Source organism: Cannabis sativa, chromosome 6 (genome assembly GCF_029168945.1).
Source record: "Cannabis sativa cultivar Pink pepper isolate KNU-18-1 chromosome 6, ASM2916894v1, whole genome shotgun sequence".
Classification (NCBI taxonomy): domain Eukaryota; kingdom Viridiplantae; phylum Streptophyta; class Magnoliopsida; order Rosales; family Cannabaceae; genus Cannabis; species Cannabis sativa.
The window spans coordinates 1,482,049-1,542,996 of record NC_083606.1 but is presented as its reverse complement, the minus strand read 5'-3'; the positions used below and the strand labels follow the sequence as shown (position 1 = coordinate 1,542,996).

The window sequence follows — 60,948 nt, the reverse complement described above, 5'->3', positions numbered from 1 at the left end:
TGCTCACATAGTAATTAAAAATATAAATCGCAATTAAAATTTACATAGAAGCTATTGGAGCAAGAGCAACTTAAATTGAAAATTTTTTAAAAAATAATATATGTGAATTTTTTTTTTTTATTTAAAAAAAAAAAAGTAGTATTTCATACAAATGGGCATGCAACCATGATTTATTGAAACTAACTATCAAACCTTCAATGTGAAGATTTTTTATCTTTTAAGAAAAAAAAAGAAAAAGAAAAGTTTTCTTAGATATTAAGACTTGCTCAATAGTTATAGAGAAAAAAGTATATTCATCATGTGTATGCATGCTTTTTTTCACCAATTTTCTTACTCATCATGAGAAAGTATTCACAGTCAGAGAAAATATATTAAAGAGAAACAATAAAGCTTTTAGGACCTTTTTTCAAGGAGAAATTAAATGGAATTATATTAATATGTATATGTATGTATAAATAAAAAAAAATATATGTGTTTGGCTATATATATAATTTTTTTTTATTTAGCCATGTGACATGTTAGTGTCAAAGAGGGCAACTTCATGTGTTGGGTGTGAAAAAATAAATTTAAATTTAATTTAATTAATTTCCAACTAGGAGGTGTCATTTATGCAACAATATTTGACTATAATAACCTCATGAACATTCTATATATATTTTTTCTTTTCCAAATATATATTAATTTTATATTAGTGATCCATCTAGTAAACTATTGAAAAATCACAAAATTTATTCATCAAAATAACCAACACTTATTGTCAAACAATTTAAAATAAATCTTTAGGTGTGGAAATTACAAAACAACTTATTAACTAGATTTAGGCAATTATTTATTTTTGTGTGTTTATTCAACTATATAATTGAAGATAGTTAAAAGTCTAAATAATATTCTTCAATTCTCATAGTTCCTATTAAATTTAGGTGTAATTACATTTTGTAATTATTAAAAGAAAAATACTATTTTAAATATTAATTGCCAAATTATATAGAAAATTCATATCTAATTTATCTCACATCTAAAATATTTTATATCTTAAAATATAAGAGTGTTTTTATTTTTACACTTTAAAATAGTTTTTTTTTTTTTTTTATATTTTTACGAAAATTCATATAAAAATTCACATAGCAACTAACAGAGCAACCTAAATCACAACTAAAATTCACATAACAATCCACATAGATTCCACCAGAGCAACTATTGAAGCAACCCAAACCGTAAATTTTAAAAAAAAAAATTATATATGGGTATAACTCGCCTAAAATATATTTTAATGTAATTATTACCTTGGTAATTAAAGGATCTAGTAATTACACACTAATTTTCAAATATACCCAAAAAGGTCTATAAATTCAAGAAAAGCCCTAAACTTCCATTATTTTTACTTAAAATATCAACCTAATTTATCATAAAATTATAGAAATTAAGGTTCCAATAGAATAAGCCTACTACTTTTTCTTTTCTTTCTTCTTAGATCTTCTTGACTAACTTTAAAAAAGATATATTATACTAGATTTATTCTTAGTTATTTGTATTACTATTGAATCACTTAAATTATAGGTACAAAAAAAGAAGAAGCAAAGTGACACATGATTCCAAACACAAGAAGATCAATGCCTAATTAAAAAAGCTTGCTCTTTGGTAGAATCTCAATGTGGCAAGAATGTTCCCATGTGTCCCATGCTTGTTTTTTTTCCTCTATTTTTATTCTTTTACATGAGCTTTCATGTGGGACTTTCACTAATAATCCTATAAAAAATATTTTTTTAAAAAAAAAAAAAAATTGATTTTACCACCTCTATTGTTTATTTATGTTTTGTGGTTTTTTTTAATTTAATTAAAATTTTCATTGGGTCCCCTACCATTAATAAATGATCAAAATGAGGAAAATAAAAAAGGAAAAAGAAGGAATTTTGGCAATTTTCTCTCCCACTCATTTATGCCTTCTTGGTGAAAATTGATTGGTGGAAATTAGAGGAAAATATTCTAGCAAATTTAAATTTTAATTATTTTTTATTTTTTGTGAAAAGAAAAAAGATGTTAATCCTTGAGTGCATATGAAATATTACTCTAATATGATTAGAGGTGTATATTAAGATTACAAAAGTTTTGGACAATTGAAGAATCAAGAACTATTAATAGAAAGAAGAATAATGAGTAAATGAGAATCATAGCTACTTAAATAAAAGGTTGTCTAATTTTCAACTAATCTATCAATTAATTAATAAATTAATTTTCAATTTGATTCTACCAAACCAACAATATATTTGTATATTTAATAATTTGTATTTATTTATATATCTTACAATTTTCAAAGGGTATTTATTTTTGCATAATATTTTCTTTAATTTTTAATATTGGCCATATCTAAAGTAATTTGATGGGACCAAATTTGGTGACCTTATTTTCTTCTTTAATGGATGATAGCTAGTACATTAGATTGATCATGATTTAACATATGAATCTCTTTAATTATTTTATTTATTGATTTTTGCCTTTTGTAAATGAAAAGATATAACAAAAAAAAGTGGTATTGTCTTTTTGCATGTTATGTTAAAATCAAACAAATATATATTTAAAATTGAAAGTCAAAATCATAAACTAAATTATTATCACTCAAATCAAATTTGTTGATTTTTAATTAATTAAAAGTTAAATGTATAATATTTATTTATTTACTCTTAAAATTAATTAAAGAATGACAAATATCATGCTAAAGGGTGATACTATTATAAATATCATTTCATGTGAAAGATGCTCAAATCAAATAATTCAATATTGTTCTGTTTCAAATTGCAGAATTGGAATAAGTGCATTAATTATTGAAGTTAAAAAAAGATAGTACAACCCAATAGGCTATAATAATTACCACATTTTTATTGATTTATATAGTTATTATTCTTCTGACATTATTGTTATTATATACATTAATTTTCTTAAATATGAAACTTATTTTTTTTTTCAATTAAAAAAAATTATGATGTAAATATTTAAATTTAATTCTCGGTTGTAGATAAATGTTTAAGTTTAATTTTTTACAGTTATAACACCTAAATTATATTGTTAAAAATTCTGTAAGTTATTCGCTGTTAAGTGTCAATTCATTATCTACGTATTATTTTTTTATTAATATATTTAAATTAATTTTTAAATAAAAATAAAAAATTTAATGATCTGCACCAATTAAGGATTGTCACGTGACTATTGACTTGAGACTTGACGACCAGTTACCTACCGAAATTATATAAATTAATATAACTTAAGTATTATTACTGTTAAAAATTAAATTTAAATATTTATCTGCAAATTGAGAATTAAATTTAAATATTTATACTGTAAATAACTAAAAAAAAATAAGCATTTATTAAAAATTAGTGATGGTTACATAAACCTTTGAATCTTTGTTAGGTATAGAGACATGCCATTTTTCTTTTTCTGATGAGAAAATGAAGGAACATGAATTGAATCTAGATTCAAATTGATTATATATAATTATATAAATATATATATAAGTTTAAATATATTAAAAAGAAGAGCCTTTTTTGGAACATGGGAAAAATGATAGTTAATAGTTATATTCAATTTTAAAAAAAAAAATAAAAATAAAAGATCAATGTGCAATAATAATTATCTTTCTAAATCATTACTCAAGAATCAATCAAGACTATGTTAGTTTTTTTTTTTTTTTATAAATATATATAGAAAATATAAATTTTTATTCATAAATATAAAATGGTCCCCAAGGATATAAGAATGTGCAAAGGACCATAAAGTATATACCTTTCTTCAACTTTTTATTTATTATTATTATTTATTATTTATTTTTATTTTTGTGACTAGTGATTACAAATTTACAATAGGGAATTTCATAGAAATATTTCAAGTGGCATTTTATTTGGCACATCCACAAAAATAGTGTGTGCTTGTAAAAGAATAAAATGAAAGTCACTTTAATTTAATCATTTTTCAAAAAAGAAAAATAAATAAATAAAGTTATCAAGATTGAACAATATAGGAAAATTTTCAACAACAAGAATTCTACTTTATGAAAAGCTAAAACTACTCAACTTGTTTCTTGCAAACTTGTCAAATTAACAATATTTTGTTGACTATATTTTTTTATCCTTAGGCCAAATATATTTATATGTATGTATATATTAATTATTTATACCCTTTAGAGAAAGAAGTTTAAAGAATAATATTTTGATCATGAAATATACCAATTCCTCTTATTTTGGAAGGTAGTTGATAAATGACAGAGTTGAGTATATTTCAAAAACCACACATCATTTTCAACAAAAGTTACTTTTTTTTTCTTGTTAGAGTAACCAAACTAAACCAAATGTAAGAAAATGATTCATACATTATTGTATAAATACATATATTTTTATATGATGATGCAAACCCAATTGGCAAAATGTGTACACTTGTCTTTTGAATCAAATCTCACTAATAAGAAAATCATGTGGTGCAAATTTTTCTATTTTTTTTAGTTTTGATAATTGTAGGACCACATGTTAGTTATAGAGATTTTATAACTCATCTTACTTTAATTGAGTCATAAGTATACACCTCAAGGATTTTCATTCTATTAAGAATGACACGCTGCAGTAAATTAATTATACAAAAGACCAAACATAATTGAGAATTCGAACCCTTAATCCAAACAAATTGTGGGACCACATGTCAGTTATACTGATTTTATAACTCATCTTACTTTAATTGAGTCATCAGTATACACTTCAGAGATTTTCATTTTATTAAAAATGACATGCTACAGTAAATTAACTATCCAAAAGACCAAACATAATTGAGAATTCGAACCCATAACCTAAACAAAACAAATATTTTTGATGTATGAAAAAATTTAGTCTTTTCATGAACTTTCTTTCTCTTGGTGTAACTTTGACACATGTAGTTTTATTAATTTAAAGTGAAATTAATCTTATGGTTTAGTATTTGACTATTTTGTCTTCTTATTGGTGAGTGTCATAAATTTCTCTGTTTACTAATTTAAATCTTCATGCAAACTGGTCCTATTGAGTATTGGCATGTAATTGCATTATTAGTCCATAATGGTGATGATGTTAAAGAGAGCTTTCATTTCTATTTGATTATTTAGTCAAAAGAAAAGCCATAAATATAGCTCCAATAAAGCATTAACATGAAGCTTTTTTGCTACAATAAATCACCATTGAAAAATAATGCTATGCATTCAAAATTTTAAGTAAAATTATAAATAATTTTATCAAAAATTGATCCTTCCACTTAGCTCTATTCTTGTATACATTCCAATTGAAATTACATTCGAGCCACGTGGTATAGACTACTTAGATAGTAGCCTTGCATTGCCACGTGACTCGAGAAATAGCGAGTTCTCATAATGTAAAGAAAAAAAGAAAAATAATTTTTTGTAGTTCTGAGTACTACCAACCAATCGCAATGCCACATAGCTCGAGAGGTAAATAGTACTAAAGAATGTAAAATAGACTAATTTTGTAGGCAGTGTCAATCCAATTCCGACCTTGTTGCAGCACCGGCCGATAAGGTCGACAGAGACGAAATCCATCGAGTATGCAATATTTACAGATTTCAACAAGCTTCAGCCTGCCATGACTGACCTTACAAATGTTGTTACTTGCACGGTTTGGTTTCAGAAGACAATTAAGTCAATGTGTAATGTGTAAGCAAACTCTCTAAAACAGTCTCAAACTGTCATCTTTCCTGTTTCAACATTAACTATATCTATATCTATATATGTATATATATATATATACTATATACCAATAGAAAAGAAACTGGATTCACATTTGGAGATCACTAAACATTTTTAGCTTCTGCATTACAAAGTATGAAAATGTATCACAACATCAAACATATGATCATTATAAACATAACAACACTATTTTTTTTTCTTTTCAACATGACCAACATTTCAGAAGCTGAAGCTATGCATCTTTCTCAAGCAAAAATTAAAGAAAAAATAACAATATTTTAAAAGAAATCAAATTCAAGATAATTGTTTTGATCGGGGTAAGCAGCTGAGGCAGCACCGTTATTAGCTTTGTCGCTTGTTGATGATACTACCGGTGATGACAACCGCTCAAACTCAACTGGTTTTGGTATCTCGGGTGGGCTTGCACATCGAATCAATGCCCAGTTTATGCCTTCGAAGAATGGATGCTGTTTAATCTCTGTAGCGCCTCGTTTGTATGCCAATCTATTCTGTGGCTCTTTCACAAGCAATCCTCTTATCAAATCTCTTGCTGAAAAGCTTACTACTGGTGTCTCGGGGAACCTTAATGGTTGCCCAACTACATTGAAGAGAGTAGCTCGGTTTCCTGATCCCTTAAAAGGGGTCTTACCGAACAATAGTTCGTACAAAAAGATACCAAAAGTCCACCAATCAACAGCACTACCATGCCCTTCGCCTTTGATGATTTCGGGTGCTAAGTACTCGTGTGTTCCAACAAATGACATTGAGCGAGCGTTGGTTGGCTCGGCTATAAGCTCTGGCAATGGAGTGACTTGGTTGCCCATTTCATTTTTCGGTTTCCTTTCTTTCTTTGATTTGCTCGAAAAGAAACGAGGACCAAAGCATGTTGTGGGAACCGCACAGGTTGGTTGAATACAAGAGGGTTGAATACAAGTTGGTTGCACACAGTAAACCGAGTTCCTTCTTAGGGGATCAGATTCGGGTGCTGATGACTTGACAAGTGTTGGACTAACAACACAGCGTAGAGAAAGATCGAAATCAGAAAGCATTATATGCCCATCATCCCTAACAAGGACATTTTCTGGCTTCAGATCACGGTAAACAATCCCGAGCATGTGGAGATATTCAAGAGCAAGAAGAACTTCGGCCACATAAAACCTGCAATATCGAAAGTCATACATAATAGCAACGCCAATTACAGTCAGTTCCTGAACAAGCACAAATCCAACGAGCAAAGTTTGAAACTTTATACAAAAATAATGTTTTTGGAGTTCATCTTAGCAAAGTTCTGAAATTGTTCACTCTAACATATCGAATAAATCGTTCCATATTAAGGGTAGTTAGCTAAATATTGGATTAGTTAAGTGTTGGTTTCATTAGTTAAAGAGTGTCTTAACTAACTAAACTAACACATAACTAATCCAACAGTACCTAACATAGCTATATTTCATCATTAATAACTCAACAAATCAGTTTGACATGAATTCAACAAATTACCAACAAGGCAAATTCAACAAAAATATGAATTATGTAAAAATATAAAGCCGAAAGAGAGAAATGTCATACTTAACAGCCTGCTCGGTGAAATGCTTCCCGGGTTGTCTCTGCCTAAGAGTATGCAAATCACCACCAGGACAAAACTCCATCACCAAACAAGAATACTTCTCGGTCTCGAAATGGGTGTATAGTGAAGGAAGGAAAGGATGGTCTAAGGATTGTAAAATCTCTCTTTCAGTCTGAGCCCGAAGCAGTTTCTTTCGACTAGCTAAAGAAGTTTTATCCATAACTTTCATTGCAAAATAACATTTTGTTCCCCTAAGCTCTGAAAGATAAACACTTCCAATATCTCCACACCCCAACTTTTTCAAAAGTCTAAAATGCCCGAAATTCAACACACCTTCCTTTGTTCTAACAGCTTGAATCGCTTCCCATTGTATGTCATTAGCCTTATGAGGTTTGTTAACACTGCTACTCAAGCTACTACAAGTACTCTCATCACTCACATCACTACTTGTACTTCCCCTACAAATACTACTCTTTCCACTCTCAACAAACTCGCCCCGTTCGCTAACTTTAGCGCTTCCACTAGTCTTAGCAAGACTACTAACCCCATCACTAACTTTAGCCGCCCCCGAAGAAGCAACATTCACTCCTACTCCTAGATCACCACCATTTTCGGGTAGAGTTTTAGTTCCAATTGGTTCTTGGAGTGATAAACTAGAGTTTAACTTATCTACTAAACAACTTTGAGGTTGTTTTTTGCTCTCAATTGTTTCTAAAGAAACCTTTTTCGAAACAACTTGTGGGGCGGTTTTAGGGACTAAATCTCTTGGGGTAACTGGCTCTGATTTACTAGTCTTGGAAATCTGTATAGGGGGTGGCCTTCTTGAGTTTCCTTCTGTTTTTTGACTTATTTTTCTTTGCCTTTCAGGTGAAATTCTAGTACTGGATGATTTTGATGCCATTGATATAAACTGGTTTTGAGATCAAATTGAACAAAACCCATTTACTCAGATCCCAATTTCATCACTTCATTCACACCACCATTGATAAACTCAGTTGTTTTCATCTTCATGTTCATCAAAAAAACCAAGTGAAATTTCTACAATTAAAACATAAAAAAAAAATTAAAAATCAGACTTTACCATAATGGGAAAATAATGAAACAAAAATGAAAATCAGTTAATTAACATTTGAAGCAAATAAAGAAACAAATCTAAATTAACTACCCAATATACCTAAAAAGTTAGTTTGCCCTAATAGATGAAATCAAAAACATAACACCCTAATAGATCAAAAAGTTGAGATTTTTACAGAGAAAAATTATGTTATGTACCTTAAAATGCTGATCCTTTATTCAAATCAAAGCATAAATCTTTATTATATGAAACTAAATGAATTCTCAACACAAATGTAGTTTCATTTCTCTATTAGCTTTTTCACTATTACAAACCCCAAAAAGTCTATAAGAGCAAAAGATAAGAACAAAGTAAAAGAAGATAGATTCATACAGATCTCAAACACTAATAAGAGACCCACTTCTTTGGATCCAAAAAGTCCCCACACAAAGACCCAGATGCTAAAAAACAAGAAAAAGATAAGAGATGATGATGAAGAAGAAGAAGAAGAAGCAAAAACCTACCAAGCATCATAACACAAAGACCCAATTAAAAGCCAAGAGAGAAAAAGTAAGTCTCAAAAAGGGTACCTGAGACTTGTGAGAGAAAGAGAGAGAAGTCACTATAAAGATCAGAACTTTGGTTTAACAGAGTGAAGAAAAAAATTAATAAAAATCAAATCTTTTTCCTCTCCAAGAGCACTAAATATCATCACTTTCACTACTACTACTTCTACTGTTTAGAGAGATAAAAGGGAAGAACAAATGTGTAAGAAAGATTAGCTCTTTCCTTTGCTTTCCTTTCCCCTAAAACTTGTGGAGTGAGAGAAAAAGCAATGAAGAGAGAGAGAGAGAGAGAAAGAGTAAAGCTTTCTGTTGTGTTTTTAGAAAGAGTTGGGTCCATGAAGGGAGAGAAAGTGAGAGAGAGAGAGGGGTCAAAGTTGAAGAAGCTTTTTTTATTTTTTTTGGAGGGTTCAATTATTTTCAATGTATTTGTCTAAAATTACAAAGGTCTGAATCAAACATACAACATATGGGCCTCCAAACTCTCTAATCTGTCTCTCATGCTTTGGTGACTTTATTATTATTATTATTACATTTTATATAAATAATAATAATTACTAATATTTGTAATAATTATTAAGCTAATTAGGGTTTTGAGTCTTTCGTGAAAATTATTAAATTTAAGAATTTTCGTTCGATTTTACTAATAGATGTCTAACGTAAATAAAAGTTTAAGAACATAATTCGGTATATATTTAAATTCAAAGATACGTTTTAATACGCGAACAATGTTACAGTAAGAGTCTGTAAGAAATTGAACGGAAGTTCTTGTATTTAACCATTTCAATAGTTGAGAAAAGCTCGAAAATATAATTTATATGTTATAATTCGGAGAAAAAATATCCTAATTAATGTATTTTTTAGGAGGAAATTAGCCTAAGATTTATTAAATTAAATTACACTATAAAAACAAAATATTAATGGTAATGCCCACTATTATTGCAGTTTAGTAAATTTTAATAATAATTAAGTAAATATATGAATATCTCTTTAATTAATGTTAGAATTTTTTTCAACATTGTATACCTTCTCCTAATAGTATATCTTTATCATTTTTGCATTTTGGAAATTTGTTAGACTAATTTTATTAAAAAAAAGTAGATTAATTTTTTTTTATAGAATAATGAAATAGATACAAAGTGTATAAGAATAAGTAAAATACTAAAAGACACAAATAATACTTAATACCATTTAAAGTATCATATCGCTAAAATGATACAATTTAAGTATCGAGTCTCGTATAATTTAATATAATAATTTTTATATAATATCATTAATCAATCACAAAATACCACCTCTACGTAATATTAGATACCACTGATATTTTATAATGATACTCTAAAAATAATTATTTAAATAAGTGTAGCATAGTAACCCTTTTAAAGAGTGTAATATAAAATTATCCTATTATTATTATTATATTATGCTAATTTGCATTTGGGGGGCTTAAATTTCTTGGGAATATCCAGAGTTGTCCCTCACTCACTTATAATTATAATAAAAAATAAAAAATATTAATTCAATATTAAGTGGTCCTAAATATAGAGTGAGCTGCCTTAAACATAAATTTATAAATATATTTTAGGTATTTGTGGATAATTATATACATAAATTGGTCCACAACATGTCAGTTGATGAGACCATGATCATTCATCAGATCTGACGGTGAGAAATTAATTACTCAAAAAAATAATTTATAATTAAAAAAAAAGTGGGCCCATTTTTCTTTTTCTCATTTGTTGTCATGGGTGGAGATAGGAGTTGGCAAATAATTGGTTTTTTTTTTTAATTAATTAAAAAACAATAATAATGTTAATTAATAGATTTTTTGTTAATTGGGAATAATTGTAGATTTAAATAAATTAATAAAAATGTAATCTTCACAAAATTTTCTCTCCACCAAAGTAGATCTGATTGATAAAAATTTGATCTTTCTTGGAAATGGGTTCTTGTTTTCAACTTCAAAATGTGTTAATCTACACAATATATATAATTTGGTCACTCAATTATTAATTATACACATTTTTTCCCCATTATATATCTTTGATTTTTTTTTCCTTTTTCAGTTTTGGGTTTTTTTTTCTACCTAGAGTTTCTGAAGAAAGAAAAGGTACTTTTTAGGAAAAGAAAATAAAAAATAATTATTCCATAAAGTAGTGTTACTGTCAATTTCTTATTACAATATTTTAATTAATTTTTGTACTTGAAAATACATGTTGGAATATTTTTTCCAAAAAAAAAATTATGGGGATGTTCGTTATGCTTACAGAATCAGTTCTGTAATTTTTAAAAATTTCGAATAATTTACAGTATCGAAAATACATTTAAAATTTTTTAAACATGTGAGGAAAAATGGAATATCAAGAACTCTGTTCTCGGTACTGTAAATTTTTTAAAAATTTATTGGAATAACACTGTAACTATAATAAATACCATTATAAAAAAAATATTCTGAACATGTAATTTCGAACTAAAAAATTGTAATTAACACTATTTCATAAACATAGAATAGACCTAACTTTTTGTTTTTTTTTTTTTATTGAAATGGAAGCTTCATTTAAGGTTGATCAAAGGGCAAAAGCCCTACAAGTCCAGCAGATAAATCACAATCTCACTAAAAGATAACAAAACCGATTCAAAAGGAGCATTAAGCTCAAGGCTCATACAGGAGCATAAAAAGGGTCAAACACCTCGAAAAATGCCCACTACGGACATAAGGTGCACCACACCGAAACAACTCAAACTGTGATAGTCAATAGTCCCGTGATCTGTAAGGGAAAATACTAGGTAAGCTGTGCAATCCCACATCGCCTGAGGAAGGTCAAGTGGGATGATTCTGAGACTGTGTAGTTATAGGACTACACACTTGAAGAGGACTTAAATAGATTGATTGGTACTACCTATATCAACAAGGTGCATCTTGTTTTTCGGTAGCCCATCACGAGAACTCTACAGTTAAGCGTGCTTGACCTAGGGTAATTTCAGGATGAGTGACCTCCTGAGAAGTTTTCCTAAGAAGCGTGCAAGTGAGGACAAAGCACGCTGAAAACACTCGTGTTGGTCTGTAGGGTCAGTCATCAATCCAGGAAGCAGCCAGAGTGGCGTACTCGTGTATAAAAGCCATTATTCTATGGGTGTAAGGGTCCAATGGAAGCTTGAAGCGGGGACGTTACAAATGATATCAAAGCAGTGACTCAACCGGAAATGTGGTCGACGAGGACGTCGAACCCCATAAGGGGGGTGATTGTGATAGTCAGTAGTCCCGTGATCCGTAAGGGGAAATACCGGGTAAGCTGTGCAATCCCACATCGCTTGGGGAAGGTCAAGTTGGATGATTATGAGACTGTGTAGTTTTGGGACTACACAGTTGAAGAGGACTTAAATGGATTGATTGGTACTACCTATATCAACAAGGTGCATCTTGTTTTTCTGTAGCCCATCACGAAAGAACTCTATAGTTAAGCGTGCTTGACCTAGGGTAATTTCAAGATGGGTGACCTCCTGAGAAGTTTTCCCAGGAAGCGTGCAAGTGAGGACAAAGCACGCTAGAAACACTCGTATTGGTCTGTAGGGTCAGTCATCAATCTAGGAAGCAGTCATAGTGACATACTCGTGTATAAAAGTCATTATTTTGTGGGTTTATGGGCCCAATAGAGACTTAAAGCGGGGAGGTTACACAAACAACCTAACAAAATCAAATTAAACAAACAACAACAAAGATAGAACAACTTCAACAACCATCCCCCTAACGCACATGAGGCAAAATGCAAGCCCAAGACAGGTAGACCACAGGTCCACAGGCCCTGGAGCACCGCCAACTTTTGACGAGAAATAACCACGCTCGACCTCCTAAAATGGTTCTAAACGGTGAAGGTGATGAGACAATCTCTTTAGGGTAAATCATAATCTCCCTTCTACATCTACAAGACTCCGAAAGTTCATAACGAGTCATTGCGCACCGGAGCAAGGGCGCTTGAAAAGTAACCCAAGGAAGTAAATTGAAAACTTAAAAATATGAAAGAGCATCACTCCACCAAGGCCGAAGCACATGCTTGAAAAAGAACCTCGCACAAAACCAACTCCAAAAACGAGAGAAAGAGAGCCGCCAAAAGCCCACCACCGTTAGTGGCTTGCAACCCAAACTTAAAGGATGAAAATTTAATATTTTCTCAAAAAATAATAATTATAGGTTATTAATGAAAAAAGACAGTTGAATAATAATAATAATAATAATAATAATAATAATAATAATAATAATAATAATAATAATAATAATAATAATAATAATAATAATAATAATAAATAGTAAATAGGCAACTCGTGGTGTTGTACAGAATGTATTGTCTGGAATTTTTGTACAAAAAAATAGCAAACAAGTCCAAATTAATAAATAATGTTTCAAATTTAATTGATTATTTCATAGACAACATCACTAAAATACCCATAATCTTACTTTTTTTCAACATCTTCAACCTTACGATTAGATTAACTCATGAGATTATTTCTTCATAGTAAAAAAGCATATTTTGTAAAAGAAAGAAAATCATCATCATAATAATAATTACATTGTAATAAAGTTCAACAATGATTTTAATTTTTACTTTTATAAAAAATTATAAATATTAAATATAAAAAATAATTTATAACATAAATATTTAAATTTAATATCTTGTTACAGATAAATATTTAAGTTAATTTTTTTTACCGTAATAATACTTAATTATATTTATAAAATTTCAGTACAATACCTGTTAAGTGTTAAATCAAAAAACACACAGTAGTCCCTAATTGGTCTAGATTATTAATTTTTTATTTTTTCATTTAAGAATATAAATAAGAAAATAACACGTAGATAATGACTTGACAAAGTACTTATCTGCAAATGAAAATTAAACTTAAATAATTACACCGCAAATTACTTAAATAAAAATATTAATATGAAATACAATATAAAAATAAAACTCAAAAGACTAATTTATTAGTGATTTTTTTTATTATTATTATAAAAAATGAAAATTTAAACTATCGTACTATTGACACGATAGTGGGGGCTCATACTTTGTAACATGAGTTTAAAGGTTTCATTCTAAACTAATCCACAATTATATATATTTATAAATATAATTATATATTTTGAACTATTTTTAGGTGTAATTGTTAGTCCACCATAATAGAGGCAATGACTAAGCCATACTTTGTGATGAGTTGAGAATATTTATAAATTTAGACTTCTAGGAAGAGTTTAATATAATTTTCTTTAGTTAATTATTTTTTTGTAGCAATAATTTTCTTTAGTTATAGTAAAGAGATCAATTAAATTTTGATAATATTCCAAATAAAATAAAAATTTAAAGTGGGTTAGAGCTAGGGTCGGCTTAAGTATTGGGCAGCTTGGGCCATTGTACAATACCTCTATTTTTTTAAAGCCCATTTTTTTTTTTAAAGAAAAGGCCTATTTTTTCTTCTTTTTTTTCCCTATTATATACACATAATAAAAAACTTATAATTGAAAATTTATAAATGAATCTTAAAAAAATGTTAGTAATAGAATTGTAGTTTTAATGTACACAATCTTTTCTTTTTAAAAGAGTCCAATTTTAAAATTTTGCACAAGACTCTTAAAATGCTTGGGCTGAGCCTGGTTAGAGCGCAAATACTCTCCTTGCTCCTTCTGCCAACGAGTGAAGATGATTATATAACGTTGTTCTCTCTCTATTTTAAGTTAACATTGTAAATAGAATTGAGAATCATTAACATGTTATGTGCTGAAAGATATAAGAGTAATTTACGGTATAAATATATTTAAGTTTAACTCTCGGTTATAAGTAAAGGGAAATTTGAATTTATATGCTTAAATAATTAAAAAATTTTATTATTATACCAAAAATTTACACTATAAAAAAACTATACTTTTTTTTTCAAAACCCCAAAAATACCCCCTCACAATTCTCTCTCTCTCTCTGCATCATCTCTCTCTCTCTCAGCCAACTCTCTCTCTCTCTCAACTCACAGTCGACCCCAACGCCACCCGAACCCAAACCCCATCCCCATCGGACCCAAACGCCACCCACTCTCGGACCCAAACGCCACCCACGAAACCCACTCTTTCTTCCTCTCTCTCTCTCTCAAATCGCAGAAAAAAAAAAAAGTTTCAGAGCCTATGGTCGGACCTTGGGGTCCGACCAATCGGACCCATCGGACCCAAGGTCCGACCATCGGACCTTTCTCTTCCTCTCTCTCTCAAATCGAAGAAAGAAAAAAAAAAAAAAAAAAAAAATTCACGGCTGGTCGGACCTTGGGGTCGATGGGGTCCGACCAATCGGACCCATCGGACCCCAAGGTCCGATGGTCGGACCTTTCTCTTCCTCTCTCTCTCAAATCGCAGAAAGAAAAAAAAAAAAAAGTTTCACGGCTGGTCGGACCTTGGGGTCCGATGGGGTCCGACCAATCGGACCCATCAGACCCCAAGGTCCGACCATCGGACCTCTTTCTTCCTCTCTCTGAAATCTGAAGAAAAAAAAAAAAAAAAAGAAAAGTCCCACAGCCGAAGGTTTGGTGGGTGGCGTTTGGGTCCGAGAGTGGGTGGCGTTTGGGTCCGATGGGGATGGGGTTTGGGTTCGGGTGGCGTTGGGGTCGACTGTGAGTTGAGAGAGAGAGAGAGTTGGCTGAGAGAGATAGAGAGAGAGAGAGATAATGTTTGTGAGGGGGGTATTTTTGGGGTTTTGAAAAAAAAAAGTATAGTTTTTTTATAGTGTAAATTTTTGGTATAATAATAAAATTTTTTAATTATTTAAGCATATAAATTCAAATTTTCCTAAGTAAATTCATAAATTTAACTCTAAATTAATGATTTGTACTAAAAATTACACATGGATATTCACTTGACACTTAGTGATTGGGTACCTACAGAAGTTTCAAAAATATAACTTAGTATTATTATCGTCAAAATTAAATTTAGGTATTTATTTATAACTATTAATTAAACTTAAGTATTTATATCGCAAATTACTTAAACATAAAATAAAAATGGGGTTTTTTCTTTTTTTTTTTTTTTTTTCATTTTTACACTTTAAAACAGTTTTTTTTTTTTTTTTTTTTTTACAAAACCCCTATTGCAACTAGAGCTCCAACTTAAATTGTAACAAAAAATCGTATAGAAACCCTTATTGTAACTAGCGCTGTAACCACTTTAGAAACTCAAACCGTAAATTTAAAAAAAAAAATAAAAAAATATATGAAATAATTCCCCTAAAATAAAAGTCCCATTAATAAAGTTGAATTTAAACTACAAATTATAAACATATGCAAAATTCATACTTTTGTTTGGTAATATAATAAAATGCATTAAAATTTAGTTATTAAACAAATTATGTTGGTCATCTAAATTAATCAAGTGCATTCAACAAGGGATGTGGGCACAACATCTAGTAGCATCAATAATGTTTAGTTTAAATAAAAAAATCCCTTTTTTTCTTATGAATTATATTGAGAACATGAATGGCTTTAATAAGAGTCTATTGTTGTGTTGTGTGAAACTTAATGACTTGTGCTAATTTGTTGTGCCCACTAAAAAAATAAATTTATAACACACAACATTGATTAACTCCACCCACCAACCTAAAAAATAAATCAAAGATTTTAATTTAATTTAAAATATATTATTAGGAGTTTGGTAGTGGAATTGAATGATTTTTTTTTGAGATTTGAAATGAAGAACATATAACTTATTAATTATCTTACAAACTACCAAATTTTTGTGTGGTGAAAATAATCCATTGATAATGATGGAAGCAAGTTCAATGTTTTTGTTTTTATTTTCAATTAATTTATCTCTTATATTAAAACAATATGAAGCTTAAAAATGAAAAGCTGCAAAGGAGAAATATCCTAATCTGCCAATATTCTTTGTTGACTAGAAAATTTTTGGGCAGAGTGAGAGTACTAAGATCCAAAAGAGTAAAGATTAATTGTAATTATGTGGTCCAAACAATATTTTTTTTTTCTTTTGAAGAAAATTAAGATGAGTAAAACCCAATTTTGGGCAACATTATAATCCAATATCCACCTAGAAATGGTGGAGTTTCTTATCCAAAATTAGTACAAAATTTTAAGAATAATTTAGTGGGAAAATTAAGCTATATATATAGGTACACTGTATTAAAAAATTTAAATTTTTTATGCATAATTTTTTTTATCTCATTAAAATAATTTCTTATTTTTGTATTATATAGACTGATGTTGTTTCATTAGCTGAAAGAAAAATTAGCAAAAAAAATAAAAGAAAGTTAAATTTGACTTAAATATTTTATATATAAATATATTTTTATATAGTGTAAAAATAGATATTTTTTAATATTTTTATTAATAAAATAGTTAAATTAAGTATAAAATTTAAATTTCTTGTTTATTATTCGTTATTGAATCAAAATCTAATAATTTAAAATTTTTAAAATTAATATTTATATTTAAATTTGTTTAGTATAATACACTATTTTAAATATTTATATATATATATAGTTAAAAAGACATGTTTATTTTTCATTGGATTTTGGTTGGTTGGTCAAACATCACTATTCATTTAAAATTTAATTGCAAATATGTGAAGAAAAACAAAAACTAAGATAATGTTTGTGGTGATATTCAATGTTTTGCATGAAAACATATTTGTCATTTTGTGAATGGTGTTGTTGTTATTGAGAGTGATCACTCAAGAATGTTTGAACTAAAACGAATATTTTGTACCAAGTGAAAGGTTCTCAAAAGTACATTTGCATTGAGAAACAACCCATTTATGGTAAAGGGTAATTTTGATGTGTCAAAAAATGAGTAAGAAAAAGTATCATAATATGTGAATGCATGTGTAAACATCATTTGATGCTTTTATTAAGGAAACTAAGTATGAACAAACATAAGAGGAGTAACTCAAATAATCATGATTTGATTTGATTTGTGTTGTTAAGAGTTTTTTTTTCCAACATTTACATGACAATTCTTATAAGAATAAATATGATTTTTGCTCTCTTAAATTTTTACCTATTTGTGTTCTCAAATTTTTCATGTTATTTTAAACTCTTTTAAATTATTATAACTATTAAATTGTATCCTTATGTTTAAAATTCGAGAAATTGTTTGATAATAATTATAGTTTGGGGATACAACTCGGCAATTCAATAATAATTTAAAGAGCACAACTCAACAATGATAATACTTCATGTAGTGTGAAGCAATTTCGTGTAAACTTTATTCTTTTAGACTGATTAGATGAACGATTTAGCTGTGGTAAAATTCAATAGGCACAATCATGTAATGGTAATAGTAAAAGGAACACATATCATATTTATTCTTTTTATAATTTATTAGTCCCCAAATGTATGAAAGCCATTAAAAATGAAAGGATGTCAAAAGAGCCTAAGTAGTGTGGAATGTGCATGAAAGAATGACATCAATTGGAGGCCTCAACTTTAATATGTCAATGTTCTAAACAGCAATGCTATGTGATAAAAAATCACAAGTAATAATTGGTGGTTATGAATAATTTCAGTACATTCATGGGTACTACTAGCCATTCGAATCGATTCTTCGATTGCAGCATGGTTTTCAGTTGTTTTTGAGATGAAGTTTTCTGCAATAATCGATGAGATTAAACTTACACTTTGGAATGACTCTGTTGCTTTGCTCTTCTGTACCGGTTCTCCTGCTCAAACAATCCTTGATCCATTCAACAATGGATGATGAATGACTAAGCACCTCATGGAAGCAAACTAAAGACCAAAAACCTTACCTGTATTCAACGATGAAAACAACTCGGTAGCAGCAATGGGAATCGTTGAACAAGTTCTACCTTCTTGTTTATCCGAGCAATCTGCAAGATGATCCAGCAAAATCCAAAGCTTGATGAACCACATGGATAAAAAAGAGAACAACACGTAGTAATTAAACATGAGTTTGCACCATTGAAGATGCCAAGATCAGTGGAGCTTAGCAAAAAGTGAAACAACTATATCAGATGTGACAATATCACAGGCATAAATGAGGAACAGTATCTGAAATTATTAAGGTGAACTAGAATCTTTCATACAGCCAGAATCAAAACCTGAAGAGCATAGCCTTTCTTCCCTTTGGATATCGAGTAAAACTCTACGAAAATTTTACATGAAAGAATGACTCTCTTAGAAGATACTACAGTCGAATCACTACATCTTACAAAAAGAAAAACTCAACAAATGGAGAGTTATTGAGCTGAATCCTCAGAAAATCTAGCATCGAAAGGAGCTCCCGGTGTATGGGAATGAGCGGCTGAACCAGCAGAAGAACCTGAAGAGCCATGTTGAAGTTCAAGGACAAGCCACCTAACGGTTTTGCTCATCTGTTCCAAACGAACAGCGCTAATTGCTGGAAGACCAGTAGTGGCAGCAGGGCCAATTCCAATCCCAACACCAGACTTTCCAACCACCGAGCCTGTGGCTTCATCCACAAGGCACTCTGATCCTATCCTTTGCTTGACAGACTCCACAAACTCCTCAGCTTGATCACATGCCACTCTGAATAATTCCCATTTCTGTTTGAAATTCTCGAGAGCTGCATCGGTGGCTAATGTTTTCTGGGCACTACAGCTTTCCTTAGCTTCAAGGATATTTGCAGCTGCAGCAACAAACTCTTGGTATGCATTGCTCAATGAATCAACTATATTGTCCATTGTGTGGACTCCCAAACTGAAATTGAAAGCAACGATTGAGTCAAAATCTATCAAAATAGAAATCAAACTAAAGAAATTGAATATTCCTTCATAAAATTCCATTTGATTTTAACTAAAAAAAACTAATCAATAGCAATAAATCATCATAAATATATGTTTTTTTTTTTTATTAAGGACCCTAATAATAAGAACCCTAATCCTTCAAACTCCAGATTATGAACACCCGAGCGGCCAAAATTGTTACTTGAACATGCTACTTTTCGAAACAAAGAGATAGACAACAGAAAGCAATCCCCCTCCATGTTCAAATATCAATCTCCTGGTCCTTGATTGCTTAACTCTTTTATTCAGTAACAAAAAAATCTGGGAAAAGTATAAAATTTGATACTAGAGAATCTTCTAACCAGAAAGATGGGTAGATTGGATTGATCTTGAATATGAGGATTGGGTGTTTGTGATCAAAAAGCTCAAACACAGGGAGAGTTGGGTTAAAGGCTTAAACTTGGAAAAATATTTGATTCTGGAGATATATATAAATATATATATTTATATATATATATATATATATATATATATATATATATATATACATATAAACAAATCCATGGGCATGGTTTGTTTCTAACTAAAAAACTATACTTTTAAAAGGGGTGAATTGAAAAACCTTATAAGACTTTGAATTTTGGTGTGGATCTTAAAACACTAAACACTATTTGGCTTGAAGAGTGTATGAAAATTGTTTCTTTCATATTGATAATTGTTTTTTCAACACAATATATATATATATATATATATATATATATATATATCTACCTATGTGTAGATATAATAAAGCTAATTATAATTTTTTCACTAGAATTTTAACACGTATCAAATCGTGTCTAACTTTTCAAGCTGTTAAAAATTTACCCCAAACTGTTCCGTATACCAAAACATGCCCACGTTAGTAAAATTATACAGATTTCCTTGAATCTAACAATCTCAATAATTGGGTAGAAATTTTTAAAGGTGTACAAAATTTGGGGCATGATTTGGCATAAGTTTGGAGAAAAATCCTAGTTAGCCTATAATAAACAAGTAAATTCTTTTACTTTCAAACCTACAAAAACTGTTTCAAGAAGCAAAACACAACTGAATCAAACCAACAATTGAGCTGAACACAACACAACACTAGGATATACTTTAATACTAGAAGCATAAAACATGAAGCCTAATTAAGCATTAAAAGTAACAAGAAAATTAATTGTAGCAAAAAACATACAAAACCCATATAAAAAGACCTAAACCAATGTGTTAAAACAAGTTGCAAATGACAGAAGAACCAACCAACAATTCTATTTGAACTTAAAGTTAGAAAAGGCATAAGAACAAAATAAGGGCAGCTCAAGAAGAGGAAAAAGTAAGAGAATTGAAATAGCTTAACCAAAAATCATACAAAGAGACAATGAAATTAGCAGAAAGTGCAATAAGGGAAAATTATAAAAAACCTAACTTTAACCCGCAAAATTAAAATTCAAACTCGATGAAACTGAAATTTCATAACAATTGTAAAAAGTAATGATCTTTATCAACCTTTGAAAGAAAAAAAAACCTTTTCTCAGAAGGGCAGCAACATGAAGCACTGGTTCGGTTATGGCCGGCGGAAGAGTGAGTGGCGATCGAGGAAGAAGGCCAGAGCAAACAAAATTCAGATTGACTGAAAATGATTAAAATGATTACTTGAAATTGAAAACAAATAAGTAAATAAAAGCTTAGATAAATACTAAGTTTAATTTTTAATTTAAGAATAAATTACTTAATTTATATTTCTGGGTGTAAAATTAATTACCATATGACAATTAGTTCAGCTTATTAATTTTTTATTTTTTATTTAAAAATTTATTTAAATATACTAATTAAAAAAAATAAGATGTAGAATTTAACTTGACATAGCTAAGTACCTACAAAAATTTTTAAAATATAACATAATTATTATTATCGTTAAAAATTAAATTTAATAATTTATTAAGGTGTGTTTACATTATTTTTTATTTAAAAAAGAGAGCCAAACATAATTTTTTAAAATCTATTTTAGAGTAATACTCCTCACCTCGACTTGATTCCAATCCAACTCAAACTCAATCCCCACTTTAGATCCTGGATCCTTGACCCGAATGCAACTCGGAACCAAACCCAAATCTAATCTTGGACTATAGAATCGGAGCCAGACCCAAACGCAAACTTGATCTAGTGTAGACTTTTACACTTAAGTTATATTCCAATCATTTTTGTGATAGTGGTGTTCATGGTGGTGCATTCATGGAGGTGTTATTATCCTCTTTGGTTCAATTTGTTTCTTGCTTTTTGTCTAATTTATGGTTTTTTTATTAAGGTTAACTAGGATTTGTCATCTTTCTTCTCCTAAATTTTTAAAGTTTTTAAAAATTTCTTTTAAATTATTGAGATTATTAGATTCAAGGATTTCTTTTTAATTTTACTAACGTGTGTTTGATATGAATTTTAAGGGCACGATTTGATAGGTATCAAAGTTCAGGAAGCATAATTTTACACATAGACAATCACACGAAAAATTTAAGAAAAAATATTTAACGACCTGAAAAATTAAATACAATTTAGTACACGTCATAACTCCAATGAAGAAAAGAAGTTCCTTGTGTGTATAGTCTTATTCATTGTGTGTATACTTATAGTGATGTGTAAGAGACTTCAGATTTGATTTCTAGTTTGGAGAGTTTTAATGTCATTTGTTCAATCAAACTAATTGAAAAGGGTCTTATGTAATGCAATGTGTAACATATATTCAACAATGAAATTCAAACAAATTTAATGTAGAAACCCTTGCAAATCTCATCTTGGAAGGAGTATCTTTTAGCTCCCATGAAACTATAGCAAGCCATTACTAATTAGGTGCCTAAAATCTTGAACTTTATCTGACCCTTTGAACTACAGAAAAAACTTTGTTCTTGGCTCGAACAGTGGCGCCATCTTAATAGCTGCTACCAAACACCAGCTCGGTTTAACGCCTAATTCAATGTTTTCGCAAGTCAAAACACCAAATATGAATCGAACTCCATAGCTGCAGCAACCGCCGAATTAGGCCCCCTAATCTCAAAACTACCAACAACCCGAACAACATCGATATCTTACAAGTGAGTAGTTCTTGAATGCGTTCTAAGCTCCCTCTAGCAGTGCCCTTGCAACAATCTCATTAAATTTGGCCCCCGAAAATCAAAACCCGAATTAACAATTATAATTCCAAGACTTGAAATAGGACAACAATGGCCTGAATGAATGGCTTCTTTTCTTTAGCTGTAGCTTTTACATAAATAGATTCTAAAACAACATGTTTCTCTATCAAGTGAACAAAAAACAGAATTATGAAAGCTCTGCGATCACTCGTTCGCATTTGTCTTCCAATATCTTTACCGCTTCCGTGAATAACGTTTCGGGAGGTAAGGCTCCGGTTGATTCAATAGTAACTAGTGAAAGTAAAAACCATTCCAATTAGATGAATCGATCATATTATGAAAATAAAAACATTCTAAATTGAGATCATGGTATTTGTAGACTTACATATGAAATGATTTTTAACTCGGCGTAATGATACACGGTCCTCCCATTCTTTGCCACCTCCAATGCACTCCCTACAATGAGTGCAATCTCGTGGGCGTGCTACCGTAGCTCGTTTCTTACCTGTTCAATGTTCGAATCGACAATCAAGAAAGAACGAAAAGAAATAGCCAAGACAGAAAGAAAGAAAGTTTTAAATCATATCGAGAAAGAGCATCAACTTACCGTTGCCAATATCTTCGATATCAAAGACATTTACAGGGCACTTTTTTTTTAGTTCCACGGCTACCTCGTCTTCAACATTTTGTAATAATACAATCTAGAATAGAAATTATGACAGAAAGATCACACAAGTGTTTCTGAAACTTCTAGTTAGAATCAAGAATTGAAAAGTTACTACTTAACAAACATATCATGTACCTCAGGAAGCATCCTATACCAAGCAGTAGCAACAGGGGACCACTTAGCATGAGTTTTACCGACGCCTTTAACGGCGTGTGCTTCTAATTCAATTTCCTATATGAAGACAGATCAATATGTTACTTCAAAATAAGAGAAAATCATACAAGTTAAAATGGATCATCATTCCAAAATCAAAAAGTACACTTCCACTAATGGCTTTTTACTTCATAAGATACTCATGAAAAACGTCTTAGCGGGTTCCTCAATTAACATTTAATAAAAAATCGAATAGAAGCCAAAAAACAATAGTGCCCCACAATAACACGCTAGAGCTTCATCAAATAATGTCAAGTTCCTTCTTTTTTTCGAAACTAAAGGGTATTAATCAGATACCCTGCAGGCCCTACTGTCATGTCCCACGAGACAACAGAGTCTTAATGTGCTAGTTGGGAGTCGAACATGAGAGCTCTGCCTAAGTCAGACGCAACTCAAGCAACTCTTGCCACTACAACAAAGCCCGGGGCTATAAACGCATTTTCTCCATCAAACTATCTCGTCAAGAAAATAATGTACTTGATTCCCCGATCTCCAATTCTAGCACGAATCCTAGCAACAGGTTAAACCTACGTCTTGTAGTTTTTTTACCTGAAACATCTACTGACTAAGCTGCTATCGTGAAACTACGGGACTAAAGTTTGTGTAAGCTATAAAGAGCTACATTTCTTAGTTTAGTGTTTGGAGACATGTAATTAAGTTGTAAAGATCTATACAGTATAAATCAAACATGCACAAGATTACCTGACCAGGGCCCAACTTGGATAAAATAATATTTTCCATAGTGGTGATTGGTTTGTTGGAAAACTCTGGAAAAGAATCCTGGCTGCAAGAGAATGATGTGTATGTTCTTGGTTTTGATGATGAACCAGACTTTGAATCTTCTGAGATCAAAGGAAACTCACTTCCATGGGGTAACCACTTCAATTCATTTGACTTTACTGCATTACAACATTACAAGATAACAAAAGCAAACAATACACAATAAGAGACCGAACAAAGAGATTTCGTTATGAGTTTTGCAGAAGAAAGAGAGAAGCTAAACCTGAAGTACGGGGCGTGTCTTTTGCACAACGAACGTGGAGTTTAAAAACAATTGTGTTCTTCTCATTTGGTGTATTATTCTCTAACATCATAAAAGAGAAAATCGGTTAGTCATTCGATTAAAGAGCATGAGAATGAAACTATTACTATTGAAATTGAGAGTCAAACCTGCATATTCAAACCATCTCGGATCAACCTTGATTGGAATGAGACCCAACCTGTGGGAAAGCACTTCATCTTGAACAATCGATGTGTTATTTGCAATGAGAACTTTCTCAATAGCCATTGTTGGAACCTAAACATATTATCAATCAGAGTAATGATCAGAATGTTTACAATTCTGAAAGCATTCAAAAACAATTCTGTCTAAATATTGTGTGAAACTATTGAATTGAACCTCAGCTATAAGGATTCGCCGAAACGCATTTGCAAGTGCTGGATCGATACCAATCATATCAAACTCCATATCTTCCTCTGTCAATCGAATAACCTTAACTTTAAAATTGTCGCAGAAATTATCTAACCGAGTACTGTTATCATAACCAACAGATGCATAAGCACCAGAGTACTGTAAGGTATCAGTCTGCAAGCAAAAACAAAAACAAAAAAAGCATACTTGTTTCATAAGAAAGAAGAGAAATCACATCAAATCAAAGAAAAATCAGTTTGAAGCTCTCCAAATTCAAACCCTTATTGAGAAACCAAATGTTACATCTTTACCAACCAAATATCTATTTGAATTTTTTCTTCTTTTTTTTTTTTTAAATAAAAATCCATACTTGAGAAAAATACGTACATGAATGGGAGCATCGGCCTTCAATTCACATCGAGTTCTCTGAAATTCGAGATGAGGTGAAAGTTTTCCCATTGGAACATCTGGAAGGTCCTGTAAAAATTTCAGGATCTGATTTTGGGACGATTCATCAAGCGATTCTGACTCGGTCTCTGTTTCTGACTCAGTTTCAGCTCTCGGTATTCTACTCGCCATGGTTGTCTACTACTACAACTTTGTCTTCTCCACTAGAGGTAGTGTAGTAGCTACACTGCAACCATTTGAGTACTGTGAGGTTTTGTTAGGGTTTAAGGTTTAGGAACGATGACAGGGAAGGTCCATAATGGGCTGGGCCGGATTCGGCTGGGCCGGGCCGTACTATGATAAAGTTAGTCTTTTTTTCAAAGATACCATTTTTGAGTTGGGATATTTTCATAAATACTCAAAAATAGTAAAAAATTGCAAAAATACAATTTTAAACATTTTTTTTTAGGTTTATAAGTTTTTATTTACAAAAAAATATGGACTATTAATGTTTTTATATTTTGTTTTTGTGTTGTAATCTTGCTTTTTTTTTTTTGTTATTTGTATATTATTTTACGCTTTTTTAATGTTATTTTCTTATTTTTTCATGTAATTTTTATAGAGAAAATTATATTGTATATCCATTTTACTTTATTTGTTTTAATTTTTACCTTTATTTATATATTCTTTAAGATATACCTACTTTTATAGTTAGTGTTATTATTATACCCCTTAAGTTAATGTAAATCATGTACTAGACTTAAGTAAAGGGTGATGGTATATTGGGCAACTTACTCACAAAAGTACGTACATTTTAATGAAATATAATATGAGAATATTTTTGATTAATAAATACAAAAAAAAAAAGTATTTCTTATCCCATTTTTATATGACATCGTAAAATTGTAAATAAAAAAATAGAAAATTAAAAAAAAAATTGTAAAAATGTAAAAAAATAAAAATTGTTTGACCGTTGTTAAAAATTTTGCTATTTTTTTTTAAATTTTCCTAAAAGTACAACTTCTTTTGTACTATGACAAAGTTAGTCTTTTTTTTCAAAAATACCACTTTTAAGCTTCTCATTTTTGAAAATACATTTATCTATTGAGTTGACAAAAAATTACATGAGTTTTGGTTTCGGATCCTTATGTTTTAACTTAATATTATGATATATTCTTAAATTTTTTTAGAAGGGGATTTCGAATTTGAGAATTGTACTATACATACGATTTACAAACATATATATTATATTTTTAGACTTTGTGTTTTGTCAAAAAGATAAAAAATAGTCTCTTAGATTTGAGTTTGGTTGAAGTTTTTTTTTTACCTCGGGCTTTACTTGCGAAGTCATCAACTTGGAAAATGTATGCATTTTCAATATTTTGAATAAATTTAAATTTAGGAGAATATTTTTTTTTAACTATTTGACATGTTTAAAAATATTTTTTCTTAAAAAAAATAGTGAGATCACAATTTATGACATATATAAATTTATATAAACATATACACAAGAATTATTTTGAAGATTACATATCCACCATATAATTACAAACTTGGATTATTATTAATTTAAGATGACAAGTTATCATAATTCATTATTATTATTATTATTTTGTTGGCTAAATTGACCATAATCATGGTATAAATATCTAAATTTGAGTAAATATCAGATAATCATTTTTGCTAAAATGTGAAGAAAAACCATGAAAGATTTTTGGAGTGAAACAAAACAAAATATAACAAATGAATAAAGCTTATCTTTACTTTTGTTACATGGTTGTGAATGGATTTCAATTTCACACTTATAGCATTTCTCATTTCTTCACACTACAATCCACTACAACTTGTGTCCAAAATGATTGTCAATATTTTTGGTATCTTATCTTATCATAAAAATTATAATATACATAAGTCACCACTCACCCATAAATCTAAGAAGAATTATTTGGCATTATTGACATGAAAAATCATGTCTTTATAGAAAAATAAAAATAAAATATATCATTTCATAAAAATAGCAATAATCTTCATAAGTGTTTATTTTTATTGAGTACAAAATATCCCCAACTTTAGGTCATGTCCATTTCATTATTTCACAAATTGGCCCTAAGGCATGGCCTTAACATGGACCCACCAAGGCAAGTATAATGGATAATATAACACTTTGTTTTATTTTGACCTTTGCTGAATGACTACTCTATAATTTATTATATATTGACTTTTTTTTTTTTTTATTTTCCAACAAACTTTGGAGAAAAATGATCATGGAAATTAGGGGTGTTCATTGGATCACATCCAATGTTTTTAGTCCTATCCAGATCCGATCCAATCATATATTGGATGTAAGATTTTACCATCCGATCCGATCCAATTAATTTCATCATCCAATCGATCCAACATCCATTGGATGTTGGATTGGATCGGTTCTATCCATTGGATGTATTTCATATATATTTATTTATTTAATTTGGGTTTATCTAATATTTTAGACCTAGTATTTTCTGGATTGGATCGGATCCATCCAATATTTTAGATCCAGTATGTATTGGATTGGACTGGATCCATCCAATCCAAGAAAAAAAGTAAAACTTTAATATTAATTTTCATATATACATATAGATTTGACGTATAACAATATAAAATCTAATTACTCATCCAAACTAAATGAAAATACTAATTAGTTCGATTGGATGTTGGATGTATTGGATTTTTAGACACCCCATCCACCATCCGATCCGATCCAATTGGATATTTTAAAATAACATCCAATCCGATCCGATCATAATTGGATATCCAATGTTCGGCGGTCGGTTGTAATTGGATCGGTCGGTTCTCATTGGATTGGATCGATTTATGCACACCCCTAATGGAAATGATAGTCAACACTAACTTAGTGATTTTTTTTTTTGGAGGGAGGAGCATGATGATTTATTTATAATTGAAATGTGTCCAATATGCAATGAAAATTAAGTGAGAATTGTCTTAGTAGACAATTTAGTAGGTGGTTATGCTTGATTTTCATTATCTTGTATCTTATTAATTGAAACATCTAGGTAATAAATTCCATCTATATAATTTTATCAAGTTGCATACTAGTGTCTGTTGTTGGATAAATTTAGACAACACTAAAATCGTGTGAGTATTCAATGAATTTAAAAACACTCAATTAAAAACGTGTGACTACTTATTTAGAGTAGCGAGTACTCAAATTATAGTGGTTGAGTTAGAGTTTGGTTTGCTTAATCCACTATTATAAAGATTTCAGCTTGGTTTATTTGATTTAGATCACTCATTTATGTAGAAAGCAAATGTCCTTTAAATTTACATAATTAATCAGTTTCAGAACACATTAAATAACAAATATTAATTAAAGTAGATGTTCAAAGAATAAATGAAGAACATTTTAATCCGTTCTTGTATTAAGTACAACAATGTATACGACTTAGTAAGTCGCGAGTTGCCCGATCATATTCTAACACACGAGCTCGTAGACTCTAAGGTGTTTATATTTGCACGGTGGCCTTCGGGCCATTTATTTGGATTTATGCGTTCATCCTTAATCGCATACACAAACATCCTATGCGTTGACAAAATAGAACATGCGAGTTTCCAACAAGTCGTCGAACACTTTAGTCATTTAGACCAATCTTATGTAAATAAGCAATCTTTGCTAGTCGCAGGAGAGGTTTACTTGGTCGTCGCATATATTCAATGTATGTGCGATCAGTATCAAATCCTCTTGATCCTGCTTACTGTGACTATGCGATGTATAGTATGCGACTAGACACTGTCACAGTCGCATCATCTCGCAAGTTTAGATCAAGCGAGGCCAACTCTATGAGAGTCATCAATTAACACGTCATCTTTCCCTCAAGAACTGGGTCCACGTGTCAATTTTATACGAGACTGCTCTCAAATTTCTAGGCGAGAAATTTACACTATAATATTGTCCATAATAATAGTCACTCAACAAAATTAAAAGAGTTTATTTAAGATTATTCCATCCCCTACTAGTTTGTTGAAGTTAAACTGTGACGCAGTTTGTAATTTTTCAAATGAGAATCAGACTTAGGAAGATAGTTTGTAACACAAATGGTATTATTGTTAGGTTTGCGACTTAATCTTCAGTTGGTGATTCGATTGCTTCCATTACTGTAGCATTGGCATTCCGTTATAGCTTGAAGACGTGTAGGCAAATGACAAAGTTGTCTTTAGGGTGGGGGTTGGGTCGTTGTCGAAGGCCCCTCACCCTAAGAGGCATCCTAACCTCTACTTCTTTTTATGAACTTTTTTAACATTAGTTCATAAGTCTCTCCAAATTTTTTTTGCTAGTAATTTTATTTAAAATAAAATAATCAATTTTTAATTTTATCTTCGACCCCATAAAAACTAGAGACAACCTTGGGAGATGGGGTGCTCTCACTTTGGTGGAATTGTCAAGACAAGTCTAAATTTTTGTTTTTGAAGATTATTCATAGATGAGAAAAAAAAATTAAACCTCTCATTTGTTACATAAAATATTTATTAAGATACTAGATACTTCTAGCAACTCATAATATTTATAAGTCCATTTAGCCACATTATGAGCAACAAAATTACAAGTTCTACTTATACTAGCGAAATTACAACCCGAAACAGTACAAGAAATCCTAATGCAATGGTTACAAAAATTATTAATTTCTCACCGAAAAGTAACTCTATTAAGAGCATTGATAGTAGCTTCATAATCACTTTCCACCATCACATAGGAGTTGTCGTGCTTCACTGCTGTCTCCAAGGCCAAAAGACAAGCTTCTGCTTCCCCTTGAAGATGATCGAAAAATTGAAATCGCTTGGTTACAACCCGAGAGAGCTTTCCCAAGTGATTTCCAGCAACAACATATGCACACATGTCACCCTGTCTCACTCTTACATCACAATTCACCTTGATCCAGTCCCTAGGAGGCGGAGACCAACCCTGGTCAAGAACCACTGAAGGATGGGAAGTATAGAAACACCGTAGTCTACATAACAGTAAGAAATTGTATCAATATAATGCTCAATGTTAAACAGGTTATTATTATGTACCTTATCATTTCAAGCTTGCCAAATCGTATCAATCACACAATAGAAGCATATAGGACAACTTCGTGGACATCTAAGCCTCTCGGGTTCAAATTCCAAATGAACTTTACCCAGTTCCATACATACACCAGAACCCGAAATAGGGAATATACCTCACTGGGAGGACCTCCAAAAATAGTAAGCACTAAGCAAGATCACAGTGAATAAACAAATGTTCCATCAATATTCAATATTCAATTGTAATGATTTTTTATTTTCTTTTTAATGTAGTTTTGTTATATTGTCCTAAATGTGCTAATAGTCATAACTTCAAATTATTTATTTATTTTTATGAAGAATTTTTAACTTCAATTAGTTTAAAACTTAAAAATACCTTTATAAAACACGGTCATAACATAACACCTGCTCATTATCAATTTTTTATTTTCTTTCAATTTTGACAACTTTTGAAAAACAATAATAATTGTTTGACTTTGAGAAAGAGTGCAAAAATTCCAATCAAATGTGATTAGATGGTGGCATGAAGAGAAAAACATTATGTGGAGAAAGAAGAGAAAGTAATGAATTTATTTTCATTTAAAAATTGATTAATATCTATTTTTTGATATTAATTAATTTTTATTTTATTTTAAAGGGTTTTGATTGGTATAAGGATGGAGGCCATAACTTTCAAGTTTGATTTTTTTTTTCTTCTGATATCAAAGTTTTATTATTTAGTTTTTTTCTTAGGATAGATCATAAATTTTTATAGATGAAGAAATTTCTCCATTTTTTTTGTCAACCATGTTACTTTTGTTATTTTAATATTTATTGATTTTTTTTTTAAAAAAATATTTATAATTTTTTTAGGTAAGTATAATAAGGTTATTTTTTGTGACTACTTAGGTGAGTTTAGAATATTTTGAGGAGTTTGAATCTAATTTGACATTAAAAAATGATTAACTTCTCTCATTACTCTTATAACAAGTTACATAGTGTTTACTTTTCATAGAGTATGAAATGATCCATAACCATAATTATTGGTAAAAATTAATTAAAAATAAAATATAGTTAAAACCATACCATGTGACACAATTAAAATATAATTATCAATAATATTATAAAGTCTAAGTGGGTCAAGTGTGTGTGTTAAATAGATATTTTAAATTATATGATTCTTTTTTTTGTTATTATTTTTTTTTTTGTCATTTTTCTCTCAAGCCAAACCAACAAGTTTTGACCTTATGGAACATTTGTGTTATATATGGGCTATGCATGGGACATATTATTATAAATAATAAAGCTATAAAGAGGTTATATGTCAATTTTTAATAACTTTTTTGGTTTACTTGTCTAATCCAAAAGTCAAAATATAATATGACATTTTTGTAGGGGTGACAAAAAAAAAATTAATTTAAGATTAGTTTAGTTTGTGTCATAAATATTTAAATTTAATTCACAATTGCAAATAAATATTTAAATTTAATTTTTGACGATAATAATACCTAAGTTATATTAATACATGACTGTTAAAGTGTTAAGTAAATTACCACGTGACAATCCACTACTACAATTTGGCCTTTTAGTGACACTATTTAGTGACACGCATTTTAGTGTGGGTCACTAAATAGTTAGGAATGATTTTTAGTGACATGCACAAATAGACTCTAAATATTCAGTGTTAGTCACATGTAATGCGTGTCACTAAAAATATAGAGTGTTACCAAAAAATAAATCCCACAATTTTTTAATTTTTATTAATTTGAAAAAATATTAAACCTATAGTGACACACCAGGCATGACTAGATAAATGTATCCCAACACACATGCGGCGTCACTATATCATAACTAAATTAAAAAAAAAAAATCAAAAATACAATTACAATTAATATACTTTTAATAAGGAAATAAAAATAAAAGATATAATTGGTAATAAATAGCTTACATATCAGTTAAAAGAAACAATTGCACTAAAAAAGACAACTAGTCTCGTACATCTAAGAGACACACCATTAACTTTATTCCATTCAAAAAAAAAAAAACTCACGCCTATTTGAAAGAGAAAAACCCTAGATTTATTTTTCCCTTTCATCTCTCTCATTTTAGTTCTTATCAGGCCACAAATCTTAGAGACATGCCAGCCACGATTGCAAGGGAACGTCGGAGAGATCGACGTTCAAGATCATGTCAGAGTTCGCTCACGGCAACGGAACGTCGACGCTTTCCAAGGATCTCTAGGTCGACTACGCCGGAGAGATCGACCCATGCGATGGCTTGGTCTTCGACGATCGACGGCTTCAACAGAGCAGGAAGCTGAGATCTTCACCTCGAAAATATTCAAGTACCCACTTCCTCCACTTCTTCTTCTTCATCTTCTTTTTCTGATTCTTTTTCAATTAGATTTTATTTTTCTCTTCTCAAATTTCCTTTTATTTTTCTGTTTATAGATCTGCTATGTGCGTTCTCTCTCTCTTGTTGAATCTGCTATCTACTATGTGCGTTCTTTCTCCACAGACGATGGAGGATTTGTATCAATTCGGGCTCAAAAATGGCCGGTTCCAGGGTTGCAGCTAGTTGGACGAAGATCGACACTATCAATGGAACTAAGTTATTTCTTGTATTTTCTTTAAAACAATTATATATTCTTTTTGAAGTATGTTACAGTAATTTGTTTTAGGTTTTATATTTGTGTTTGTTCATTTAGTTTCTTACTGTAATTTTCTCAGTATTTTTTTTTCTTTTGGTATAAAATCTTTTGTGTTTGATTAGTTATCCATATTGCATTATTCAGACAAATTAAAAAATCTTAGTATCATTTTTTTTAAAAAAAAGAAATCTAGTATCATTTAATGTAGCCGGTGTACACTTTTTTTACCCTAATATTGAATTAAATAAGAACAATAAATGTGAATTAAAAAAGAAAAGTAATATATCACAAAACTATAATATCTTAACTAAAAAAAATTGAATATTATTTTTTAAAAAAAATAACTTAATATAGTGACATTTTTTGTGTGTCACTATATCTGTAAAATAATAAAAAATGTATATAAAAAAAGATACAGTGACGCGTTTTGAAAGTTGCTATTACTTTTTCACTCTGACAAAATCTGACTCTAAATGCTTATAGTGACGCGCAATGAGTGATTGTAAAAAGATTTAGTGACACGCGCTGAAGTGTCACTAAAAATAGGCTTTCCAGTCACCCTCATTAGTGACGCGCAGTGAAGTGTCACTAAATAGTTTTAGAGTCACTCAATATGGGTCACTGAAACCCATTTTTCTAGTAGTGATCTCTGATTGATCCACGTCATTAAAATGTTATTTTTTTAAAAATTATTTTAAATATACTAATAAGAAAATGACACATTGATAATAATTTAACATTTAATATACGTTGATAATAATTTAACATTTAATGGTGAGGTACCTATGGAGTTACAGAATATTATTACCACTAAAAATTAAACATGTATTTATTTATAATTAAGAGTTAAACTTAGGTATTTATACCATAAATTACTCTAATTATAACACTCTATTTTTTTTAATGATAGTATATATTATAATTAAAACTATTTGTTGCATAAATATTTATGTAGTTTATTTTTGTTGTATTTATATTTTCATGTAAATTTTTTAGTGATAAAAGTTCTTGTATAGTTATTTTGTTGCATGTAAATTTACTTAATTTCTATGTTGTTTATTTTGCTGCAACTTATAATTTGCTTTATTTTTCAGTATTATAAATTATTTAAAATTTTATGAAACCGAATAAAGTCATTTCTATAGCATTATTTTTACTGAAAAGTAACTTTTTTTTACATTTTTAGAGACTAATTTTCTTTTACAAAAAAATTATATATTATAAATGTAACAACAATATTAAAAACAATATAATTATAAAAATAGCACAAAAATAACTGTATATATTTTTGTAAAAAAAAAAAAATCCGTAAAAATATTAAAAAATACTGTAAATTTATATTTATATATTTTTTTTTAAAACTCTTTGTTTTTTAGGGCAATTAAGAAAAAATCTCCACTTTTTTCAGTTCATTTGAAAAAAAATACAAAATATATATGATGCAATTAATATATTTATTTATATGTACACTCTTCTCTAGCTAGGTACTTGTGGATAGGGTTGGCACCTACAACTTGTGTTATAAATAATATTAAAGTTTTGTTTGTTTTTTTAAATATATAAATATATATTATATAGGAACTTTTTATTTATGAGAAAGTGATTTTTTTTTCTTTCAAAAATAAACAATTTTTTTTATTTCTTCTTTTATGATAAATTATCCAACCATACCTTGGCTGTCATTGGTTTGTGATATTTTTTTTTTTTACTATTTTAGAAGAGGTGAACTGTAATTGTTTAGTATTAATTGGTAATTAATGTAATTAAAGTAATTTCTTTAGTATGTAAATATCCTCATAAATATTAAACAAGGAAATCATTCTATATATAATCCTTACTACAACACACACTCAAGTCATATAATATTATTCATGTTAATTTTTTTCCTTATTTTATATTTAAAATAATAAAATTAAAAATTTACAATTAAATGCTATGTTATTTTTATTTTGAACAATAAATTATTATAAGGGTAGATTTTTTATTTTTTTTAATTAATAGACAAGCTTTATACTAAATATCTAAATGAAATGATTTTTTTTAGATTAATAGATATATGATTATTAAAAAATTTAGTTGGAAATTAAATGATACGAGGTGTTATTATCATATATATTCAAATGATTTGTTTGAATAAAAATAGAAAATTAATTATTGGAATATTGAAAATGATCTCTATTTTTAAGGAAGAATATATACTCCTTATAATTTCCATTTTCAATTTATTATATTTTATATTAATTTACTCAATCATTTCCTCCACATCAATCCTCATCACGTGGTTAATTAATTTATTAAAAAAGAAAAATAAATATCTAAAAATAGAATCAAAATACCTATTTTTAAAATCCCAAATTTCCAATCTAAAATTTTATAAAAATTCTAAAAATAAATAGTAAATATTATACCAACCATAAGAATAGCAATTTTATAGAATCTTTCCAACAGAATCTTTCCCACGTTTGAAATTGAAAATTTAGTCTTATCTTTTCAATTTCAAGATACCATTTTTTATTTTCATTATGATTATTTTAAATTTTAAATTCATCAATAAAAAATAATATAAGGTCCCCACAATATCCCATAATTTATTTGTTTCTTCATTTTCAACCACAATAAAGTTACACAGAAGAATCCCTATAACAAGTGTTTCCCTTCTTCACACTCACTCATAAATGATACAATAAATATATTCACACTAATAATATATTATTTAAAATAAAAACATATATATATATATATATTAAAAAATAATTATAATAATTATATTCTATTTTTATATATATAATAATTTAGTGCACCTTAGCTGTATTCCCCCTAAAACCTGATAAATTCCATGAAAACCTCATCACCATAACTTAAATTCTCAAAAACCAATTAATTATATATATTTTAAAAAAAAAAATGTAACAGTCTATATTCATATATATAATTAAGAATCTGTACAGAAATACATATAAAATTCATTAAAATCCAAAAAAAAATATTAACTAACTGAAGGGCTAATATAGTTTCATTGACCAATATAATTATACAGAAAAAAAAAAATAAAAATGAATTTTTATTTTGTTTTTATTTTCAGTCATTAAATACATGAATATGACACTCTGTAATTTGTAACTGTTGCGTACTAAGAAAAAAAAAAAACCATTAGAGCTGTCTTCCTTCTTCAATTTTCTCTCTCATTTATATATAGCCATATATATACAAACATGACAACTGTATAGATCTATATATATATAAACATACTACACAACATTTGTTTAAGGAGAGGAGAAAAGGGATCAATTTCTCAGAATCTGAGAAAAAGATGACAGGTTACGTCGATGAAGAATCAGCGACAAAGTCTCATTCTCACATCGACGTAACTGGTATGTATGCATATACATATAGACACATATATTATATGTGTCTATGTATATGCAACACATTTTGTTTTTGTGTCAAGCAAAAAGTGTCATAAAAAAGTGTTGTAATTTAACATGTCGGGTTTTGCAGGTGTAGAAGATGAAGGAATAGAAGAAAGCCCAATTGAACAAGTTAGGCTTACAGTTTCAACTGATGATGATCCTTCTTTACCTGCTTTGACATTCAGAACATGGTTTCTTGGCATATTATCATGTGTTCTTCTTGCTTTTGTTAATCAATTTTTCGGGTATCGACAGAATCAGCTCTATGTTTCATCTGTTTCTGCTCAGATTCTTGTTTTGCCAATTGGCAAGTTAATGGCTGCAACTCTACCGAAAAAGGCGGTGTCTTTACCGTTCACCGGTTGGACATTTTCGCTTAATCCCGGGCCATTTAATCTTAAGGAGCATGTGCTTATTACTATCTTTGCTAATTCTGGTGCTAATGGTGTTTATGCTGTTAGTATTATTACAATTGTTAAGGCTTTTTATAGAAGGAGTCTTCATCCTCTTGCTGCTTTTCTTCTCTCCCAAACAACTCAGGTAATGAAAATTTTGATATTTGATGGTCTAATTTCAAATGGGGTTTTGTCAAAATTTGATTTTGATAATTTGGGTTTGTGTTTTTAGATGCTTGGTTATGGTTGGGCTGGTTTGTTTAGAAGATATCTTGTTGATTCTCCATACATGTGGTGGCCTGCAAACCTTGTTCAAGTCTCTCTTTTTAGGTACATTATTCTCAATTTTCAATTTTCCAAATTTAGTTTCAATAGGCAATTAAGACAAAGAAATTGCTAGAGTTTCGAGTAATTTGACCCATTTTTGAGATACGAACAGGAGTCTTCGAGAAAACTAGTCTTTTCTGAATTATACGAAGATTATTGATATTGATTGTACTTTTGTTTGTTTTGAACAAAAAGGGCATTGCATGAAAAGGAAAAGAGGCCTAAAGGAGGACACACAAGGCTACAATTCTTCTTCTTGGTTTTCATATCAAGTTTTGCATATTACACAATTCCAGCCTATCTTTTCCCTTCAATAGCTTACATCTCCTTTGTTTGTTTGATATGGAAGAATTCTGTGACCGCGCAACAGATTGGTTCGGGGATCAAAGGGCTCGGTGTTGGCTCGTTCGGCCTTGATTGGTCGACGGTTGCAGGGTTTCTTGGAAGCCCTTTAGCCACACCGGGTTTCGCCATCATTAACATCTTAGTTGGATTTTTCTTGTTTGTTTATGTTGTTAATCCCATTGCTTATTGGTCTAATTGGTATGAAGCAAAGAGGTTCCCAATCTTTTCATCTCATACATTTGACTCAACTGGTCAACCTTTCAACATTTCAAGAATTTTGAATGAGAAAAATTTCACCATTGATCTTGATTCTTACAACAGTTATAGCAAACTCTATTTGAGTGTGTTCTTTGCACTAAGTTATGGCTTGAGTTTTGCTACTTTAATGGCTACAATCTCACATGTTGCTCTCTTCCATGGAAAGTAAGTAGTAACAAGTTACAAGTTAGTTACTTTCTTTTGTTGTCAAAAATGTCATTTTTCTAATTTTGTATTTTTCTAAAACAGAACAATTTGGACAATGTGGAGTAAAACCAAAGCTGAGAAATCTAAAAAAGCTACTGATATACATTCAAGATTGATGCAGAACTATGCTGCTGTACCAGATTGGTGGTTCTATTCAATTTTGATTAGTACATTTGCTCTTTCAATTTTTGCTTGTGAAGGTTTTGGTAAACAACTTCAACTACCTTGGTGGGGTCTTTTAATGGCTTGTGGTATTGCATTTTTCTTCACTTTACCAATTGGGATTATTCAAGCCACAACAAACATGGTAAGTAAAAATCCAAACACCCCAATTTTCTAAACCAAACATGGGATTTTGACTTTTTGACTTTGACTTTTGAATTTGTAGCAACCAGGGCTTAATGTCATTACAGAGTTAATCATTGGTTACATTTACCCTGGAAAACCTTTAGCCAATGTGGCCTTTAAAACCTATGGCTATATAAGTATGACACAAGCTCTTATGTTCCTTGGTGATTTCAAATTAGGGCATTACATGAAAATCCCACCGAAATCGATGTTCCTTGTTCAGGTAAAAGTATAAGATAAGTATAAGTTTTGACTTATTTTTCGCGTTTAGTTATGACACGAACTAAAATTTAAAATCTTTTTCAGCTAGTTGGGACGGTGATAGGCTCGAGTGTCTACTTTGCCACGGCATGGTGGTTACTCTCAACCGTCGATCACATTTGCGATACAAATTTTTTACCCGAAGGGAGTCCTTGGACATGTCCCGGTGATGATGTTTTCTACAGCGCCTCAATCATTTGGGGCGTTGTAGGACCCTTAAGAATGTTCACCAAACAAGGGGTTTACCCCGAAATGAATTGGTTTTTTCTCATTGGATTACTAGCGCCCGTCCCAGTGTGGCTCTTATCGAGAAAATACCCGAACAAGAAGTGGATTCTTCTCATCAACATGCCAATCATACTCGGGGCAACGGGGTCTATGCCACCTGCCCGAGCTGCAAACTACATAACATGGGGAGCTGTTGGGATTTTCTTCAATTTCTATATCTACAAAAGGTATAAAGGTTGGTGGGCAAGACATAACTATATCTTATCAGCTGCACTTGATGCTGGGGTTGCTTTTATGGGAATACTTCTTTACTTTTCACTTCAAACCTATGATGTTTTTGGCCCAAGTTGGTGGGGTTTGGAGTCTGATGATCATTGTCCTTTGGCTAAGTGTCCAACTGCTCCTGGTGTTGTTGTAGATGGTTGTCCTGTTTTCTGATCTCAATTACTACTTCAATCATTAAATTGTGTGTGTGTTTTTTTTATTCTTTTTAAGTTTGTACAGTTTTTTTTTTTAAGTTATTTATTGTTATTTTATGGTTGTTAATGGTGTTTAAGATGATTGTGTAATGAAGATGTGCATTTGTTTAGTGTTTTTTTTTTTGTGCACATAGTATTGAAGCTTAAACTTAATTAAATATCATATGAAAACAATAGATTATTGGTTTTAATTAAAGCTAAATTTTTGTTTGGTGATTTGTTACAAAAAATAAGAAAAGGTGAATTAAACATTTAACCCAATTATAAGAGAAATGCATTTACAATTTTGGTAGTTGGTTATCACATTGAATGTATGTTTTTTTTCTTCAAACATTTAAACTTATAATATATTAATTTTTTGAGTCAATTCATATAAATTAATGTGAAAATTAAATATTTAAAAATAAGGATTTAATATGGGTTAATGGTGATATACTTCTTTGTTGTTACCTGCTATAACTGAAGAAAAATTATGAAATAGTTATTTTCTAATGGAATTGTTTTTGTTTTTTTGATGACTAATTAAGATTTTTATCCCCAAACTTTAACATGTACCAAATTAAGGATTTTTGTTTAGTTTCATTCAATTTTATACTAACTCATGCTCTCTAGACTTTGAAATCTACCAAATCATGCCCTTGAATTTTTGACAAAACTAATTATAAGATATCATAATAGTGTTAAACATCTTAGTGCCAAATAACAATACACATTTCATAATAATAAATTATTAACAATTTTAGTTATAAAAAAATTATTCACAACTCACAAAATAGTTAGTCTATAGTAAATAGTGAATGTCCCTTAAAAGCACCACCACCAAACAATATCCAGTCTAGACCATAACTAAACTAATGAACTAAAAATTTGAAAGCAACCAAATGGCAATTTCTACGTACACTGTTTGAGATATCGGACTCCGGTCTCATGCATTTAAAATTCCTACGCTCGACCTCAACCTTCCCAAAATGGGCTAACACTTCACTAAAACACAAAACAAATAATCAAATACAATAAATGTACTAATATCAACTACATAAACAATAAACAATAATCATTAAACAGGAGATTACCTCGGATCATTGACACTAGAGAAAATATAACGAAAGAACTCGTACTGTTGATTCGAATAAACCTTGTTTACAGTGAACGCCCCAATCACCTTTCCTCCAGAGTCTTTGAATCTTTCGAAGGCAGTAGCATCAAAATCATCCTTGACGGTCTGCTCAACTTCCTCTTTTACAATAACTGGGACTTCTTCTCCCCAAAAGTTGATATCTTCAAACGACTCTTCAGAAACAAGCTTCTCAATTAGAACAACGACATTATCTTCTGATATATTAAGTGAAGGGACACTCAGTGCATCATCGACATCCTCTTCGGATTTATCCTTCGTCCCTTCACCATCCTTTTGGTCCACACCCACATCATCCTTCTTCTCGGTCTCCCCCTTGAAAGAAAGTAAGCGCTAAACTTTGCTCGTCTTAGGTATCTCAAACACTTCATTCATATTACCCTTGCCAAGGTAAGTTGAGACTACCTTCAGTAACAACTCTTTTGTGCTGTTCACCTTCAAATCAAGGCGGAAGACCTCATCTTTCAACTTACAGACAACTTTGTATATTGCGTCATTTGTTGGTTGTCCAACTGCACCGGATTCAAAACTTGGTACTAACACATAGGTGTTAGTCAATTTCACCTGCTTAGTACACCAAAAAAATTAGTTAGCATATCTCTTAAATCAAATTCTAACGCATCAGAAAATTGAAGTATTAAATGTACCTTTCCACTTGTGTGACCACCGTGGTCTCGAATCCACTTGTACACTGATTTGCACTGTTTTGTGGTCCAAAAGTCAATTGGAGCCACATTGCGGTCCACGTGACTAGAAGTCCAGTCAACATGAGTCAGATATACAAGCTGCCACAAAACAAAAATACATACATCTATAAGCACTGCAGTACACGAGATAATAAATTACTACCATCACAATAATTCGAAAACTTACCTGTAAAATATGGTGCAACTGGAAACATTTTTTGTGTTCTTGGCCTTGTACCGCTGTAGAGAGCTCATAATATATCGAAAGCCAGCAATCGCCCAATTCTTCCTCTTAATTGACCTTGTATCAACTAAAGAGTGCATGTAGCTAGTGCTGACCTCTGTACCATTCTTGGGCACCAAGACTCTTCCAATACAAACAAGCACAAACTTAATGAGAAACAGGTAATCGCTCTCGCTGCTTTCCTTCAGCTCATTCTCCAGCAGAGTCAGTGAAAACCTATTGTCCTTGGCCTTTAAAATTTTGTCAAACTCAAAGAGGTCACGGTCACTTTCTGTTGCCACAGGTTCTCCGCCATCCCTGATTCCCATGACATCCTCAAACAGCTTGGACGATAGTTGAATCGTTCTTCCAAATATCTCCAGCCGAGAAGTGGTTGGATCCACGTGATCGATAAGCCAACTAACTATCTTAGCATCGATGTACGGGGCATCCTCCCTTAAGAATGTAGAGAAACCAGCATTTCTGACCATTTCTTTTTAAGAGTCGTTGAGAAGTGGGACTATTCTACCCAAACGTTCGAAGGAGCAACGGCCAGATACTTGAATATCCCCTACCCCTTCATTATTCTCAATTCTTGGCTCAGCAGATAATGTCTCCTTTAACTTCTTCCCTTTCCCTCTAACACCAACCTTCGAAGGGGAAGCCTCAACTTCATATGAAGCCCACTTCTCAATCTCTTCCTCACTAAGCAGCTTAAATTGCTCTTTAAAACTACCAAGGATCTGCAATATTAAGACTCTCGATTATGAAGTAAAGAACGCTAAATAAAAGATCAAAAATAAAAGATCCATGACACACAGTAAGTCACTCACATTTGCTTTTAATTTATCTGCATGTGTAGCAGCATAAGCTTTGAAATTGGCTTGGCTACATCAATTAAATAAAGGAAGGGAATTACAAATATTGTTTTCAAAACCAAAAAATATTAGCGCGAAAAAACAGCGACAAATAACTTACTAATATTTCGCCCAAGCTTCCTTCGAATCCTTCTTTTTCATCTTAGCTGCATCATTTTTCTCTGCAGCAGCACCCCTCTTCCGTTTATACACCATTGTAAAAACCTATTACACAAGACAAAATATCTTAAATTAACAAACATTCAAAACACTAAAATGTTGGAAGACAAATTCTTTGAATAATTCATTGCAATCGTCTTAAATTTCAGTGTATTCATGACATCCCTACACTTATTTATTTTAGTATAGTATAAATATTAGATATGTCTATTTTTATGTTTACAATTATAATAAACATATCAATAATATAAAATATTTTGTATGTATATATGTGTTTATTTTATTTTCTATTAGTTAAATATACTAATTTAATAAACAAAATAATAATATTCACATATGTTTATTATATTACTCTATGTGTGTCATGTTTATTTTTTTAGTAATTTTTTATAAAATAAATAATATATATATATAAAAAAAAATTGTTTATCTTTTTCTTTTGTTTTTGTTTATTGTGACCTGTTTATTTTTTTTTAATTAAATAATATTTGGAGTTTATAAAGTTATATTTGTTTATTTATTTTTTGATGTAAGAATTGTATTTAATTCGTTTACTTACTCATTAGAAAATAATAGATATATAGAAACAATAAAAAGAAAATATATTTATTTTAGTATAGTATAAATTGGCTATGTCTATTTTTATATTTACAATTATAATAAACATACTAATAATATAAAATACTTCGTGTATATATGTTTATTTTGTTTTCTATTTATTAAACCTACTAATTTAATAAACAAAATAATAATATTCACATATGTTTATTATATCACTATGTGTGTCATGTTTATTTTTAGTAATTTTAAGCATTGATTTATATTTATAGACATTAATGTTTATAATTATGATATTGTATTTTATTGAAAAAAATTTATTAAATTATAATAATTCATACTAAAATAGATAATAAACATTTTTTTTTAATAAAAAAAATATTTAATTTGTTTCTTTTTTAAAACTGTTTATTATTTATTTAATTAATTTTACAGAATTCTTTGTTTTGAATTTTAATAAACATGTTTTATTATTAATAATTTTTAAAACATTAATATAATAAACATAAGGATAAACATCAATTAAAATGTATGTGATTTGATATTTAACTATCTTACTATGAGTTAGTTAGAATTTTATCTATCGAATTTTAATATGTATTAAATTATGTTACCAAATTTTTTAGGTCGTTAAAAAAAATTTCGAACTTTGACATGTACCATATCATGTCCTCAAACTTCTCATTTCATTAAAAATTCCCTTCAAATATTGAGATTGTTAAATTTAAAGACTTCTATCCAATTCTGTTCAATTTTATTAATATGTCGATTAATGTCCATGTACTAAATTGTATCTCCAAAATTTAATATCTATCAAATCGTACTCCTAAACTTTCAGCTTTTACACAAAAAATTTCAATCCAAATATCTTAATAGTACAATTCAAGATGGTGCTACAAAATTTTTGTGTTGTAATTTTTCTAAAATTATGCATTTTGTATAAAATTCCGTACACTTTTTAGACTATTTCGAGTCACAAAGTCACAAGATTGAACAATAATTATTATAGCATTTGGATTAATCTTGAATGACTCCAAATGGCCAATTCAATTGTGAGGAAAGCTTTTTCCTTAGGTAATAACTTTTGTACTTATACCTTTTAATTTGATGCAACTAATCACTTTCTCTAATTTACTAGAAATTAAAGTTGATTAGAGTTTTATGTATATAATATGAGTCATATTAAGCTGGATTAATATCTTTCTTCAATCATATAATTAATTAATTCAAACATAAATACCATTTCCCTCCAATAACTTTTTCTTTAAACAAAATATTAGTGAATAAGTTTGTCGTGAATTCCCACCCTCAAAACAAGTTATTACAACAGTAATAATGTCTAAAAAACAAAATTCAAAACTAAAATCAATCACAAAACTAAAACTTGAACTTAATTGAAAATAAGACAAAGAAAACTTAAGTCAATAATAAATGAATAGTGGATCTTTATTGAATAGGAATAGCCAGTTGTACACAATAGAATGAGTCCAAAATTACAACTCAACACAGTAAGTAATTACAAAGAAATGCCTCACATTGAGGGAAATCACTTCAAGAGTGATACTCCCTTTTACATCCCTCCACACACACTCATTATGATCTTGGGCTCTCTCTCTCTAAACTGAATCTAAAGTATGAGCTTTGGAGATTAGGGATCAGAACTCTCAACTCAGACCTGTCTTTGAGAATAAAGGAATCCCTATATATAGTTGTTGGTGGGTCCCCTTTAAGTTGGTATTAAAGCCAACTATTATAACTTGCAGCAGCTCTCTTCAGATTCATCTGATGAGCAAATAGATGGACATACTGACTTGACAGGTTAAGTGAGTTTAATCCCAACAAAATTTATTATAATGTACTATAAATTATTCTATTTTATTTTGATAAAGTAGTAGAATATTGAAGTCTTCTTGGTTGTTATCTTCAAAGTATTCTTCAAAGTCTTCTTCTCCTCGACAATATATATAAATTGCTTCGTAAACCTTCATAAAAAGCTTTGGAAATATAATTGTGAAATAATTGTCGTACAAATCGTTTCGATTCCTTACACCTATAAGATCCTGATATGAAATCAAAACAATTAATTAATTAATTAATTATATTTATATTGAAATAGATATTCAATTCTATATCTAGGTTATTGTAAGGTACCTTAATATATTTAGGACGTTGTTTGTAATGAATGCACAAATTTCTGATGAAACGTATGAGCGATCGCACACTTGTAAAGTCATATTGACTAAAATGAGTCATATGACTAATTATAGCCTCGTCAATAAATTGATCCCAAGTAGTGGTAGAATCGATAAGTTTCTGATGATCAGTTGCGATTATTTCTTCAACAGAAATACTTTCAAGTGCTTGCGAGAGTAAAGGGTGATTCTTTTCTAGATCACCAACATCACATATTAAGTCTTTTTTCTTCTCTGATTTCCACATGAACGGATGGTTTAACACATCTACAGCTGTTGGTCTGTAACAATTAAAATTCAACATACTAGTTATAATTTGTTTAAGTACACTTCATATTAAAATTTCTATTCATATATATTTGAACAACACAAAGCATTTGACTTTTCTAAAAATAAATAATTTAAATAAAATCCATTCATATTTATTATATTTATATATATAAGTACCTGTCTAGAGGATTGACGCTCAACAAGCGAGAAATAAGATCTAGGGCTTCGGGAAAATTGATCAAAATATTTTCATTCACCATGTTATTATGTTCAATATTGTATTCCCGAGAGTAAGGATCGTCTCCAAAAAGATGTCTACCGTTGGTGATAATGAAAAATAAAATGCACCCGAAACTAAACATATTTCCTTTGATTGTTTCCGCAGCATCATTTGCTTTCCAACCAAATTTATTACAATCTAACATAATAGATAATTATAGAGTTAGTACAATGAATATACATATACAAAACTTTATTATAAAGTGATTAAATAAATATTACAACAAATTAATTACCTGATGAAGAATATTCACTTGTTTTAGTCATACAAGTATTTTTGGCCAATTCTGCTCTAAGAATACCATTCACTTCTTTTCGAACCAAAATATTTGATGGAGTAAGATTCAAATAAACTTTTCCCAAGTTGTTAAAATCATTAAGTTCCTCAATTATATCCCTATAAATGTAAATATATATATATGTTAATAATAAATATTTTTCTTTTTAATAAATTTAATCACAACAAATACAATACATATTAATTTATTTAATTACAAAATTAAGAGTATTGCCACTCACTTTTTTTTTCATAATTAATTAACTATTTCTAATTATATTTTGTTGCAAACTTACACTATATTCTAACTAATTATTTAACAATTAATTATATTTTTTTCATACACAGTTCTAACACCAAAATAAATAACATGTATAAAATAAATTATTAATTTTTTAATAATATTTTATTTTCATTTTTTATCCAAAGACAAAGTCAAACATATTGTATAGTAATAAGTAATAACAAAAATAGACAAAAATTGATATTAAGTATATTAGCTGCTGAAAAAAATATATAATTAGTATATATATAAACCTAAAATATTGTATATTTATGCCAATGCTCTTAAATTTCATAGTGTGCAATTACTAATTAAATAAATAATAAGATTTTTACAAAAATATAGAATTTTTGATAAAAATTTATAATTTTACTGTCACATAAAATTTCTTACAAAAATATTTTTTTTTTATAAAACAACCGTAAAACAATAAAACTGAATAATTAAAACAACAGTAAAATAACTAAAAAACAACCGAATAACAATGAAAAATTAACACAGTAAACAGTAAAAAAATTATACATTATTTTTGAAAAAAATTATGTCCCACAATAAAAAGGTAAAAAAGTTGAAAACTTGTATGTGGTGTAAAAATCTCTAAATAATTTAAGAAGACAATATAAAAATAGCAAAATAGAAAATATTATTTATACCTTATGAATATTAAGCCCTTAGAAGTTGGTCGAGCAGTAAAAGTTTCCGTAATATTTTCAAATTGATTAGCCATCAAGTCTCCCAAATTACCAATATATTGGTTGTGATCATATCCAGAAATTGTTATATTTGCATTCTGTATTTCAATAATATTTCTATGTATTAATATATATTATAACATTTTATATCATAATTTTTTAATTTTTTAATTTTTTTTTTAAATATAAAGAAAAAAATAATATTACTTACGCAATTCCAACATCGAATATTGCCGCATAATTTTTCCCATAGTAAGTACCAAATTGGTTTATAAATATTATTTTCAGGTATCTGTAAAAAATAATAATAATAATTAATTTCTCTTTTTTAATTTGTACCATTAATAAAATCAACAAATTTATTTATTTTTTATTTTTTTAAAAGAAAAAAACCTTTATTTGTGTTGTTGAAGGTGTCAACACTCCCCACCCAAGAGATTGGGAAGGGTAGTATAGGTTTGAAGAACAAATTGCCATTATTGAAAAATCTGTAAATATATGAAAACAAAAATAATTAGGTTAATAAAGAAAATGACATAGATTATTATTGGAGACTAAAAAATAATAGTCTTTTAAAAATATTATCATTAAATTATTACCAAAATTTATAATAAAATAAATATATACTCTCTTTTTACTAATGTTTATTTAATAATTGGGAAACAAACCGCGCTTAGAAATAGCACCCCCTATCCTCATGTTCAATTTGTTTATTTATTATATGATATTATTTTTAATTACACACATTTTTGTGTGTTTTTGTAATTTATTAGTAAATTTTTAAGTATCAAATTTAGGATTTGAATTTAAAATAGCTATAAATGTTTAAAAATTTATGATTTCATTAAAAAAAATATCATGAATATTTTAAAATATTTTGAAAAAAAAATATAATAATATTAAATTAAGAATTTAGATTTAAATAACTGAAAATCTATCAGAATATAGTATTTTATTAAAATGCTAATGTCAATTTATAGTATCTTATACTTATTTTTATTATTTTTGAAAAAAATAGTTATAGATATTTTGTTTTATATATCGCCATTGATAAAGAAGATTAATTATTACCTTTGAGATTGATGATTTGTGAGGTTTTTTTAACTCAGACTTGATCAAATTCAGTCCTCTATTAATATATCGCCATGATCTTCTCAAGCTATGAATAATTGAATTAGTTTATGAATATGTATGAGTGGTATTAATAATTAGTGATGATGAAACTTATTTAGTTACTCTTATGGCTTTTAGTACTTATAATCAATACGTATTTATTATATGGATAAATCAAAAGATGAAAGTGAATGAATATGTACGTACTTGGTGTCTTTATATACTAAAATCATAATCCTAATCCTAATCCTAATATAATTATTATAATATATAATAATAATCTTAACCCTAATTATTATTTTTTCTTTTTTTAAAAAAGGAAATTATATAACACTAACGAATAAATCATCTTAATTTGTAAAAAAAACAGATATTATTATATTTCACTCAAAAAAAAAAAAGATATATGATTATATAATTATTTAACTTATATTTAATAATCTAATTTTTTTTTTTATGTTCCAACCCAGCAACCATCATTATCCGAAGCATCCACTAATTAAAGGTATATAAGTCACCGTCTCCGATGCCGGCGCCGGAGTAGAAGAAGATCCAGTCGTTGAAACCAGTGAAGAAGATGAATCAACACGTGTGCAGCTTCGCTCTATACAGTCACGACATGACACGTCAGCTGATGACTCATCATTACGAAGAAACATTGAGAAGCTGATCATTTTTGAGTTCGAGTGCAGAATGGCAGGGATATGTTAACTTGGCTTTTGGATCCTTCTTCTCTCAACCTTGATAGTAGCGGGTTTGAAGATTTCTTACTTTATGGTGCTTTTGCTTCCGAGACCCGCAAGGATGAAATGTTTTGTTGATTTTGCTTCGGCTACTGATGGGGGTGTTGTTGCAGCTGCTCTATTTTTGCTATAGCAGCTGCTAAAGTGGTGGTTAAGTCTCCTCTGCATGGGGAACTTGAAGCTCTGGGGTTTGCTTTCAATATGGCGGCTCAGCTGGGAGTTGATGTTGGAACTCTCTACTCCGGTGAAGGCGTTATTTGAGAGGAGATCTCCGCATTGGATGCTGCACTATACTTACAATAGGGTCCTATCTTTGGCTGAGAATGGGAATGTGGGGGTTTGTTGGACTTCTCAGATTAATAATATGGCATGCGAGATGGGGTTTGTCTCATGTTTGTAATGGTTTGCTTCGGTTTTGGGAAGTGAGTCCCCATGTGCTCACTAAACTTTTAGTTTCGGTTTAATGAAGTTATGTTTTCCAGCAAAAAAAAATCATATAATTAATTTAAAACATAAATACCATTTCCCTCCAATAACTTTTTCTTTAAACAAAAAATTAGCTAATAAGTTTGTGGTGAGGTCAAAACAAGTTAGTGATAATGTCAAAAAAAAACACAATTCAAAACTAAAATCAATCACAAAACTAAAATTTGAACTTAATTAAAAATAAGACAAAGAAAACTTAACTCAATAATGAATGAATAGTGAATCTTTATTGAATAGGAATAGCCAGTAGTACACAATAGAATGAGTCCAAAATTACAATTCGACACAGTAAGTAATTACAAAGAAATACCTCACATTGAGGAAAATCACTTCAAGAGTGATACTCCCTTTTACATCCCTCCACACACACTCATTATCATCTTGGACTCTCTCTCTCTCTCTAAACTGAATCTAAAGTATGAGCTTTGGAGATTAGAGATTAGAACTCTCAACTCAAACCTGTCTTTGAGGATAGAGGAATCCATATATATAGTTGCTGGTGGGTCCTCTTTAAGTTGGTATTAAAGCCAACTATTATAACTTGCAGCAGCTCTCTTCAGATTCATCTGATGAGCAAATAGATGGACATACTGACTTGACAGGTTAAGTGAGTTTAATCCCAACAAAATTTATTATAATGTACTATAAATTATTCTATTTTATTTTGATAAAGTAGTATAACAACTAAAAAATAACCGAACAACAATGAAAACTTAACACAGTATACAGTAAAAAATTTATACATTATTTAACAATGAAAACTTAACACAGTATACAGTAAAAAATTTATACATTATTTTTGAAAAAAATTCTGTCCCACAATATAAAAGTAAAAAAATTAAAAACTTTAGTATGTAGTGTAAAAACCCCTAAATAATTTAAGAAGAGAATATAAAAATAGCACAATAGAAAATATTATTTATACCTTATGAATTTTAAGCCCTTAGAAGTTGGTCGAGCAGTAAAAGTTTCAGTAATATTTTCAAATTGACTAGCCATCAAGTCTCCCAAATTACCAATATATTGGTTGTGATCATATCCAGAAATTGTTATATTTGCATTCTGTATTTCAATAATATTTCAATATATTAAAATATATTATAACATTTTATATCATAATTTTTTAATTTTTTATTTTTTTAAAATATAAAGAAAAAAATAATATTACTTACGCAATTCCAACATCGAATATTGCCGCATAATTTTTCCCATAGTATATACCAAATTGGTTTATAAATATTATTTTCAGGTATCTGTAAAAAATAATAATAATTAATTTCTCTTTTAATTTGTACCATTAATAAAATCAACAAATTTATTTATTTATTTATTTTAAAAAAAACCTTTATTTGTGTTGTTGAAGGTGTCAACACTCCCCACCCTAGAGATTGGGAAGGGTAGTATATATTTGAAGAACAAATTGCCATTATTGAAAAATCTGTAAATTTATAAAAAAAAAAAATATAATTAGGTTAAGAAAAAAAAATGACATAGATTATTATTGGAGACTAAAAAATGATAATATTTTTTTTAATTTTTTTCTATGAAATATTAAATAATTTATGATAAAAAATTGGATTGGATTTAAACGATTATGTGGATCGGATTGGATCCAAAATATGAAATCCAGACTTAGTGCGGATTGGATCCAAAATATGAAATCCAGACTTAGCGCGGATTGGATGTTGTTTGACTAAAAAAGTGCAAATTGGATCGAATGAACACCCCTAATCGATAATAAACTTTTAAAAATATTATCATTAAATTATTACAAAAATCTATAATAAAATAAATATATACTCTCCTTTTACTTACTAATGTTTATTTAATAAACCGTGCTTAAAAATAGCACCCCGTATCCTCATGTTCAATTTTTTTATTTATTATATAATATTATTTTTAATTATACACATTTTTGTGTGTTTTTGTAATTTATTAGTAAATTTTTAAGTATCAAATTTAGGATTTGAATTTAAAATAGCTGTAAATGTTTAAAAATTTATTATTTCATTAAAAAAAATATCATGAATGTTTAAATTGTTTACATTTTAAAATATTTTGAAAAAAAATATAATAATAATATTAAATTAAGAATTTAGATTTAAATAATTGAAAATCTATCAGAATTTAGTATTTTATTAAAATGCTAATGTCAATTTATAGTATCTTATACTTATTTTTATTATTTTTGAAAAAAAAATAGTTATAGATATTTTGTTTTATAAACATAAATAAAGTTTAGTTATAGATTTTTTTTTTAAAAAAACTGAAAAAAAAAGTATTGATAAGTTAAAGTGATCAAAAATTTATATTTTAGAAAAATGTGAAAAAGATAAAGTGAACAATTTAATTAAATAGTTATCATAGTAATTATTTTTAAAAATAAAATACAACTTATTTCTATCTACAAATTTTCTTTTTTTCTTTTTTTCCATCTCTTTTGATCCTATTTTTTTAAAAACTTAAAAAAATAATTATAAGAAAAACTTGACAAAAAATTAATAGGTTTTTTTAAACTAATTAATAATTATATTAGAAAAAAAAAAGAATAAAAGAGTCTAATATAGGATAAATACATTAATATTTAAATATATAGATAAAGAAGAATAATGTATGAATCCTACGTACAAAAACTCAAATCAAGGTTTGGAAAAAAAAAAACCGTTTGTAAAAGTTATTTTCTTGATTTATAAGACATATTTACCTACAATTATAACTAATTAGATGGATTATATATATATAATACTTTACCTTTTCAAGTTATATTAATCGTAAAAGAAAGGAAGAGAAGGATTTAATTGTAAAACGATGAAGGCTAAATAAAAGTTTTTATGGGAAGAAGGATTTAATTGTAAAACGATGAAGGCTAAATAAAAGTTTTTTGGCTTTGTGATTTTTAGCAGGTGAAAGTTGAAACTTATTTCAATATAATATTCTTAATCTGTAATTAATAATAAATTTGAGATAGGTAATAAATGAATTGTATTAAAAAAAGAAAGAAAAATTAGTATAATTAACCCAAAATGTATTAGTATATTATAAGTTTATGTGTTTGGAGAAAAAACTCAGTACATTCAATGTGGTACAAAAACATAGGTACACCTTTTTCTTATATTTTTGTACCAAATTCACAAATCAAAATTGGCTTTAATTAAAGCAAAAATCCCATAAACATAAAAAAAAATGTTTGTTAGTTTGTTAAAATTTTTGATGTCATTTTAATCATCTATTATTTTTCCATATTATATTTAATTAAGTTTTAGCTTCTATAGTGTGTACTACAGAAAATAAACACAAAAAAAAAAAAAAAAAATACACATCTTCATTACACAATCATCTTGAACCCTTTATGAACCATAAAATAACAATAATTAACTTAAAAAAATTGTACAAACTGAGAAAGAATAAAAAACACACACACAATTGAAGTATTAATTAAGATAAAAAAACAATAGGACAATCTTCTACGGCAACACCGCGAGCAATTGGATAAAGTTAATTAACGTTGTAATTTCTTTTACATTTTGTTATTTAAAAAAAAATAACTAATATCTTAAAAACAGTTTAATATATATTTTAAGAATTATTACATGGAAAACACAAATTGATACTTTATTTACAAAAATATCTCCATAAGGTGTGGACAATATTTATACTTTTTATGTATTTTTAATTACCAAAATACCTCTTATACAATCAGACGATAGTTGCTGGGTAGTTGGCCGAAGGTTGCTGGGTGGTTGGTCGAATGTTGCATCAGACGAAATGGTCAAGTGAAGAGTGTAGTAGAGAAGGATCTACCATGTTTTCAACTGTCAACAAACTTCCATCTAACATAACGGTTTTGAGTAAAGACAGAATGTATCGAAAAAGAAGACACCCGACCTCATCAGAGCAGAGCGACACTAGGCCAAAGACATCATAAGATTGAAGAGTGAAGTAGAAAAACAACTCCGATGCAGATACTGAAGTTGAAAAAGGCTCATCACTTCATGTATTGTGTGGTTCAAATGCTCTAAAGACAAGAGAAAGAGAAAAAAAAATATTGAAATATCATCACAGTACTTAACCATTGTAGAACAAGACAATGTAGTTGTAGAAAAATATTGTCTCATATCATATGGTTTTATCTAATTGCATGCCTATAGAATTTCAAACAACTAATTTTCATAATAATTAAGAAACAAGGAGCTTAACATTCTCATCTCATTCATAATGTGAAACATTCATATTGATTCCTACACATACATTTAAGCTATATATAGTTTTTAACATACAATCTCATACTCACCCATCCACAAAACATTATGAAATTAAGAAAAGATAATACAAAAAACTAATTGTCACAACAATACAACAGCAATAATGTTCAAAGAGAGAATTTAAAGAAGCTTACTTGTGAGAGTTGGAATAATTGAATTAATATGTTATGTTAGATTCTTAAATTGATATAAGCAAAGAAACATATATAAATTAAAATGTATTTGCTGAAATAAATTCAAGGTTGAGGTCGAGATGAATAGTTACCTGAAAATGAAGTACCCTAGGGTTTAGGCATATATAGCTGAGATGATGAAAGGAAAGAGATAAAGTACAAGCAAGAAAAGTCTCATTGATATTTACACATTGATACAATCATATATATCAACAATCCAAAGCTAACTGAAAGAACCAAAAAGGTTTTAGTTGATCTTTGGAGAGTCTAGAAGGCCCTGGAAATAAACGAATGTATATGTAACGATTCTTCTCCACAGACAAATGCCTGAACTCAAAACCCACTTCATCAAAATTCAAACTTTCTCAGATAAAACATTAATGGGTATTGAGTTTAGTGTAGTACGTACCGGTTCCATAAGCCAACCTTAAATGGGTCTGATTTTTTGTATGAGCTAAGCCAGATATGGTCTCAAAATCAGCCATAACCGACCTTCGCTTGAAGCTTGAAGCTTTTCTTTATTACACTCAAAAATGGCAGAGATTATTGTCTCTAACTTCTTCTCTAAGCTTGTTTGACACTATCAAAGATTTACTTTTTCTTTTTTTTTTTTTTGGTAAAGATGTAATTTTTATTCATTGTTGATGAATAAAGATATGTTTTTTATTGATTTGATTGAACATTTTGGCTTTGTGACTTTTTGGCACGTGAAAGTTGAAACTTAATTGTTAATTTACTTGTTACCTTTTAGAAAACTATAGAAAAAACTAAAGTTTTATTTTTGACATTAAAATCTTTAGATTATTTGTTAAATTATTTATGTATTATTAGTGATTTTCAATATCATTACATGAAATTTTGGAAATGGTTAGTGAAGTTTTATCATAATCATTCAATTAAAATGTATGTGATTTGATATTTAACTATCTTACTATGAGTTAGTTAGAATTTTATCTATCGAATTTTAATATGTATTAAATTATGTTACCAAATTTTTTAGGTCGTTAAAAAAAATTTCGAACTTTGACATGTACCATATCATGTCCTCAAACTTCTCATTTCATTAAAAATTCCCTTCAAATATTGAGATTGTTAAATTTAAAGACTTCTATCCAATTCGTTCAATTTTATTAATATGTCGATTAATGTCCATGTACTAAATTGTACCTCCAAAATTTAATATCTATCAAATCGTATTCCTAAACTTTCAGCTTTTACACAAAAAATTTCAATCCAAATATCTTAATAGTACAATTCAAGATGGTGCTACAAAATTTTTGTGTTGTAATTTTTCTAAAATTATGCATTTTGTATAAAATTCCGTACACTTTTTAGACTATTTCGAGTCACAAAGTCACAAGATTGAACAATAATTATTATAGCATTTGGATTAATCTTGAATGACTCCAAATGGCCAATTCAATTGTGAGGAAAGCTTTTTCCTTAGCTAATAACTTTTGTACTTATACCTTTTAATTTGATGCAACTAATCACTTTCTCTAATTTACTAGAAATTAAAGTTGATTAGAGTTTTATGTATATAATATGAGTCATATTAAGCTGGGTTAATATCTTTCTTCAATCATATAATTAATTAATTCAAACATAAATACCATTTCCCTCCAATAACTTTTTCTTTAAACAAAATATTAGTGAATAAGTTTGTCGTGAATTCCCACCCTCAAAACAAGTTATTACAACGGTAATAATGTCTAAAAAACAAAATTCAAAACTAAAATCAATCACAAAACTAAAACTTGAACTTAATTGAAAATAAGACAAAGAAAACTTAAGTCAATAATAAATGAATAGTGGATCTTTATTGAATAGGAATAGCCAGTTGTACACAATAGAATGAGTCCAAAATTACAACTCAACACAGTAAGTAATTATAAAGAAATGCCTCACATTGAGGGAAATCACTTCAAGAGTGATACTCCCTTTTACATCCCTCCACACACACTCATTATGATCTTGGTCTCTCTCTCTCTAAACTGAATCTAAAGTATGAGCTTTGGAGATTAGAGATCAGAACTCTCAACTCAGACCTGTCTTTGAGAATAAAGGAATCCCTATATATAGTTGTTGGTGGGTCCCCTTTAAGTTGGTATTAAAGCCAACTATTATAACTTGCGGCCTCTCTTGCATTCATCTGATGAGCAAATAGATGGACATACTGACTTGACAGGTTAAGTGAGTTTAATCCCAACAAAATTTATTATAATGTACTATAAATTATTCTATTTTATTTTGATAAAGTAGTAGAATATTGAAGTCTTCTTGGTTGTTATCTTCAAAGTATTCTTCAAAGTCTTCTTCTCCTCGACAATATATATAAATTGCTTCGTAAACCTTCATAAAAAGCTTTGGAAATATAATTGTGAAATAATTGTCGTACAAATCGTTTCGATTCCTTACACCTATAAGATCCTGATATGAAATCAAAACAATTAATTAATTAATTAATTATATTTATATTGAAATAGATATTCAATTCTATATCTAGGTTATTGTAAGGTACCTTAATATATTTAGGACGTTGTTTGTAATGAATGCACAAATTTCTGATGAAACGTATGAGCGATCGCACACTTGTAAAGTCATATTGACTAAAATGAGTCATATGACTAATTATAGCCTCGTCAATAAATTGATCCCAAGTAGTGGTAGAATCGATAAGTTTCTGATGATCAGTTGCGATTAATTCTTCAACAGAAATACTTTCAAGTGCTTGCGAGAGTAAAGGGTGATTCTTTTCTAGATCACCAGCATCACATATTAAGTCTTTTTTCTTCTCTGATTTCCACATGAACGGATGGTTTAACACATCTACAGCTGTTGGTCTGTAACAATTAAAATTCAACATACTAGTTATAATTTGTTTAAGTACACTTCATATTAAAATTTCTATTCATATATATTTGAACAACACAAAGCATTTGACTTTTCTAAAAATAAATAATTTAAACAAAATCCATTCATATTTATTATATTTATATATATAAGTACCTGTCTAGAGGATTGACGCTCAACAAGCGAGAAATAAGATCTAGGGCTTCGGGAAAATTGATCAAAATATTTTCATTCACCATGTTATTATGTTCAATATTGTATTCCCGAGAGTAAGGATCGTCTCCAAAAGGATGTCTACCGTTGGTGATAATGAAAAATAAAATGCACCCGAAACTAAACATATTTCCTTTGATTGTTTCCGCAGCATCATTTGCTTTCCAACCAAATTTATTACAATCTAACATAATAGATAATTATAGAGTTAGTACAATGAATATACATATACAAAACTTTATTATAAAGTGATTAAATAAATATTACAACAAATTAATTACCTGATGAAGAATATTCACTTGTTTTAGTCATACAAGTATTTTTGGCCAATTCTGCTCTAAGAATACCATTCACTTCTTTTCGAACCAAAATATTTGATGGAGTAAGATTCAAATAAACTTTTCCCAAGTTGTTAAAATCATTAAGTTCCTCAATTATATCCCTATAAATGTAAATATATATATATGTTAATAATAAATATTTTTCTTTTTAATAAATTTAATCACAACAAATACAATACATATTAATTTATTTAATTACAAAATTAAGAGTATTGCCACTCACTTTTTTTTTTCATAATTAATTAACTATTTCTAATTATATTTTGTTGCAAACTTACACTATATTCTAACTAATTATTTAACAATTAATTATATTTTTTTCCTAACACCAAAATAAATAACATGTATAAAATAAATTATTAATTTTTTAATAATATTTTATTTTCATTTTTTATCCAAAGACAAAGTCAAACATATTGTATAGTAATAAGTAATAACAAAAATAGACAAAAATTGATATTAAGTATATTAGCTGCTGAAAAAAATATATAATTAGTATATATATAAACCTAAAATATTGTATATTTATGCCAATGCTCTTAAATTTCATAGTGTGCAATTACTAATTAAATAAATAATAAGATTTTTACAAAAATATAGAATTTTTGATAAAAATTTATAATTTTACTGTCACATAAAATTTCTTACAAAAATATTTTTTTTTTTTATAAAACAACCGTAAAACAATAAAACTGAATAATTAAAACAACAGTAAAATAACTAAAAAACATCCGAATAACAATGAAAAATTAACACAGTAAACAGTAAAAAAATTATACATTATTTTTGAAAAAAATTCTGTCCCACAATAAAAAGGTAAAAAAGTTGAAAACTTGTATGTGGTGTAAAAATCTCTAAATAATTTAAGAAGACAATATAAAAATAGCACAATAGAAAATATTATTTATACCTTATGAATATTAAGCCCTTATAAGTTGGTCGAGCAGTAAAAGTTTCAGTAATATTTTCAAATTGATTAGCCATCAAGTCTCCCAAATTACCAATATATTGGTTGTGATCATATCCAGAAATTGTTATATTTGCATTCTGTATTTCAATAACATTTCTATGTATTAATATATATTATAACATTTTATATCATAATTTTTTATTTTTAATTTTTTTTTTAAATATAAAGAAAAAAATAATATTACTTACGCAATTCCAACATCGAATATTGCCGCATAATTTTTTCCATAGTAAGTACCAAATTGGTTTATAAATATTATTTTCAGGTATCTGTAAAAAATAATAATAATAATTAATTTCTCTTTTTTAATTTGTACCATTAATAAAATCAACAAATTTATTTATTTTTTATTTTTTTAAAAGAAAAAAACCTTTATTTGTGTTGTTGAAGGTGTCAACACTCCCCACCCAAGAGATTGGGAAGGGTAGTATAGGTTTGAAGAACAAATTGCCATTATTGAAAAATCTGTAAATATATGAAAACAAAAATAATTAGGTTAATAAAGAAAATGACATAGATTATTATTGGAGACTAAAAAATAATAGTCTTTTAAAAATATTATCATTAAATTATTACCAAAATTTATAATAAAATAAATATATACTCTCTTTTTACTAATGTTTATTTAATAATTGGGAAACAAACCGCGCTTAGAAATAGCACCCCCTATCCTCATGTTCAATTTGTTTATTTATTATATGATATTATTTTTAATTACACACATTTTTGTGTGTTTTTGTAATTTATTAGTAAATTTTTAAGTATCAAATTTAGGATTTGAATTTAAAATAGCTATAAATGTTTAAAAATTTATGATTTCATTAAAAAAAATATCATGAATATTTTAAAATATTTTGAAAAAAAAATATAATAATATTAAATTAAGAATTTAGATTTAAATAACTGAAAATCTATCAGAATATAGTATTTTATTAAAATGCTAATGTCAATTTATAGTATCTTATACTTATTTTTATTATTTTTGAAAAAAATAGTTATAGATATTTTGTTTTATATATCGCCATTGATAAAGAAGATTAATTATTACCTTTGAGATTGATGATTTGTGAGGTTTTTTTAACTCAGACTTGATCAAATTCAGTCCTCTATTAATATATCGCCATGATCTTCTCAAGCTATGAATAATTGAATTAGTTTATGAATATGTATGAGTGGTATTAATAATTAGTGATGATGAAACTTATTTAGTTACTCTTATGGCTTTTAGTACTTATAATCAATACGTATTTATTATATGGATAAATCAAAAGATGAAAGTGAATGAATATGTACGTACTTGGTGTCTTTATATACTAAAATCATAATCCTAATCCTAATCCTAATATAATTATTATAATATATAATAATAATCTTAACCCTAATTATTATTTTTTCTTTTTTTAAAAAAGGAAATTATATAACACTAACGAATAAATCATCTTTTTTTTTTTTTTTTGAATAAGGAGGGTTGATATTTTATTTAACCAGAAAAATTATCCTCTCTTACAATCGAAATCAAATCAGGAGGAGCAGAAAACTCATCCAAAATACAACCTGACATAAAACAAGACTTCCTTGCAATGCAATGAGCAGCCCTATTTGCAGATCGTTTAACAAAAGAAATAAAAACATTATGTAACTCCGAAATAAGCTTACGACAATCTTGGACTAGGAAACCAAATTGAGATGGCATTTGAACTGAACCTTTTATAGCCTGAAAAACTACCAAGGAGTCAGTTTCAACTTCCACATCAGTTAATTGTTTCGTCTTAATCCAACTTAAAACTTCCTTGACACCCACTGCTTCTGCTATCTCAGGGGCCACCAACCCGATTTTACTATTTGAGGCAGCTTCAACAAAAGAACCATGATTATCTCGAACAATGAAGCCAAAGCCAAACCGGTTTTCCGTTTCAAAAAGAGCACCATCGACATTGATCTTGAACTTGGTTAATACAGGTTTAGTCCAATGCTCTTTACCACTACCAAAACTAACATTTAGTAAAGGTATGGATCCATTTGAATGAGCATTTTTCCAATTGTCAAGACTAGTCTTAGCCGATCGAATCACTTCAGAAACTCTGGTTGATTTTTTGCTCCATAAGAGATCATTACGAGCCATCCAAATCCGCCAAATTATCATCGCTGCTTCCTCAGCAACTGCCTTCGGCTTCTGCACCAGAATATTGCAGAACCAGCTGCAACCATCAGCTAGATCACCAGCAATAACATCGACCGAGGATAGGTTCCAGCAAGAATTAGCAAAGCTGCAGCAGAACAAGACATGTGAAGTAGTTTCTGGTTCAATATTACACATTGGACATGTTAAATCCACATGAACATGCTTAGAATTCAGTTGAATCTTTGTTGGAAGGCAACCAGCAAGAACACGCCAAACCAGATGCTGGACTTTTGCAGGGACATTTAACTGCCAGACCTTTTTCCAAAATGAAGCCCCATCATTAGTCAACCAATCTCCATTCACAACTTGGAGCAACTTATAAGCACTATTAACAGTATAATCACCACTCCTTTCTTTAGACCAAGACCAGCAGTCATCTCTAGAGGAGTTAGGAAGCTGGATTGAGAGAATCAAATCACCATCATGTTGATTAAATATATCTCTAATCATTTCAACATCCCATTGTCTTGATCCCATCTGGAAAAGACAATCAACCGAACGACCAATGAGACTTGGATGGTTAGTTGTAATAAATCGATTGTCATCAGTAGGCAGCCATGGATGTTCAAGCACAGA

The 60,948-nt window shown here is 28.9% G+C and overlaps 5 protein-coding genes and 1 long non-coding RNA gene across 9 annotated transcripts; 2 read left to right on the top strand and 4 right to left on the bottom strand.

The window, feature by feature from the left end:
* Nucleotides 1–5,806: 5,806 nt before the first annotated feature.
* LOC115695966 (serine/threonine-protein kinase D6PK) lies at nt 5,807–9,374 on the bottom strand. 3 transcript variants are annotated; one of them, XM_030623077.2, is made up of 3 exons: nt 8,856–9,374; nt 7,280–8,315; nt 5,807–6,871 (listed from the first exon to the last, which is right to left on the bottom strand). In XM_030623077.2, exons 2-3 carry the CDS (start codon nt 8,176–8,178, stop codon nt 5,992–5,994), a joined length of 1,779 nt encoding a protein of 592 aa, XP_030478937.2. In that variant the 5' UTR covers nt 8,179–8,315; nt 8,856–9,374; the 3' UTR covers nt 5,807–5,991. The 3 variants fall into 3 exon arrangements, with proteins under 3 accessions (XP_030478937.2, XP_030478936.2, XP_030478938.2); XM_030623076.2 differs by having other exon boundaries at nt 8,922–9,374; XM_030623078.2 differs by lacking the exon at nt 8,856–9,374 and adding an exon at nt 8,550–8,845.
* Nucleotides 9,375–18,335: 8,961 nt separating this feature from the next.
* LOC115695965 (uncharacterized) lies at nt 18,336–18,835 on the bottom strand. The gene is made up of 2 exons (XM_030623075.2): nt 18,676–18,835; nt 18,336–18,588 (listed from the first exon to the last, which is right to left on the bottom strand). Exons 1-2 carry the CDS (start codon nt 18,833–18,835, stop codon nt 18,356–18,358), a joined length of 393 nt encoding a protein of 130 aa, XP_030478935.1. The 3' UTR covers nt 18,336–18,355.
* Nucleotides 18,836–18,924: 89 nt separating this feature from the next.
* On the bottom strand, nt 18,925–21,335 carry LOC115695964 (mediator of RNA polymerase II transcription subunit 32). 2 transcript variants are annotated; one of them, XM_030623073.2, is made up of 2 exons: nt 21,182–21,335; nt 18,925–19,606 (listed from the first exon to the last, which is right to left on the bottom strand). In XM_030623073.2, exon 2 carries the CDS (start codon nt 19,588–19,590, stop codon nt 19,126–19,128), a length of 465 nt encoding a protein of 154 aa, XP_030478933.1. In that variant the 5' UTR covers nt 19,591–19,606; nt 21,182–21,335; the 3' UTR covers nt 18,925–19,125. The 2 variants fall into 2 exon arrangements, with proteins under 2 accessions (XP_030478933.1, XP_030478934.1); XM_030623074.2 differs by having other exon boundaries at nt 21,163–21,321.
* Nucleotides 21,336–22,347: 1,012 nt separating this feature from the next.
* Nucleotides 22,348–25,728, bottom strand: LOC115694817 (uncharacterized). Its single transcript, XM_030621908.2, has 9 exons — nt 25,457–25,728; nt 25,058–25,243; nt 24,829–24,955; nt 24,662–24,742; nt 24,361–24,557; nt 23,581–23,676; nt 23,386–23,479; nt 23,164–23,283; nt 22,348–23,069 (listed from the first exon to the last, which is right to left on the bottom strand). Exons 1-9 carry the CDS (start codon nt 25,646–25,648, stop codon nt 22,966–22,968), a joined length of 1,197 nt encoding a protein of 398 aa, XP_030477768.1. The 5' UTR covers nt 25,649–25,728; the 3' UTR covers nt 22,348–22,965.
* Nucleotides 25,729–32,434: 6,706 nt separating this feature from the next.
* LOC133039033 (uncharacterized) lies at nt 32,435–33,271 on the top strand. Its single transcript, XR_009688577.1, has 2 exons — nt 32,435–32,840; nt 32,947–33,271. It is a non-coding gene; the product is annotated as an uncharacterized LOC133039033 (long non-coding RNA).
* A 2,995-nt stretch (nt 33,272–36,266) lies between these two features.
* On the top strand, nt 36,267–39,514 carry LOC115725323 (oligopeptide transporter 1). Its single transcript, XM_030654804.2, has 7 exons — nt 36,267–36,517; nt 36,645–37,096; nt 37,184–37,281; nt 37,474–38,046; nt 38,131–38,395; nt 38,477–38,659; nt 38,743–39,514. The coding sequence occupies exons 1-7, from the start codon at nt 36,457–36,459 to the stop codon at nt 39,361–39,363; spliced, it is 2,253 nt and encodes a 750-aa protein (XP_030510664.1). The 5' UTR covers nt 36,267–36,456; the 3' UTR covers nt 39,364–39,514.
* Nucleotides 39,515–60,948: the final 21,434 nt, after the last annotated feature.

Bases quoted from the DNA above. Each gene is read 5' to 3' on its own strand.
- LOC115695966 (XM_030623077.2), bottom strand. From the start codon at position 8,178: ATGGCATCAAAATCATCCAGTACTAGAATTTCACCTGAAAGGCAAAGA. The intron at 6,872-7,279 runs GTATGACATTTC...TCGATATTGCAG, and splicing joins TTCACCGAGCAGGCTGTTAA to GTTTTATGTGGCCGAAGTTC.
- LOC115695964 (XM_030623073.2), bottom strand. From the start codon at position 19,590: ATGGACAATATAGTTGATTCATTGAGCAATGCATACCAAGAGTTTGTT.
- LOC115695965 (XM_030623075.2), bottom strand. From the start codon at position 18,835: ATGTTTAATTACTACGTGTTGTTCTCTTTTTTATCCATGTGGTTCATC. The intron at 18,589-18,675 runs GTAAGGTTTTTG...TTGTTTGAGCAG, and splicing joins GTTTTCATCGTTGAATACAG to GAGAACCGGTACAGAAGAGC.
- LOC115694817 (XM_030621908.2), bottom strand. From the start codon at position 25,648: ATGGCGAGTAGAATACCGAGAGCTGAAACTGAGTCAGAAACAGAGACC. The intron at 24,956-25,057 runs GTTCAATTCAAT...TAATATGTTTAG, and splicing joins GGCGAATCCTTATAGCTGAG to GTTCCAACAATGGCTATTGA. The intron at 23,480-23,580 runs GTACATGATATG...TTTCTATTCTAG, and splicing joins GGTATAGGATGCTTCCTGAG to ATTGTATTATTACAAAATGT.
- LOC115725323 (XM_030654804.2), top strand. From the start codon at position 36,457: ATGACAGGTTACGTCGATGAAGAATCAGCGACAAAGTCTCATTCTCAC. The intron at 36,518-36,644 runs GTATGTATGCAT...CGGGTTTTGCAG, and splicing joins TTCTCACATCGACGTAACTG to GTGTAGAAGATGAAGGAATA. The intron at 38,396-38,476 runs GTAAGTAAAAAT...TTGAATTTGTAG, and splicing joins TTCAAGCCACAACAAACATG to CAACCAGGGCTTAATGTCAT.